General features: G+C 33.8%; 1 protein-coding gene and 1 non-coding gene across 2 annotated transcripts; one reads left to right on the forward strand and one right to left on the reverse strand.

The window, feature by feature from the left end:
* The first annotated feature begins 28,672 nt into the window (after nucleotides 1–28,672).
* LOC139886937 (small nucleolar RNA R71) lies at nucleotides 28,673–28,779 on the forward strand. Its single transcript, XR_011772795.1, has one exon. It is a non-coding gene; the product is annotated as a small nucleolar RNA R71 (small nucleolar RNA).
* Nucleotides 28,780–33,047: 4,268 nt separating this feature from the next.
* On the reverse strand, nucleotides 33,048–33,638 carry LOC139892237 (uncharacterized). Its single transcript, XM_071875285.1, has one exon. The coding sequence runs from the start codon at nucleotides 33,636–33,638 to the stop codon at nucleotides 33,048–33,050; it is 591 nt and encodes a 196-aa protein (XP_071731386.1).
* Nucleotides 33,639–72,089: the final 38,451 nt, after the last annotated feature.

The following is a 72,089-nucleotide window of genomic DNA, read 5'->3' on the forward strand; positions in this document are numbered from 1 at the left end:
AAAGGATCACAATGGATTTCATTACTAAGCTGCCGAAGACGGTGGGCGGATGCGATACTATTTGGGTTATTGTTGACCGTCTCACCAAATCTGCACACTTCCTAGCGATGAAGGAAACTGATACAATGGAAAGACTTGCTCAGCTGTACATCAAAGAGGTTGTATCTCGTCATGGTGTACCTTTATCAATCATCTCCGATCGCGATCCCCGTTTTGCTTCCAGATTTTGGCGTTCTTTGCAAGAAGCCATGGGAACTCGTCTTGACATGAGTACTGCTTATCATCCTCAGACTGACGGGCAAAGTGAACGAACGATTCAGACCTTGGAGGACATGCTGCGTGCATGTGTCATTGATTTTGGAAAGGCCTGGGAAAGGCATTTGCCACTCGCCGAATTCTCGTACAACAACAGTTATCACTCAAGCATTAATGCTGCACCTTTTGAAGCATTGTATGGTCGTAAGTGCCGATCTCCTATTTGTTGGGCCGAAGTAGGAGAAAAGCAAATCACCGGACCCGAGGTAGTCCACGAAACCACGGAGAAGATTGCTCAGATCCAAGCTAGACTTAAGACTGCCCGTGATCGCCAAAAGAGCTATGCCGATCTTAAACGGAAAGACTTTGAATTTAATGTTGGTGATCGTGTAATGTTGAAGGTTGCACCTTGGAAAGGTGTGATCCGTTTTGGAAAACGTGGAAAGTTGAACCCACGATACATTGGTCCTTTCGAAATTTTGGAACGTGTTGGACCCGTTGCTTATCGTCTTGATCTTCCAGCACAATTGAGCTCAGTTCATCCTACCTTCCATGTGTCAAACTTGAAGAAGTGTCTTGCTGCACCCGAACTCATCATACCATTGGAAGAACTTACTATTGATGACAAACTCCACTTTGTGGAGGAACCTGTTGAGATTATGGATCGTGAGATCAAAACTTTGAAACGCAACAAGATTCCGATTGTACGAGTACGATGGAATGCCAAACGAGGACCTGAGTTTACTTGGGAACGAGAGGATCAAATGATGCGGAAATATCCTCATCTTTTCCCGACTCCTCCATCTACTTCAGCTTAAAATTTCGGGACGAAATTTTCATTAACAGGTGGGTAATGTAACGACCCTGGTTTTACCAACGTTATTTATTAATAATTATTATTATTAATACGCTTGATTAAACGAATGTATGTTATTACATTTACATGTTGCTTTAATTGCCCGTACTTGAACTTTAAATGCCCGAAACGTCTTTGTGACACCCGGAACTTGCACGAATAATATTTTAAGATATTATTTACATTCATGATTAATTTTATTAATCATTTTAATTAACTAAAGCTATTAGTTAGTTACTTGGGCTTAAGTTGGACTTTTAGTGGACTTACATGTTACTTGCATACAACTTGGGCTTTATACATGTACATGGACTTATGAGAGCCCACCCTACTTATATTATGGATTAACTAGCCCATGTTAGCACTTGTAAGTATTAGTTTGTAGGTTAACTAGTTAGTTTGTTCAATTGGAATCTAGTTGACTTGCTATCCCCATGCATGGCCCTTCATTAACCACCTTTTGAAGCTTTAACACCCTAGTGACCAACAAACAACTCACCCATCCTTGGTGAGCTGCTGAACCTACGGCCCCCATGGAGTAAATGGGTTCAAAATCTTTTTTTTTCACTCACTTGCTCACTTACTTCACTCTTGTTTCATTCTCTCAAAACACATACTTGAAATCCTCTCAAACTTTCTCTCAACTTTCTCTAGTTCTTGCAAGTAAGTTGAAGACTTTTTCTCTCCTTCTTTGCTTAACAAAACCGAACCATAAGACACATTAATCATCAACATGCTTTGTTGTTTTTAATCCTTGTTTACATGTGTTGATTTCTTGTTAGTTGTTACTTACTTTCTAGCTTTCAAGAAGCAAACTTAATAGTTTGATTTCTTCATTTATATCTTGTATTTAACAAGAACATCAAGAACATAATCTCTCTAGTTATGTTCTACATATTTTGTTTCAAAGAATTAAAGTTCATAGTTGTATAAACTCTTTACTTGTAGTTCTTGAAGTAACTTTGAAGTTACTTCACTTAAAGATCAACTTGGGTTGAATCTTTAAAAGTGAGTGCAACTATGAATCATCTTCTTGTTTAGTTAACTTTCTACTTTATTTATTTCAAAGATTTAAAGTTTATAATCTTTATAATTGTCACTTGTGTTCTTGTTTGTTGTATGTTACTAGAATACCACCTTCATGGTTGGTTTAGGCTTACCATTCATTTTCTTTATTTCTTATTGTTAGTTGCTTACTACACATTTGAACAAGGACATGAACCCAACAAGAGCTTACACTTTGGTGCAAGTATCATGGATCCAACACTTGGTTGTGATCTTTCTTAGTGTTCATGAACTTGTTCATAAACTTACATGTAACCTTGGTTCATCAAACACTTACAACACTTGCACTTGAGTTATGATGGACAAACCTTGGTCAAGATGATGTTAACACATCAACGAGTTGTACACTTGAAGCTATACGCATCAAGGATGAGAACCGTGATGAACATCAAGCACCGAGACAACCGGAACTCTCCAAAACCCACTGTTCTGTCCAAAACCTACTGACCTGATGCTTCTGGAACAGACCAGTAGACCTGGGCTGTTCTAACCTTGATTTTTAGATAGAACTTTTCGAGTAGATAACTTTTCATATAGGACTCGTCTTAATCCAAGTTACGGTTTAGGATTTATGGCCCTCCGATCGTTACCATGTCCTTTAACGTTGTGCAGAAATTTCTGACCTACTCGCACTTAGACCGTCGCCACGGTCAAACCAAGACGAGTTTGCTTCTGTAAATTTTACCACACTTAAGGGACTCATAGACGGAGCCATGACCACTGGTCTCACCTTAATTCAGTAAGGGTAGAGGCCGTGGTGACTGACCGAAGTCAGCCTTTGTTTTAAACGACTTTCATAAACGAGTCTTACTTGTTACCTTTTGTTTAATGATGATTGATGATGACCCTTATGACCTTAATTACGTACTTGTAAACCTTTTGAGACGACTTATTGACTTAGTGCTATTTGACTTAGGTTGAGGACGTTTGGACCGTTACTTGCACACCACTTTCCGACTACTACCTTACCATTACTACTAATCATTGTGAGTTATAGCATTCCCTTTTTACTTTAAACTTATTTTGGGAACTGAGAATACATGCGGATTTTATGTTTTACATACTAGGCACGAGTACTTAAACTTTATATATGTGTGGGTTATATAACGGCAGAAACATTCCCTTTAGCTCGGTAACGTTTAATCATTGGTTTATGAACCGGTGAACGCGAATCTTAGATATGGATCCATAGGGTTTGACATCCCCACTCGGGCTAGTAGCGCTAGCATTTAACGAGTGTTTAATACTTCGAGGTTATACGCACTTGCCAAGTGCACTTTAAGGGGGTACATTAAACGTTAAGTTAGTTACCGGGTGCCCACGGTTAAGCATATACTTTTACATACTTTTGAAACGCTCGTTGTAGCACTGGAATCTCGTGGCCTACTTACATTACTGTTATACTTAAACTATAGCTCACCAACCTTTGTGTTGACCTTTTTAAGCATGTATTTTCTCAGGTGCTTGAAGTCGCTTCCGCTAGCTTACTAGTCGTGCTGTAGAACCCGCTGCCTAGAGTTGTTATCGCATGACTACTTATGTTGCATTCAAACTTTTTACTTATGAACTTATGTTATGTAACGACCATTATGGTCACGTACACTTATTTAATGCTTCTACTTAGCGAAGCATACTTTTGATTTGTAAAACAATTGACGTATGTTATGACGTCACTTTTATTTATGAATGTAAACTCTGTTTTGAAAACGCATATAGTACTTAACCTTGTAATGATCCTGTTGATGATGGTCCGTACATGATGATTTAGTACGGGGCGTCACAGTCGTGGTCATTTGCTTCTATAAATCAATGACTCGTTGTTTACCAAAATATATTATTTTCAATTGGGACGTTTTATGACTAAGTTAAAATATATATATTTTTATTTAGAATCGTAAATTTGTACATAATAACTATATTTGAATTATTTTAACTAATGATATAATATTTAGTCTTTCAAAACCAAATATATTTCAAAATTCGTTTTATATAATTTCAATCGTTTTATATAATAGTAGTTATTTTACCAATAATGTTTTTAATATGAAAACTAAATAGTCGGTTTATCGAGGGATACAAGTTAATCAAAGTAAAGTACACTTTTGAAATTTAAACGCAAATGATTACTAACTTTTGACTAACTCTCGTTAATGATACTTTTGTAAATCACTTTTACCAAATATTCCGGATACTGTTAAAAAGGAAAGATTTTCTAAATAAAAGTGGACCTCTCAACAGAGACTCGTAATCATAATTCAATGTATCTGATAAATCAATCATTTGATATTATCTTCTAATTCCATCGCTAATCATATTGAAACAAATACGTTCATATAAAGTATTATACGTTTAATATTTTGTTAACATTCTCAAACTGTTATATATACATATACCTATACATATTCATATCCAATTAAATAATGGTTCGTGAATCGTCGTAATTTGGTCGAGGTTAAATGAACGTATGAACATAGTCTTAAAATGTTTGAGATTTAACTTAACAAAGTTTGCTTATCGTGTCGGAATAATATAAAGTTTAAATTTGTTCGGAAATTTTCGGGTCATCACAAAACCAATAGCATAGCAATAAATATCTTAAATTTAACAAAAAGTCAAAGCGGACTGTTTGTTTTGGACGGAGGGATTATAAGTTAATTATTTCTTTTTCAGTATCAATTCTATTGTCCAGTATTTCATTTTAAGCATTCCAAATTAATTATCAACTTTTATAAATGGTTAAAAATAATGTGATAAAATGCTTTGTGTCCTTACTTTATATATGAGACAAAAAATAAGTAAAAGGTAATGGGCAAAAGTCATAAAAATTACACGTGGCACTCACTTTTTTTTTAAAAGTGTATGTTTTTAATCTCAGAATAATAGATTTGAAATGGAGAGTGTATTATTTCGTTTACACATGAAAGAATACATAGTACTCCATGTGAAATAATTTTCCTATTTTATATATTTATTGAATAATTTTATTATATATGCTATATTATAAATTAATAAATGAAAATATAATGAAAATAATTATAATTATTGTAAAAAATCGGTTTTTGGGTTAAAACCGTATTTATATTTTTAACAATCAAAAAACAATTCAGAGACCATTTTATAACTCACAGTACGAAAAAACTAGATCAACTGAACCCATTTCACCCAAATCTAAATCATTTAGATTTGTTGGGTTTTCAGCTTTACTATTTAATGAACTCTAAGCGACTAAACACACGTTCCAATAGCATTTTGGAGATGGAACGTTGATACACTCTATAGACTCTAACAGCAATTACACATATCTTGTTAGCTATATAATTACATTAATAGATAGAGATAAACGATAAGTCGATAACAAACACATACGTAAGATAGTGAATGAATGGATTGGATCATTGACTTGAGGTTGCTTTAAATATTGTAGTTCCTCAATTATTGGAAGTAATAATTGTGTTTTTAATTCTATTTTTATCCAGAATCTAGAATCTTAATATGATGATGATGATGAAACTTTTTGCCTAATTAAGTTTGATGAATATCCAACGATTATGGCATAGTCCAAGGATTCTAAAATCGTGAATATTCTTTTGTCAACTCTCAACTACAAATCACGCACAAACCAATAATCCATTTTGTTTAATTATCTTTATTTAGATGTAATCTCACTATATTAAATTGATACATACAAGTTTTAATCTGCGATTTCATTAAATAATAATAATAATAATAATTAATAAGTATAATTAATTACTCCTCACCGTCTAGGATTAAATGTTCACCAATAAAAATTGGGTAAATAGTCCAAAAAAAGGTAAGTTACCTAAATTGTCAGTAAAGGTACTATGATTTTTCTTCATTTCCTAAAAAGATTGTGTATATTAATTTGGAGTCCGAAGATGATTACGATTTCAAAATATGTAAAATTGAGGCAATATCGTCTATGTGGCAGCTTTGTCATCGCCACCAAGATGACACCTAGGCTCCACGTCATCATCTTCTTCACTTTACTATTTCGGCCAACTTCCGGTATACTTTTCTCATTTCTTGAATCTTCAAAAAAGAAAGAAAAATTTTTTATAAAAGCAATCGCGAAGATAAATTATGAAAAATGGAGACTTAATCCATGATAGTGAAGATAAATTCCTACGAGATCATTCATGGCACATGGGGCGGACGTGTATGGGTGCAAGTGGGGTCAGAGGCCCCAATGACCCACTAAATTTTAGTGTTAAAAATTTGGGTTTTTTTAGTTTGCCTCCACTCAAAATTCATTTGAAGCTATTTTAATTGGAGGATGATTCTCACAGACACTTTTTTTTATCCTCACACATATTTCAACATTTTACTCTTCTAATAATACTCAATTGTTGTGTGAGGATCAAAAAAAGTGTCTGTAAGAATCATCCCCTTGTAATTGCACGTAATACATTAGAAAAGAAAGATGGGAAGGGATGGAAGATAGACTTTGGACTTTTTCATCATATCTCCCTTTTAACCCCTCATTTATAATAAATATAATAAACTTAACCTTGAAGATTATACTACTTATCATATTAACTCCCGTTTTTCAACTTTATAAACATTACTGTAATATTTTGGAATCTACTTTAACTTTTAACTCTTATTATGTAAATTATAAATAAAATAGAAATTTATGAATAAATATATTTAATTTGATGTGCTTATAGCAACGCTCTATTTGATTTATTTTAGATTTTATTTTTTGATTGTTAATTGATTATTGTCTACTAACATCATAAATAATGAAAGTGTTGATTATACCACATTTACAAAAATAAATGTTGGCTCGTAAGTGTCAAAATTCTAATATTTCAAATGAAAAATCAGTTTTCAATATTGCAAATGATAGAAAAATGTAGTAATATTTCATACCAATTTTATATTCCAATCATTTCTGTAAATTTTTTTTTTGCCTCCAGCGAACATATTTCTTGAATCCGTCACTGGGCACATTGGCACCAGCTTTCTTGTGGTGGTCAAACCCAAGCCTTTTCTATCAAGAAATACATATAAAGAAGATGTAGGTGTTTATTACGTTCAACATCTAGGACACCATTATTACCTAAGTAAACATGTTGTGTGCGGTTTATAATAAGAAAAGAACCGTATATATTTACCGTGTGAAAAATCTTTTACTCAAAAAAAAAAATATGTTATTTAACAGGTCACACTCCACACTCCATACTCCACACTCAAAGAATAATTTGTTATGATTTTATAAAATTTCGTTTAATTAATCGATCAACGTCGGTTAAATGTTCAGAATCGGATTTGTTGATCATAGTCTGTCAAAGTCAATAATAACCAACATTTTATAATGAATTTAAACTAAAATTTTAGAGTTTTTAAACAAGATTAACGATTTTAAACAATTATGTTAATGTTTATATTTATATTTATGTATATAGTTTTTTTTATATACATACATATAATTTTGAAAGTTATTATTTATCTGTATACAAAGTACAATCCGATTAATCCCCAATTAATTTTCGAATTGCCAATTACTCCTTACCAAATCCCAAACACCCAATAGCGAATTTTGCAACCTCGCTAATAGGTAACCCCATTTTTAATCACAAGGTTTTCTTCAATTCTTTGAGAATCCAAAACATAACTCTTCCCGGAGCCTATCAAGAAATGAGAAAACATATGAACAAATGAACTTGAACTAACGAAAAAATATGATCGGAGAAGTTGACCTCAAAAGTTGGACAACAATTTTGAGTGAAGAAGATGATGGCGTGGAGTGTAGGTCGCATCTAGGTGGTGATGACAAGGTGGCAATGTGGACAATATTACCTCAATATAACACTTTTTAAAATTATAATTTGTTTCGGGTTTCAAATTTAAAAAAAAAACAAATCTTTTCGAGCATCTAAAAAGTTATGCTACCTTTATTAGCAATTTTGATAACTTACATTACATTTTCAGGCTATTTAACCATAATTCTCCGATTTATAATATTTTACTAAAATGTTTACTTTACCCTTCATTTAATAAATTATTGTAATTAAATAACTTACAAAACAAACAAAGAAAGAGATAATATCAAAAATAAAAGTTTTGCTCATTTTCATTTATATAATAATAGATTTGGAACTTTAATAGTTTTTTAGTAAAATTTTAGGGCAAACGGTCCGAAAATGTAACATAAGTTACACAATTTGATATAAAGGTAAATATGTACTGGTGTCCAAAAAGGACTTTATACTTTAATTTGTCACAGAAAATGAATAAGATTTGAGAAAACGTAAAATTAGGGTAAACTTTCATTCACTAATGTCGTTATTTTTCTCTTTAAAATTTTGCATGTGCAATTTTTTTTCGAATTGAAAAATGTTATTCCAAAAAACCGAACCAACCAGCCCTAGCAAGGCACTAGGGCGAGGGCCCAACAATTACAATGGCTTGACAAGCCATGAGTTCCAACTACAGCTACATTTGGTTCTACTAACAATCCAATTAAAAGAAAAAAAAATTATGGAATCGAACAAGATCTCTTTCTTCATACGAGGTGAACTGAAAAGCGCGCTGTTGCGGTATCTCTAAATAATTCACAAAAGAGCTCCAACAATCGCGAATAGCTTAGATTTGGCCACGACTGTTAATCGCACATTATTGAACCAATCTAACCAAGATGCCCATGAAGAAATAATTGGGATATTAAGGTCAACCCAAACTCGAATCTTAGTCCATAACTCCAATGCTAAATGCCATTCGAAAAAAGTGATCCACCGACTCAATAGGGCAATTACATGTAATACAACCAATTTCCTCAATCTCCATGCCACGCTTTGAAAAATTTAACCGTGTTGGCAACCTATCCCAAACAACCCGCCATAGAAAAATATTGACCTTCCTCGGAATCTCCTTGGCCCAATACGCGTCTACAGTCGTCGAAGGCAATCTAACATCGTCTAGGAACTTTCGAGTTTCACTAACGTCAAACCTACCTTCACTAGAAATAGACCACTCCTACAAATCCAAGGAGTCGGTCAGAATTATAGGTCCGAGATGATCAATTAACGCGTTTAATGAAACAACATTTCTCGTTCGAATGTCTCTTGCCCAATTCCAAGCCCAGCTTCCATTTACAAGACGTGAAGAAAGAATGCAATCGATATCCGTATCAAGATACATAAGCCGCTTATATTTAGAATTGATGTAGTGCGAGGTGTATACGAAATAGTTATATTTTTATTGCGAAATACTATTAAATACGATACAATTTTACACAAGTTATTTATTTATTTATTGAATGGGATATACCTAAACCTTGCTACAACACTTATAGGCAGTGTACCTAATCGTCGAGTAGTGTAGTTTTTAGTAAGTCCTGTTCGTTCCACAGGGAGCTAGTGATACGTACTATATTTTTAACAACTATATTTGTATAAAAAATATATAATTATATATAGCAATATTATTATAAAAGGGGGTTTTTACCGTTTAATGACCGGTTTGTCGATTTTATATTTTTAGTGTAAAGACAAATGACGATAATATAAATGACAAAATTTAAATTGCGATAAAGTAAATTGCAGTAATTAAAATGATAGTAAATAAAGGTACGATGAAATATGAAATAAAAGTATTATGCTTATTTAAACTTCCGTAATCATGATGTTTGACGTTTTGATTAATTGTTACCCGGGTTAATTGTTCTTTGTCCTGGATTATTTGATACCTATTTGGTTTTTGTCTATAATAGTCCATCGGTCATAATTATAAAATGCTCGTCAAATTATCCTTATTCCCGAAGTCAAATATTCCAACTAATTAGGGATTCGAACTGTAACAAGGTTTTAATACTTTGTTAATAATTACACCAGGTTATCGACTGCGCGTAATTCAAGATTTTAATACTTTGTTAACAATTACACCAATTATCCTTGTATGTAATCCACCCCTGTTTTAATGAGATATGAATATTAATTTACCCACTTGATCAGAATGAATAATCAATTACCCAATCCGAATAATTAATTAAATGATCGTAAAAGATGTCGTATAAACGTCACTAAATAAAACATACATAATCATTTTAATAATTATTAGATTAACTAATTTGAAGATAGGTTCGATAGGTTCCAATAAGTTGTCGCTTAATTAGACAATATCCCCTATCTATTAATAGTCATAGTCCATTGTCCACAAGTGTCGGTCTTTTGTCCAAACCTTAATTATGGTACAAAATCTAATAACCCCGTCTTAATATTTAGACTAACATCACGATTACTTTGGCTTAAATAAGCATAATAATAACTTAGTTACGATACATTAATTTAAAAAGGAAGAACATAACTTATAGTGGTGATTAATCGTGTAGCGTTGCACGGACAGAATTTCGACTTAAAACCCGTAAAACATTCTTAAAATAACCTTATTATTATTAACTTAAAATTAAAATTAAAATTATATATATATATATATATATATATATATTAGAGTAAGAGAGATTGAATTATATGTCCCTAACTCGTCCGAAAAACTGACTTTTTATAGAACTTGGCCTGCTACAGTAAATCATGCGGTCGCATGAGTTTTGTGCCTTCTGGCCATGCGATCGCATGGCCGTCATTTCCTGTCACATACTTTTTGGCTCCTAGCTTGTTGACATATTTATTTAATATATATAATATATATATAATTTTATATAATTATATATATATTATATTATATTCATGTGCATAGTTGATTTGTAATTTTAGCTCCGTTGCGTCGCGCGTTGATAGTTGGTTCATGTCCCGGTTCCGAATTTTCGAACGTCCTTGCGTACTATTTAATATCTTGTACTTTGCGTTTTGCGGCTTGTACTCTTATCATTTTTGGACGTTTCTCATCAATAAATTGAACCACTTGAATTATATCTTGTATATTTGAGCTTTTTGGTCATTTGCGTCTTCAAATCGTCGTTTTCTTCTTTTGTCTTCGCACTTATTTATTTAAATGAATATTACATAAAAATAGAACAATTACAACTAAAAGCTTTACATATTGGAAGGATATTGATACTAAATATATGTTCATTTAGAGCACTATCAAATATCCCCACACTTGAACGTTGCTTGTCCTCAAGCAATACAGAACTTGAAATTAAATCACACTTTACTCGAATCACTTTTTATTCTCACACTTTATACATCAGTGATTTTGATACAGCGGTATAAACAATGATAGTAACGTTGTGGTTTACAGTCCCACATGACTATGAAAATTTAGATCCTTTAGGAAAATTGGATCTTTATGAAAATATTTGATCTTTTGAAAATTCATTCTAGCTTTTACCCTAGATAAGTTTTCTGGAATAACCCTTCACCGGTGTTTGCAAATTGTTTTTGTGCGTTTTGTGGGTTTCAGTTTTAAAAATTTTAGCTCAAAACTTGCGGTTTTGTGTCACCCACTTGCTAATCCTTGTATTAGGAAAGCACATGAAATGTCCCGTTCTTATTGATTAAAAACGTTCCATATTAATTGATTTCGTTGCGAGGTTTTGACCTCTATATGAGACGTTTTTCAAAGACTGCATTCATTTTAAAACAAACCATAACCTTTATTTCATCAATAAAGGTTTAAAAAGCTTTACGTAGATTATCAAATAATGATAATCTAAAATATCCTGTTTACACACGACCATTACATAATGGTTTACAATACAAATATGTTACAACAAAATAAGTTTCTTGAATGCAGTTTTTACACAATATCATACAAGCATGGACTCCAAATCTCGTCCTTATTTAAGTATGCGACAGCGGAAGCTCTTAATAATCACCTGAGAATAAGCATGCTTAAAATGTCAACAAAAATGTTGGTGAGTTATAGGTTTAACCTATCTATATCAAATCATAATAATAGACCACAAGATTTCATACTTCAATACACATCCCATACATAGAGATAAAAATCATTCATATGGTGAACACCTGGTAATCGACATTAACAAGATGCATATATAAGAATATCCCCATCATTCCGGGACACCCTTCGGATATTATATAAATTTCGAAGTACTAAAGCATCCGGTACTTTGGATGGGGTTTGTTAGGCCCAATAGATCTATCTTTAGGATTCGCGTCAATTAGGGTTTCTGTTCCCTAATTCTTAGATTACCAGACTTAATAAAAAGGGGCATATTCGATTTCGATAATTCAACCATAGAATGTAGTTTCACGTACTTGTGTCTATTTTGTAAATCATTTATAAAACCTGCATGTATTCTCATCCCAAAAATATTAGATTTTAAAAGTGGGACTATAACTCACTTTCACAGGTTTTTACTTCGTCGGGAAGTAAGACTTGGCCACTGGTTGATTCACGAACCTATAACAATATATACATATATATCAAAGTATGTTCAAAATATATTTACAACACTTTTAATATATTTTGATGTTTTAAGTTTATTAAGTCAGCTGTCCTCGTTAGTAACCTACAACTAGTTGTCTACAGTTAGATGTACAGAAATAAATCGATAAATATTATCTTGAATCAATCCACGACCCAGTGTATACGTATCTCAGTATTGATCACAACTCAAACTATATATATTTTGGAATCAACCTCAACCCTGTATAGCTAACTCCAACATTCACATATAGAGTGTCTATGGTTGTTCCGAAATATATATAGATGTGTCGACATGATAGGTCGAAACATTGTATACGTGTCTATGGTATCTCAAGATTACATAATATACAATACAAGTTGATTAAGTTATGGTTGGAATAGATTTGTTACCAATTTTCACGTAGCTAAAATGAGAAAAATTATCCAATCTTGTTTTACCCATAACTTCTTCATTTTAAATCCGTTTTGAGTGAATCAAATTGCTATGGTTTCATATTGAACTATATTTTATGAATCTAAACAGAAAAAGTATAGGTTTATAGTCAGAAAAATAAGTTACAAGTCGTTTTTGTAAAGGTAGTCATTTCAGTCGAAAGAACGACTTCTAGATGACCATTTTAGAAAACATACTTCCACTTTGAGTTTAACCATAATTTTTGGATATAGTTTCATGTTCATAATAAAAATCATTTTCTTAGAATAACAACTTTTAAATCAAAGTTTATCATAGTTTTTAATTAACTTACCCAAAACAGCCCGCGGTGTTACTACGACGGCGTAAATCCGGTTTTACGGTGTTTTTCGTGTTTCCAGGTTTTAAATCATTAAGTTAGCATATCATATAGATATAGAACATGTGTTTAGTTGATTTTAAAAGTCAAGTTAGAAGGATTAAATTTTGTTTGCGAACAAGTTTAGAATTAACTAAACTATGTTCTAGTGATTACAAGTTTAAACCTTCGAATAAGATAGCTTTATATATATGAATCGAATGATGTTATGAACATCGTTACTACCTTAAGTTCCTTGGATAAACCTACTGGAAAAGAGAAAAATGGATCCAGCTTCAACGGATCCTTGGATGGCTCGAAGTTCTTGAAGCAGAATCATGACACGAAAACATATTCAAGTAAGATCATCACTTGAAATAAGATTGTTATAGTTATAGAAATTGAACCAAAGTTTGAATATGATTATTACCTTGTATTATAATGATAACCTACTGTAAGAAACAAATATTTCTTGAGGTTGGATGATCACCTTACAAGATTGGAAGTGAGCTAGCAAACTTGAAAGTATTCTTGATTTTATGTAACTAGAACTTGTAGAATATATGAAGAACACTTAGAACTTGAAGATAGAACTTGAGAGAGATCAATTAGATGAAGAAAATTGAAGAATTAAAGTGTTTGTAGGTGTTTTTGGTCGTTGGTGTATGGATTAGATATAAAGGATATGTAATTTTGTTTTCATGTAAATAAGTCATGAATGATTACTCATATTTTTGTAATTTTATGAGATATTTCATGCTAGTTGCCAAATGATGGTTCCCACATGTGTTAGGTGACTCACATGGGCTGCTAAGAGCTGATCATTGGAGTGTATATACCAATAGTACATACATCTAAAAGCTATGTATTGTACGAGTACGAATACGGGTGCATACGAGTAGAATTGTTGATGAAACTGAACGAGGATGTAATTGTAAGCATTTTTGTTAAGTAGAAGTATTTTGATAAGTGTATTTAAGTCTTTAAAAAGTATATAAATACATATTAAAACACTACATGTATATACATTTTAACTGAGTCGTTAAGTCATCGTTAGTCGTTACATGTAAGTGTTGTTTTGAAACCTTTAGGTTAACGATCTTGTTAAATGTTGTTAACCCAATGTTTATAATATCAAATGAGATTTTAAATTATTATATTATCATGATATTATCATGTATGAATATCTCTTAATATGATATATATACATTAAATGTCTTTACAACGATAATCGTTACATATATGTCTCGTTTAAAAATCATTAAGTTAGTAGTCTTTTTTTTACATATGTAGTTCATTGTTAATATACTTAATGATATGTTTACTTATCATAGTATCATGTTAACTATATATATATATATCCATATATATGTCATCATATAGTTTTTACAAGTTTTAACGTTCGTGAATCACCGGTCAACTTGGGTGGTCAATTGTCTATATGAAACATATTTCAATTAATCAAGTCTTAACAAGTTTGATTGCTTAATATGTTGGAAACATTTAATCATGTAAATATCAATCTCAATTAATATATATAAACATGGAAAAGTTCGGGTCACTACAGTACCTACCCGTTAAATAAATTTCGTCCCGAAATTTTAAGCTGTTGAAGGTGTTGACGAATCTTCTGGAAATAGATGCGGGTATTTCTTCTTCATCTGATCTTCACGCTCCCAGGTGAACTCGGGTCCTCTACGAGCATTCCATCGAACCTTAACAATTGGTATCTTGTTTTGCTTAAGTCTTTTAACCTCACGATCCATTATTTCGACGGGTTCTTCGATGAATTGAAGTTTTTCGTTGATTTGGATTTCATCTAACGGAATAGTGAGATCTTCTTTAGCAAAACATTTCTTCAAATTCGAGACGTGGAAAGTGTTATGTACAGCCGCGAGTTGTTGAGGTAACTCAAGTCGGTAAGCTACGGGTCCGACACGATCAATAATCTTGAATGGTCCAATATACCTTGGATTAATTTCCCTCGTTTACCAAATCGAACAATGCCTTTCCAAGGTGCAACTTTAAGCATGACCATCTCTCCAATTTCAAATTCTATATCTTTTCTTTTAATGTCAGCGTAGCTCTTTTGTCGACTTTGGGCGGTTTTCAACCGTTGTTGAATTTGGATGATCTTCTCGGTAGTTTCTTGTATAATCTCCGGACCCGTAATCTGTCTATCCCCCACTTCACTCCAACAAATCGGAGACCTACACTTTCTACCATAAAGTGCTTCAAACGGCGGCATCTCAATGCTTGAATGGTAGCTGTTGTTGTAGGAAAATTCTGCTAATGGTAGATGTCGATCCCAACTGTTTCCGAAATCAATAACACATGCTCGTAGCATGTCTTCAAGTGTTTGTATCGTCCTTTCGCTCTGCCCATCAGTTTGTGGATGATAGGCAGTACTCATGTCTAGACGAGTTCCTAATGCTTGCTGCAATGTCTGCCAGAATCTTGAAATAAATCTGCCATCCCTATCAGAGATAATAGAGATTGGTATTCCATGTCTGGAGACGACTTCCTTCAAATACAGTCGTGCTAACTTCTCCATCTTGTCATCTTCTCTTATTGGCAGGAAGTGTGCTGATTTGGTGAGACGATCAACTATTACCCAAATAGTATCAAAACCACTTGCAGTCCTTGGCAATTTAGTGATGAAATCCATGGTAATGTTTTCCCATTTCCATTCTGGGATTTCGGGTTGTTGAAATAGACCTGATGGTTTCTGATGCTCAGCTTTGACCTTAGAACACGTCAAACATTCTCCTACGTATTTAGCAACATCGGCTTTCATACCCGGCCACCAAAAATGTTTCTTGAGATCCTTGTACATCTTCCTCGTTCCAGGATGTATTGAGTATCTAGTTTTATGAGCTTCTCTAAGTACCATTTCTCTCATATCTCCAAATTTTGGTACCCAAATCCTTTCAGCCCTATACCGGGTTCCGTCTTCCCGAATATTAAGATGCTTCTCCGATCCTTTGGGTATTTCATCCTTTAAATTTCCCTTTTTTAAAACTTCTTGTTGCGCCTCCTTTATTTGAGTAGTAAGGTTATTATGAATCATTATATTCATAGATTTTACTCGAATGGGTTCTCTGTCCTTCCTGCTCAAGGCATCGGCTACCACATTTGCCTTCCCCGGGTGGTAACGAATCTCAAAGTCGTAATCATTTAATAATTTAATCCACCTACGCTGCCTCATATTCAGTTGTTTCTGGTTAAATATGTGTTGAAGACTTTTGTGGTCGGTATATATAATACTTTTGACCCCATATAAGTAGTGCCTCCAAGTCTTTATTGCAAAAACAACCGCGCCTAATTCCAAATCATGCGTCGTATAATTTTGTTCGTGAATCTTCAATTGTCTAGACGCATAAGCAATCACCTTCGTTCGTTGCATTAATACACAACCGAGACCTTGCTTTGATGCGTCACAATAAATCACAAAATCATCATTCCCTTCAGGCAATGACAATATAGGTGCCGTAGTTAGCTTTTTCTTTAATAACTGAAACGCTTTCTCTTGTTCATCATTCCATTCAAATTTCTTCCCTTTATGCGTTAATGCAGTCAAGGGTTTTGCTATTCTGGAAAAGTCTTGGATGAACCTTCTGTAGTAACCAGCTAGTCCTAAAAACTGGCGTATGTGTTTCGGAGTTTTCGGGGTTTCCCACTTTTCAACAGTTTCTATCTTTGCCGGATCCACCTTAATACCTTCTTTGTTCACTATGTGACCGAGGAATTGAACTTCTTCCAACCAAAATGCACACTTTGAAAACTTAGCGTACAATTCTTCCTTCCTCAATACTTCTAACACCTTTCTCAAATGTTCACCATGTTCTTGGTCATTCTTTGAGTAAATAAGTATGTCATCAATGAAAACAATGACAAACTTGTCAAGGTATATTCCACACACTCGGTTCATAAGGTCCATGAACACAGCTGGTGCATTAGTTAAACCAAACGGCATGACCATAAACTCGTAATGACCGTAACGTGTTCTGAAAGCAGTCTTTGGAATATCATCTTCTTTCACCCGCATTTGATGGTACCCGGAATGTAAGTCAATCTTTGAATAAACAGACGAGCCTTGTAGTTGATCAAATAAGTCGTCGATTCTCGGTAGTGGGTAGCGGTTCTTGATGGTAAGTTTGTTCAACTCTCGGTAGTCGATACACAACCTGAATGTACCATCTTTCTTCTTGACAAACAAAACAGGAGCTCCCCACGGTGATGTGCTTGGTCGAATGAAACCACGCTCTAAAAGTTCTTGTAATTGGCTTTGTAGTTCTTTCATCTCGCTGGGTCCGAGTCTGTAAGGAGCACGAGCTATTGGTGCAGCCCCTGGTACAAGATCTATTTGAAATTCAACGGATCGATGTGGGGGTAATCCCGGTAATTCTTTCGGAAATACTTCGGGAAATTCTTTTGCAATGGGAACATCATTGATGCTCTTTTCTTCAGTTTGTACTTTCTCGACGTGTGCTAGAACAGCATAGCAACCTTTTCTTATTAGAGTTTGTGCCTTCAAATTACTAATAAGATGTAGCTTTGTGTTGCCCTTTTCTCCGTACACCATTAAGGGTTTTCCTTTTTCTCGTATAATGCGAATTGCATTTTTGTAACAAACGATCTCTGCTTTCACTTCTTTCAACCAGTCCATACCGATTATCACATCAAAACTCCCTAACTCTACTGGTATCAAATCAATCTTAAATGTTTCGCTAACCAGTTTAATTTCTCGATTCCGACATATATTATCTGCTGAAATTAATTTACCATTTGCTAATTCGAGTAAAAATTTACTATCCAAAGGCGTCAATGGACAACTTAATTTAGCACAAAAATCTCTACTCATATAGCTTCTATCCACACCCGAATCAAATAAAACGTAAGCAGATTTATTGTCAATAAGAAACGTACCCGTAACAAGCTCCGGGTCTTCCTGTGCCTCTGCCGCATTAATATTGAAAACTCTTCCGCGGCCTTGTCCATTCGTGTTCTCCTGGTTCGGGCAATTTCTAATAATGTGGCCCGGTTTTCCACATTTATAACAAACTACATTGGCATAACTTGCTCCGACACTACTTGCTCCGTCATTACTCGTTCCGACACCATTTGTTCCTTTTGTTCTATTAACCCCTGGTCCGTAGACCTCACACTTCGCCGCGCTATGACCATTTCTTTTACACTTGTTGCAAAATTTGGTGCAGAACCCCGAGTGATACTTTTCGCACCTTTGGCATAGCTGCTTCTGATTGTTGTTGTTGTTGCGGTTATTATTGTTGTTGGGATGATTGTTGTAGTTGCTGTTGTTGTTGTTGTTGTTATTGTTGTTGTTGGGCCATTTGTTGTAGTTGCGATTGATGTTGCGATTGTTGGGATAATTGTTGCGATTATTGTTGTAATTGCTGTTGTTGTTGTATTGGTGATTCTTATCACCGTTTTCCTCCCACTTTCTTTTGACTTGCTTCACATTGGCCTCTTCAGCAGTCTGTTCTTTAATTCTTTCTTCAATCTGGTTCACTAGTTTGTGAGCCATTCTACATGCCTGTTGTATGGAGGCGGGTTCATGTGAACTTATATCTTCTTGGATTCTTTCCGGTAATCCTTTCACAAACGCGTCGATCTTCTCTTCCTCATCTTCGAATGCTCCCGGACACAATAGGCACAATTCTGTGAATCGTCTTTCATACGTGGTAATATCAAATCCTTGGGTTCGTAACCCTCTAAGTTCTGTCTTGAGCTTATTGACCTCGGTTCTGGGACGGTACTTCTCGTTCATCAAGTGCTTGAATGCTGACCACGGTAGTGCGTACGCATCGTCTTGTCCCACTTGCTCTAGATAGGTATTCCACCATGTTAACGCAGAACCTGTGAAGGTATGCGTAGCGTACTTCACTTTGTCCTCTTCAGTACACTTACTTATGGCAAACACCGATTCGACCTTCTCGGTCCACCGTTTCAATCCGATCGGTCCTTCGGTTCCATCAAATTCCAAAGGTTTGCAGGCAGTGAATTCTTTGTAGGTGCATCCTACACGATTTCCTGTACTGCTAGATCCAAGGTTATTGTTGGTATGTAACGCAGCCTGTACTGCGGCTATGTTTGAAGCTAGAAAAGTACGGAATTCCTCTTCATTCATATTCACGGTGTGTCGAGTATTCGGTGCCATTTCCTTCAAAATAGTCAAATGGAACAAGTTAATCAAACAGAATATTAAGAGTAGTTAATAGTATTTCGTAGCATAATATGAACTCATTTATAAAAGCTTTTTCTTCATATTAGCGTTTTATAAGTTTAAATTCGGGTAGTACCTACCCGTTAAGTTCATACTTAGTAGCTAATATACAATTCAACTACTACAATTCTATATGAAAAACTGATTATAATAATATTTCGCGTTCAAACTTTTACACAATATTTTACAAACTTACAATACCGCTTATTTTACATATAGCATGAAATATAGCACACAATAAATTTGATACAAGATGGTTGTGAAAATAATTCTAGCTAGTACACAAGTCATTCAGCAAAGGCAATAAAGACACGTAATTCATACGTCCAGAAACAAGTCATGCATTCTGGTTTTACTAGGACTACATCCCATCCTTGGTCTTGTGGAACATAACCATTATGGCCGTTGATAAGACAGCGTGTTGTAACGTCGTCAAAGGGACGAGGGTTACGTAATGTCCAACAGTCCCGTAACAATCTAAAAACCTCATTTCTTACCCCAATTACCGACTCCGTCACTTGTGGGAACATTTTGTTTAATAGTTGTAGCCCGATGTTCTTGTTCTCACTTTGGTGAGAAGCGAACATTACTAATCCGTAAGCATAACATGCTTCTTTATGTTGCATGTTAGCCGCTTTTTCTAAATCACGAAGTCCAATATTCGGATATTTTGAGTCAAAATAATTTCTTAACCCATTGCGTAAAATAGCATTTGGGTTCCCTGCAATATATGCGTCAAAGTAAACACATCGTAACTTATGGATTTCCCAATGTGATATCCCCCATCTTTCAAACAAAAGCCTTTTATAAACCAAGGCATTCTTGGAACGTTCTCCAAATGTCTTACAAACTGATCTCGCGTTAAATAGTTGTGCCGAAGAATTCTGACCGACTCTAGACAAGATTTCATCAATCATGTCTCCGGGTAGGTCTCTTAAAATATTGGGTTGTCTATCCATTTTGTGTTTTTATACTGTAAAATAGACAAGAGTTAGATTCATAAAAAAAATATACTTATTAATACAAGCAATTTTTACATATATCATAAAGCATAAGCACACTATATTACATATATTACACCACACGTATACAACTATCTTATTCCGACTCGCTTTTTTCTTCTTCTTCGGTTTTGGTTCGTTTTGCCAAGTTTCTAGGGATATATGATGTTCCCCTAATACGAGCCGTTATTTTCCACATTGGTTTAGAAAAACCTGGTGGTTTAGAGGTTCCCGGGTCATTGTTACAACTTAAGGACTTCGGGGGTTGACGATACATATAAAGTTCATCGGGGTTGGAATTAGATTTCTCTATTTTTATGCCCTTTCCCTTATTATTTTCTTTTGCCTTTTTAAATTCAGTTGGGGTAATTTCTATAACATCATCGGAATTCTCGTCGGAATCCGATTCATCGGAGAATTGGTAATCCTCCCAATATTTTGCTTCCTTGGCGGAAACACCATTGACCATAATTAACCTTGGTCGGTTGGTTGAGGATTTTCTTTTACTTAACCGTTTTATTATTTCCCCCACCGGTTCTATTTCTTCATCCGGTTCCGATTCTTCTTCCGGTTTCGATTCTTCTTCCGGTTCCGACTCTTCTTCCGGTTCCTCTTCGGGAACTTGTGAATCAGTCCACGAATCATTCCAATTTACATTTGACTCTTCATTATTATTAGGTGAGTCAATGGGACTTTTTCTAGAGGTAGACATCTATCACATAATATCAAACGCGTTAAGAGATTAATATATCACATAATATTCACATGTTAAAAATATATAGTTTCCAACAAAATTTGTTAAGCAATCATTTTTCAAGTAAACACGGTCGAAGTCCAGACTCACTAATGCATCCTAACAAACTCGATAAGACACACTAATGTAAAATTCTGGTTCTCTAAGACCAACGCTCGGATACCAACTGAAATGTCCCGTTCTTATTGATTAAAAACGTTCCATATTAATTGATTTCGTTGCGAGGTTTTGACCTCTATATGAGACGTTTTTCAAAGACTGCATTCATTTTAAAACAAACCATAACCTTTATTTCATCAATAAAGGTTTAAAAAGCTTTACGTAGATTATCAAATAATGATAATCTAAAATATCCTGTTTACACACGACCATTACATAATGGTTTACAATACAAATATGTTACAACAAAATAAGTTTCTTGAATGCAGTTTTTACACAATATCATACAAGCATGGACTCCAAATCTCGTCCTTATTTAAGTATGCGACAGCGGAAGCTCTTAATAATCACCTGAGAATAAGCATGCTTAAAATGTCAACAAAAATGTTGGTGAGTTATAGGTTTAACCTATCTATATCAAATCATAATAATAGACCACAAGATTTCATACTTCAATACACATCCCATACATAGAGATAAAAATCATTCATATGGTGAACACCTGGTAACCGACATTAACAAGAAGCATATATAAGAATATCCCCATCATTCCGGGACACCCTTCGGATATGATATAAATTTCGAAGTACTAAAGCATCCGGTACTTTGGATGGGGTTTGTTAGGCCCAATAGATCTATCTTTAGGATTCGTGTCAATTAGGGTTTCTGTTCCCTAATTCTTAGATTACCAGACTTAATAAAAAGGGGCATATTCGATTTCGATAATTCAACCATAGAATGTAGTTTCACGTACTTGTGTCTATTTTGTAAATCATTTATAAAACCTGCATGTATTCTCATCCCAAAAATATTAGATTTTAAAAGTGGGACTATAACTCACTTTCACAGGTTTTTACTTCGTCGGGAAGTAAGACTTGGCCACTGGTTGATTCACGAACCTATAACAATATATACATATATATCAAAGTATGTTCAAAATATATTTACAACACTTTTAATATATTTTGATGTTTTAAGTTTATTAAGTCAGCTGTCCTCGTTAGTAACCTACAACTAGTTGTCCACAGTTAGATGTACAGAAATAAATCGATAAATATTATCTTGAATCAATCCACGACCCAGTGTATACGTATCTCAGTATTGATCACAACTCAAACTATATATATTTTGGAATCAACCTCAACCCTGTATAGCTAACTCCAACATTCACATATAGAGTGTCTATGGTTGTTCCGAAATATATATAGATGTGTCGACATGATAGGTCGAAACATTGTATACGTGTCTATGGTATCTCAAGATTACATAATATACAATACAAGTTGATTAAGTTATGGTTGGAATAGATTTGTTACCAATTTTCACGTAGCTAAAATGAGAAAAATTATCCAATCTTGTTTTACCCATAACTTCTTCATTTTAAATCCGTTTTGAGTGAATCAAATTGCTATGGTTTCATATTGAACTCTATTTTATGAATCTAAACAGAAAAAGTATAGGTTTATAGTCAGAAAAATAAGTTACAAGTCGTTTTTGTAAAGGTAGTCATTTCAGTCGAAAGAACGACGTCTAGATGACCATTTTAGAAAACATACTTCCACTTTGAGTTTAACCATAATTTTTGGATATAGTTTCATGTTCATAATAAAAATCATTTTCTTAGAATAACAACTTTTAAATCAAATTTTATCATAGTTTTTAATTAACTAACCCAAAACAGCCCGCGGTGTTACTACGACGGCGTAAATCCGGTTTTACGGTGTTTTTCGTGTTTCCAGGTTTTAAATCATTAAGTTAGCATATCATATAGATATAGAACATGTGTTTAGTTGATTTTAAAAGTCAAGTTAGAAGGATTAACTTTTGTTTGCGAACAAGTTTAGAATTAACTAAACTATGTTCTAGTGATTACAAGTTTAAACCTTCGAATAAGATAGCTTTATATATATGAATCGAATGATGTTATGAACATCGTTACTACCTTAAGTTCCTTGGATAAACCTACTGGAAAAGAGAAAAATGGATCTAACTTCAACGGATCCTTGGATGGCTCGAAGTTCTTGAAGCAGAATCATGACACGAAAACATGTTCAAGTAAGATCATCACTTGAAATAAGATTGTTATAGTTATAGAAATTGAACCAAAGTTTGAATATGATTATTACCTTGTATTATAATGATAACCTACTGTAAGAAACAAAGATTTCTTGAGGTTGGATGATCACCTTACAAGATTGGAAGTGAGCTAGCAAACTTGAAAGTATTCTTGATTTTATGTAACTAGAACTTGTAGAATATATGAAGAACACTTAGAACTTGAAGATAGAACTTGAGAGAGATCAATTAGATGAAGAAAATTGAAGAATGAAAGTGTTTGTAGGTATTTTTGGTCGTTGGTGTATGGATTAGATATAAAGGATATGTAATTTTGTTTTCATGTAAATAAGTCATGAATGATTACTCATATTTTTGTAATTTTATGAGATATTTTATGCTAGTTGCCAAATGATGGTTCCTACATGTGTTAGGTGACTCACATGGGCTGCTAAGAGCTGATCATTGGAGTGTATATACCAATAGTACATACATCTAAAAGCTGTGTATTGTACGAGTACGAATACGGGTGCATACGAGTAGAATTGTTGATGAAACTGAACGAGGATGTAATTGTAAGCATTTTTGTTAAGTAGAAGTATTTTGATAAGTGTATTTAAGTCTTTAAAAAGTGTATAAATACATATTAAAACACTACATGTATATACATTTTAACTGAGTCGTTAAGTCATCGTTAGTCGTTACATATAAGTGTTGTTTTGAAACCTTTAGGTTAACGATCTTGTTAAATGTTGTTAACCCAATGTTTATAATATCAAATGAGATTTTAAATTATTATATTATCATGATATTATCATGTATGAATATCTCTTAATATGATATATATACATTAAATGTCTTTACAACGATAATCGTTACATATATGTCTCGTTTAAAAATCATTAAGTTAGTAGTCTTTTTTTTTACATATGTAGTTCATTGTTAATATACTTAATGATATGTTTACTTATCATAGTATCATGTTAACTATATATATATATCCATATATATGTCATCATATAGTTTTTACAAGTTTTAACGTTCGTGAATCACCGGTCAACTTGGGTGGTCAATTGTCTATATGAAACATATTTCAATTAATCAAGTCTTAACAAGTTTGATTGCTTAATATGTTGGAAACATTTAATCATGTAAATATCAATCTCAATTAATATATATAAACATGGAAAAGTTCGGGTCACTACAGCACACGTCCAGTATACTTGCTCCGTATATTACCTTTTGGTAAACTACCGTCCAGTTGTAAAGGAAAGCGATGAACAAGCAACTGTTAAAGCAATGTCTAATGACATGCAGATGTTCATGGTCCACAACGTGTCGGATGCAATTACTATCCTTTGTAGGAGCAATAGCAAAGATCACCCTATAGTTTTTCGATCTGGCACAAGGTCCTGTCTTCGACCATGTTATGCAACCACCGTTCTTACGGTTGACACCCGATTTGGTTCAGGTGACCTAATGAATTCCAGTGAATTCTTAGGATTTTACGTTCAATGGTAATGAACGCATTGAAAATAGGTTTTCAGAAAACAAATCGGTTTTAATTTGATCAAAATATTTTCTCGTTCAAGCTCGAGTTTAGATATCATCGAATTCCATGAGTTTGTAATTCTCAATCTTTAAAGTCAATCTCAAGGATTGAGTAATATCAGGCTTAAAAGCTGATTTTTTGTCTTTAAGGAGATTATCCTTTCTGGGGGTCTGATTCATTAGTCTTATCAAGCTAATTTGCACGACGCCCTCCCCATTTTACGAGATAAATCCTTCTCATGGTTAGGATAAATCTGACCATATGGCGACCCTGTTTGATGCTGAGGTCCGTGAATTTCCAGTTGATTTTTGAGAAAACTATTCAAGATTTTTCGTAGACTCTACAACTGGTCTGGATGACAACTTCTTGACCTAAATCAAGAAGCGCATTTCTTTTTCGGAAGACTTTACTTCCTTTTAATGATGGAATTGATTTATCGTGTAGATCCATCTTTCTTTTAAATATATTACAGTAAATCGGGTAAAACTGATTAGTATCGTCCAAAACAAAAGTACCTATAATAATCTTGTACAGACATATGTGATATGTGTTTTAAATAACTTGGTAAATTCTTCCCACACTTGGCTTTTATTTTTTTTTCTTTGCCTTTTTATTCTCATCTATTCCATTTTAAATGAATTCTAACATTTTGGGTTGTTTCTCCATTTATGTTCTCTCCGAGGTAACAATAATTTCGGTATTATCACGTAGTTTTATCGTTCATAAATATGTATAAACATGATTTTGAATTCATTTAGTTGATTTATTTTTCAAATTTTCACAAAATTTGAGAATTAAACTAAGTGTAAACCCGAGTGAATTTATAACACTTCCCCACACTTGAGATCATGCAATACCCTCATTTGTATGAAATCAGACTATAATTATAAATTCATGAGGGTGATTAGTGTAGAAAAGTGATTAAAAATACCCAGTTTGCAAACATATTATTTTATATCACATTTGATATTTTGCGTCTTGTCGTCAAAATTAGTAGCTTTTGCTGAACTTTAATGTCAGTCTTTGGAAATGCGCTGTTTTACCCTGTTTTGTACATAAGATAAACTACAAACATATATATAATATATATAAAATTTTTTTTTTATAAAAACCTTTATTTATTAAAACAATTTAAATGAATAATTTTTTAAAATTTTGTTTCCTTTTACTTTAGGTAGTTTCGGTATGTTTACCTAGTCCGTCCCTCGACAAAGTTTAAAAATTTTCATTTTTAAAGCGATTGTTTTAAAATCAAAGATTTTTGGGTTTTTTAAAATTTTTTTTGTATACTTTAGATCAATAAAATTAAAAATAATGATAACAAAATTTGTCGCCCCGCCCTCGGGTAAAGCAATTTCGGTTCCATGACCTAGTCTTTAAGTTACGACGAATTTTAGAAATCATTTTTTTAAACTTAATGAAATAAAGTAATTTTTGTTTTTAAATTCACATTTAAATTAAATTTAAAAATACGTATTAATTTAATACAAAACCTACAAAACAAAAATTCAGAATGGGGGGAGAAAACTAGTTCTTTAGTGTCTACTAGCGGAAAAGACCAATCGGATTCCATTCTCGGAACTACACGAGAACATAACAACTAACTCTAGACAGCATTTTCTTTTTAGAACATTTGAATCTCCCCACACTTAGGTAGCTGTGGTGTCAAAATTGTGATTAACTTCATTGTCAATTTCTTTTGGACCATAATCAACTTGCATATCTGTGACTTTTGCTTTAAGCCATTAGTCGGATTCCTATGTAATATCCATAAATTCAACTAGTTTTGCCTTTTCTTTAGGCGATAGATTGGATACTAACCGGTTACATAACGTAAAGTTCCCCTTGGTTCTAGCATCGCGAATCCGTTTAATAAGTTTCTTCATTGAACTATTAATAACGGAGTCATTTAATTTCATATCAACAACGGGGTTCTTTGTTATCAAGTCATCATTAGGTGTTACTTCATTTTCCCCACACTTAGGCGTTTTATTATTGTTAAGCACTACCGTTGGAGTTGGTAAAACAATGTGGTTCTTACCAATCGTTTTTGCTGGTTCAACGATTTTGGTTGGTGGAGATTTAGTCTTTCGAATCACAAAGGTGACCGATTTGTCACCATCACTAAGTGTCATTCTACCCTCTCGTACATCAAATAACGCCCTGGTGGATGCTAAGTATGGTCGACCTAAAATTAGAGGAATGTTTGAGTCCTCTTCTATGTCAATGACAATAAATTCGACTAAAAAGATTAAATTACCCACTTGAACGGGTAGGTTGTCAGCAATTCCAACTGGGTGCCTAATGGTTTGATCAAAGAGTCGGACACTCATTTTTGTTGGACTTAACTCACCTACTCCTAATCTCTTATATAATGAAAGAGGCATAACACTTATACTCGCACCTAAATCTGCTAGTGCATCATACATGACACAATCACTAAGTAGACAAGGAACAATAAATTCACCCGGATCACCCAACCTTGGTGGAAGTTTCGGTGGAACTGTCTTTATCGGGTTTATTTTTACGGTTTTTGTTTCTTGCACTTTCTTATTCTTCTTCTTCTTTCCAGAGATATCACAAACTTTATTACCTATTACTTGCTCATACTCAACTCCTTTTCTTGGAAACGGGATGGGTGGTCTGTATGGTGCCACCACTGGGTTTACATACTCGGGTGGTGGTGATGGTGTAACTTCTTCATTGTTACTCACATCGAAAACCTTCCCATCTTCTGGAGCTGGTTTTTCAGAATTTGTTGACACCATATTAACATTCTCATTCCGAGGATTTACTTCAGTATCACTCGGTAGTTTTCCTTGTTCCCTTTCACTCATCATGCTAGCAAGAGTACCTACGTGTTTTTCTAGATTCAAAATGGAAGCTTGTTGAGTTCTTAATGACTGATCAAACTTCTCATTTGTTTGGGTTTGAGATGTAATAAATTGTGTTTGAGATTCCATTAGCTTTGCCATCATTTCTTCCAGATTTGGCTTTTTCTCTTCAGTTTGTTGTGGTGGTTTATACAAGCCAGGTCTTTATTGATTGAAAGTGTTGTTTTGAGTTGGTGGTTATTCAGACCTTGTTGGTTATACGAGTTATTGTTTGGCCCATTTGGATTGTAAAGAATGTTTTGATTTCGATTGAAGTTTGGCCTTGGCGGTTGATAATTATTCTGATAATTAGTTCCCGGCCTTTGGTTCATGTAGGAAACATTCTCTTGTTGTTCCATCGTTTGCTCAATGTGACAATCTTTTGTTAAGTGTCGTCCACCGCATTACTCACAACTGATTCGTATTGCGTGAATATCTTTATTCATCTTTTCCATTCGTCTCTCGAAAGCATCTATTTTTGCGGAAATGGAATCAAAGTCATGGCTAGAATCGGCTCTAGCCGCTTTAGATGAACGAAAAATATCTTTTTCCTGATGCCACTCATGTGAGTGGGAGGCTGTGTTATCAATAATTTTGTAAGCTTCAGTTGCAGTTTTCTTCATAATGGAACCACCAGCTATTATGTCGATGTCTTTTCGTGTGGCAACGTCGACACCTTGGTAGAATATTTGTACTATTTGATAAGTGTCTAAACCGTGTTGAGGACATCCTCTCAACAACTTTCCGAATCTTGTCCATGCCTCATATAATGTTTCATTTAGCTTTTGTGTGAACGTAACAATTTCTCCTTGAAGTCTCACGGCTTTAGATGCCGGAAAGAATTGTTTAAGAAAATTTTCAACTAAGACTTCCCATGTATCAATCGCCCCTTCAGGTAACGTTTCTAACCAATCTTTGGCTTCTCCCTTTAAAGTCCAGGGAAACAACATGAGATAGATCTGTTCATCCTCAACTTCTCTGATTTTGAATAGAGTACAGATCCTATTAAAGGTTCGAAGATGTTCATTTGGATCTTCTTTTGGCGTACCACTATATTGGCATTGATTAGTTACCATGTGTAGGATTTGTCCCTTGATTTTATAATCTGGCGCATTAATGTCTGGCTTAATAATGGCGTGACCTTGGCCCGTGCGTGTGGCTCTCATTCGGTCTTCCATACTTATAGGTTCAGTTACTTCCATAATTGAATTTGTTGAATACGAATCACTAAAGAATTCTGATTTAACGATTTGTGGCTCAGGAGGAATGATTAGTGGTTCAGGATCTTGGAATTGTCCTTGAATATCCTCCGGGTTCTCGGTAGTGTAGTCGGGTTCAAAAAATGGATTATCGGAAATTTGAATTGGAGTACTTGTTCGACTAGATGATGATTCTAAAGAAAAATCAACGGCGATAATATTGGCTAGATGTCTTGATCAAGTTACAGGTGGTGAACGTATGAAAGGTGGTGAACGTTTTGCTCGGTGCATTCACTGAATATCATATTAGTTATAAAAATAAAAAATATATAAGTTATCAAATTAATAGACTTTTCTGATTTTGCCCACGTTTCGAATAGCCAATAGATGCAGCAGGTAGCCAGGACCCTTTAAATCGGAAGCCCACAACTCGCCACTAACAAATCCAACTATTACTACGAACCAGAAAATTTTGGATGTCTATCAATTTAACCGCTTAAAATAATTTTTCGTCGAAATTTTGAAGAAGATAAAAATCTATGTCTTGAAAACTAGAGTGTAGAAATGAGAAAGAAAAAGAGCGCGTTGAAAAATGTCAAAAATATAAAAGGTCGAAAAATTAAATAAGAAAGTAAAGCGTCGAAACTTAAAAGTCTAAAAACTAAATATTAAAAATTGCATCTAAAGGAATTAAAGCTTAAAAGGAATTCTATATCCAAAACGGCAATAACTTAATTAGGCACTAAAATCTATTTAAAACTAAAGCGATAAGTAACGTCGTAAAATTCTAAAGCGCCTAAATCTTAATCTAAAGAAAAAGCACTTAAGGGATTTTACGGCAAAGCCTAAAAACTAGAAATATAAAAATAACTACGGCAAAATACTAAACTTAAAACTAATTACGAACGATAAATATACAATTTAGGAATTAAACGATTAAAATATATAATTTATAAAAAGATATAAAAAGTGACAAAATTACTTATTTTTATAAAAATATTATTTTTATATTATTATTTTATAAAAGTATTAATTTATATATTAATAAAACTAATTAAAACTTAAAAATACAAAATAAATAAAACTAAAACTAATTAATATAATAATTAACCCTAATTAGGGTTTAATAATAATAATAATAATAAATAATTTAAACCCTAAACCGTACCAGCTCTGGGATCAGACCAGTCAGACAGGCTCATGCGATCGCATGAGTCTTCTGTTATGTGGCCATGCGGTCGCATGGACTGTGGATCCAGGCCATAAGTTGGGCAGCTACAGTGTTCGGCCCAGTTCGTTTTAATTATATATATATTTTTTTCAGATTTTAATTTTTACAAAATAATAAAAACAAACTTATATTTAAAAAAACTAAAAATAAAATAAAAATACTTTTTAATTTTATATATTTTAAACGAAATCTTAAAAATATTTATATTTTTTTTCTTTTTATTATTTTTAACACTTATTATAAATACAAAATATTTTTATGAAATAAGAAATAATATATTTTTACAAAAATATAGTTTTACTAAAATATAGCGTAAAAATATAGCGTTTCGCCGAGTCCCCGGCAGCGGCGCCAAAAACTTGATGTAGTGCGAGGTGTATACGAAATAGTTATATTTTTATTGCGAAATACTATTAAATACGATACAATTTTACACAAGTTATTTATTTATTTATTGAATGGGATATACCTAAACCTTGCTACAACACTTATAGGCAGTGTACCTAATCGTAGAGTAGTGTAGTTTTTAGTAAGTCCGGTTCGTTCCACAGGGAGCTAGTGATACGTACTATATTTTTAACAATTATATTTGTATAAAACATATATAATTATATATAGTAATATTATTATAAAAGGGGGTTTTTACCGTTTAATGACCGGTTTGTCGATTTTAAATTTTAAGCGTAAAGATAAATGACGATAATATATATGACATAATTTAAATTGTGATAAAGTAAATTGCAGTAATTAAAATGACAGTAAATAAAGGTACGATGAAATATGAAATAAAAGTATTATGCTTATTTAAACTTCCGTAATCATGATGTTTGACGTTTTGATTAATTGTTACCCGGGTTAATTGTCCTTTGTCCTGGATTATTTGATACCTATTTGGTTTTTGTGCATAATAGTCCATCGGTCATAATTATAAAATGCTCGTCAAATTATCCTTATTCCCGAAGTCAAATATTCCAACTAATTAGGGATTCGAACTGTAACAAGGTTTTAATAATTTGTTAATAATTACACCAGGTTATCGACTGCACGTAATTCAAGGTTTTAATACTTTGTTAACAATTACACCAATTATCCTTGTATGTAATCCACCCCTGTTTTAATGAGATATGAATATTAATTTACCCACTTGATCAGAATGAATAATCTATTACCGAATCCGAATAATTAATTAAATGATCGTAAAAGATGTCGTATAAACGTCACTAAATAAAACATACATAATCATTTTAATAATTATTAGATTAACTAATTTGAAAATAGGTTCGACAGGTTCCAATAAGTTGTCGCTTAATTAGACAATATCCCCTATCTATTAATAGTCATAGTCCAATGTCCACAAGTGTCGGTCTTTTGTCCAAACCTTAATTATGGTACAAAATCTAATAACCCCGTCTTAATATTTAGTCTAACATCACGATTACTTTGGCTTAAATAAGCATAATAATAACTTAGTTACGAGACATTAATTTAAAAAGGAAGAACATAGCTTACAGTGGTGATTAATCGCGTAGCGTTGCACGGACAGAATTTCGACTTAAAACCCGTAAAACATTCTTAAAATAACCTTATTATTATTAACTTAAAATTAAAATTATAATTATAAATATATATATATATATATATATATATATATATATATATATATATATATATATATATATATATATATATATATATATATATATATATATATATATATATATATATATATATATATATATATTAGAGTAAGAGAGATTGAATTATATGTCCCTAACTCGTCCGAAAAACTGACTTTTTATAGAACTTGGCCTGCTACAGTAACTCATGCGGTCGCATGAGTTTTGTACCTTCTGGCCATGCGATCACATGGCCGTCATTTCCTGGTCACATACTTTTTGGCTCCTAGCTTGTCGACATATTTATTTAATATATATAATATATATAATTTTATATAATTATATATATATTATATTATATTCATGTGCATAGTTGATTTGTAATTTTAGCTCCGTTGCGTCGCGCGTTGATAGTTGGTTCATGTCCCGGTTCCGGATTTTCGAACGTCCTTGCATACTATTTAATATCTTGTACTTTGCGTTTTGCGGCTTGTACTCTTATCATTTTTGGACGTTTCTCATCAATAAATTGAACCACTTGAATTATATCTTGTACATTTGAGCTTTTTGGTCATTTGCTTCTTCAAATCGTCATTTTCTTCTTTTGTCTTCGCACTTATTTATTTAAACGAATATTACATAAAAATAGAACAATTACAACTAAAAGCTTTACATATTGGAAGGATATTGATACTAAATATATGTTTATTTAGAGCACTATCAAGAATCCAAATAACCATCCCCTTTCCAATTATCTTTTCAAAATCTAATGGAGTTACCAATACCCACCTTGGCTCTTAAAACGTTACAAGGAAGCGGCCCATCTAGCTTAAGTTTATTAAACAACTTAATGATAGAGGACCATACACTAGACCCCTTAACCATGAAGTTCAAACCACCATCATCACCGTAGATCTATTTAATCACTATAGCCCACATCGAGTCGTTATTAGTCAAAAAATGCCATACACATATAAGTAGCAAAGCATGATTAAATGCCCGAATACTACCGATGGATAATCTACCATTTTCCTTTGAAGCTAAAACTTGATCCCAACGAATCCAATGCATCCTTCGTTTGTCATTCGTGCTACCCTAAAAAAAGACGCTCGAATATTTTCAATTTCGTTAATTACCGTTTCGGGGCATTTATACAAAGAAAGGTAATAAATACTCATCGAGCCAAGAACGGATTTCACCAAAGTTGCCCTTCCACCAGTCGATAATAAATTAGCTTGCCATCCGGATAACTTTTTTTTGAATTTCTCGATAAAACCGTTCCAATTACTAACCTGGTTCATCGAAGCACCCATTTGAAGGCCAAGGTATGCGAAATGGGTCGTACCTTTAGCGCATCTGGCAATATTCACCATAGTATCTAAATCATTATCAACCACTCCAAGACCATAAAGAACTGACTTTTCCATATTAATGGCAAAGCCGGATGTCGTATGAAACGTATCAAGAAATTGGAGAATCGCTTCTAAGTTTTCTCTATGCCACTTACAAACAAAAATAGCATCATCAGCGTAAAATAAATGTGAAATAGATATCAAAGGATTACCCAACGAGGCACCATGAAGCACACCATCACGAACCTTTTCAGTGATACAAATATGTAATCCTTCCATGACGATTAAAAAAGGAACGGGCTTAGCGGGTCACCTTGACGAAGCCCCCGACGAATAGGGAATTCATTCGTAGGGCTCTCGTTAATAAGAATCGAAGTACGAGCTGAAGTAAGAATCATATTAATCCAAGACCTCCATGTTCTTCCAAAACCCTTAATCGACAACATGTAATCAAGAAATTCCCAACTTACGGTGTCGTAAGCTTTTTCAAAATCGATCTTGAAAATCATAAGTTTCTCCCTTTTTCTTTTTGTACCACTCTATCTTTTTATTCAATATCAATGGGCCATCCAAAATTTGTCTTCCCGCAACAAATGCTGATTGTTCTTTACACACAATATTGCCCATCACCTTAGCTAATCTATTCGCCAATATTTTGGTAATGATCTTATAGATCACCCCAATTAGAGAAATTAGACGATAACCCTTTATGAATGACAGATTCTTCACTTTAGGAATTAAAGTGATGAATGCGGAACCCGAACCTCTCGGCATCCGTTTACACTGAAAAGCACCCTTGACAGTAACGAACACCTCATCTTTTAAAATCGTCCAATACCTTTTAATGAAGGAAAAATTAAACCCGTAGGGACCTGGGGCTTTATCACTACCACAATTTAAAACGGCTAAACGTATCTCCTCCTCGGACACCTCAGATTCTAGCTCGATCGAATTCGCTGCAGAAAGGCAGCGGTCTGCTGTCCAATTCAACGCTGCTGAACCCACAGTTTGCGTGGCAAATTTATTGGCGAAAAAATCAAAAAAAGTTTGCTTGATAGCCGTCGGGTCATTTAGCCACTCACCATTTACCGAAATACCTTTTATCATTTGATCGTTTCTCCGTTGTTTTAATAAACAATGAAAAACTTGGAATTTTCGTCACCTTTCGCATCCCATTTCACCCGACATTTTTGCATAACATCCAAATCATCCGCTCTATTAAGATTGTCAAGTTCTTGAACAAGCTCTCTTCTTTATGTCCTGAAATCTTTAGTCATGTTACATGTTTCAAAGACAACATCAATTTCATTAATACGATTGTTAACTCTCACTTTTCTCGGCACCATGGCAGCTTTCTTCGATCTGATCCATGCTTTAATTTTGTCCTTCATGTGCTTCATTTTTTCATGGTAAGTTGTATGCCTGTTATCCATAATCTCGTCTGCAACTTCTTTCACCCTCACATCAAAGTCAGGAAAAAGAAACTACGAGTTGAAGCTTTTACGTAGGGCCGAAGTCATGACTTAAATCTTGGAGAAGCAAAGGCAGGTGATCATATTGACCGCGAACGAGAGTGGTAAGTTTTAAATCTGCAAAACATTCAAAAACATTAGGAGAAACAAGAACATGGTCGATCCGGATCATCTTAGAAGACGACTTATTTACCCATGTAAACCTTCTACCATCAAGAGGGATGTCAACTAATCCCGTATTGCCGATAAACGAATTAAATATATTTGCCTCCTCCGGATGAAAAATCAAATCAAATCTTTCGGACTCCTCCCTAAACTGAAATCAAACCACCCGACATACCCCTCGATAAAAAACAAGCGTAGTCAAAAGCATAGTTACCCCACATTGATTTGATTCTAAATAGCTCCAACTTAGTCATTTTCGACTTCTGAACCCCTAAAAATTGAATATTGTTAGCGAAACACATTTCTTTTATCCAAATCCTTTTTTACCTCTTCTTACTACCGCGAATATTTATAGAGAGGAGCTTCATTATTATTAGTTAAAACCCCGATTTGATTAATCAACTAGGCAAATAAAGTTCGAATTTTCTCTTCATTCATGCCTGCCATCATAGCAGTCCTAGAGGCATCCTCAATATTCCTTACAAATGATTAAGAAAAACCCTTGTAAATGGAATCTGCTTTACCATTATTATTATCAACTTGTACTTGAGCATGGTCCCCATCACTCTTGTCAGCATGAAACTTGGGGTTATCCCTTTTGTAATTATTTGATGTAGGAAAAACTTCCCCATCAAGATCTTTATTTGCACCTTTAACACTTTTAGTATCACTAATCGATGGGACAGTAGAACCTCCCTCAACCGGTTCTTCAAAATTATCTAGTTCAAGTCGTACTTTCCAAGAACCCATCTCTTTGATAGTAACATCAAAGATCACCCCATTAATTATCACAGAAATGTCTTCTTCAATGTAGCTTCTATTTTTTGTAGCGACGCAAATGCGCGCAAAAACAATATCATGGGCTGCATCATGATCAAACATGTATCTACCTGTGACCGCAACAATATTTTTAAATGTTGATTCTTTCCACTCGCACAAAGGCATGCCAGAGATCTCGACCCAAGCCATACGTTCATCTACCACAAAGTTCTTAGAAACCGGTTTTATGTGCATGTATAACGATCTCATCATATCATTAATCTAAAAGGCAGTGCACACATCAATTGAAGGGAATGAACACCATAACCATAAAACGTCTTCAAACCCTCTTCCTTGATGATCGTATGTATACTGCCCATAGTAGCAACTTCTTTTTTTATGAGGACCGATTCCATTGAATTGTTCATTTGGAAAAGATCCTGTTCAAGTAACGTGATCTGATGAACCGGTTTCTTGTAACTATTTGTGCCTTTCACCGTACTAGTGTATGAATTTTCATCCTTATTACATGAAGTATCTCCTACTCCACCATTGACAGGCTTTGAAGGAACCCTATTGTGAGGCTGTTGAACCTTAGGTTGTGATATACTGGCATACGTTTTTGAGGTATAAGCCCTAGGGTTTTTATTATTTTGGAATCTAGCCACAGATGCATACATCTTCATATTGTCAACCCTAATTGTACACAGTAACCTCGCAAAGGTTTCATCATCCTTAACATCTTCAAAAGTAACAAATCCAAAACATTACCCTTGTTTAGATCGCTTATAAGCAACATAAGAGTCAACGATCTTACTATAAGGTTGGCAAAGGGTCCACAGCCCTCTACGATCCATCTTCTAGGGCAGATTTGTAACGAAAATTTTTGACTTACCAGAAACCCTAGCGCCATCATTAAATCGTTGAGAGCGTACACTTTTGCTGCTATTCTTCACTTTGTGGTACCACCCATCGTCTTCCTTTAGGAAGAATGATCTTCCTCCCATGCTTGAAGCTTTGAAACGGTATCGGAAAAGTTAGCATGTGTAATGGTATTATGTTACTCTTAATTTCTTCGCTTTCCTTTTTGTGTGTAGTTGCATGAACCTTAATTTCTTTCACATAGTAATATCTTTACAACCAAATAAAAGATGCATTCAAATTTACCAACAAATTCCACCTACCAACCCCTACAAATTCACCTAATAACTTTTAACTCAAAACACGATTTTATTCTCCAATCCTACACTCCTTCACCTTTTTATTCTCTGATATCGCGCAATATCGCGTAAAAATTCATGTTTTTACTAACGATATCTACTCATATTCTACATGTTTTCAAGCAAAATAGTTCACTAAACACACTAATCCACTAAGTTTTGCTAAACATGAGTTTAAAAGCTCAGTTTGCAGAAAAGCTGTGGAAATAGTCTAAATTAGGGTTTTTTAACCCTAACTTCATGGAACCAACCTAGAAGACCATCACAAGAGCTCAAGATCACTAATCAGAGAAGCCAACACTTATTCAAGACATGTATATGAAGATCTATCTAGAACCTAGAAGCTCATCTGATTCATATACAAAGATTCAGAGGTTTCAAGACTTACACACACTGAAAACACATACAAAACCCTAATTACACAATACTTCAAATACAACCACAAGGAACATCCAGAGGTGATTCAGGGGATTGTGTGTGACTAATATGAGTTTAAGGAACCCCAAGAAAGTGCATTTACTGAATTTCAAGACAAAACGTTTATCAGTGCTTAAACGACGAACTATCAGGAATCCGTATACGACAAATACAGAGTGCAAATACGCAACTGGCCAACCAATTACACCAACGGGTGACCTAGTTGGTGAAACTGATGACCCAGTTACCATAACTGGCGACCCATTTACCTAAACTGGTGACCCAGTTTGATAACTGGCGACTTCGAAATGAAAACTGGCGACCTGAAAATGGAAACTGGCTACCCATAAATGGAAACAGGTGACCCAGAATCCAAAAATGGCGACCCAGATTTGAAAACAGGCGACCCAGTTAAGCAACTGGCGACCAGGGTTAAGTAACCTGTGACTCGGAGCTTGAAACTGGCGACTCGTGGTTAAAAATTGGCGACCCGTGGTTAAGCAACTGGTGACCCGGGATCACAACTGGAGACACTCTTCTACTATAAATAGAGACCCTCATACATACATTTCTTCATTCAGAAAACTCAGAGCTCTCTCTCTCTCTCTCTCTCTCTCTCTCTCTCTCTCTCTCTCTCTCTCTCTCATTCTGAGTTTTCACCCTTCTTTCTCTCTCACAACACAATTCTGCAAGCTTAGGCTAGTTTAGTATAAATTAGCTTGAGTCGTGTAAGTTCCTATGAAGCTGTCTATACTTCTTAGAGCAAGAGTTAGAGTTGGGTCTTATGTAATATTTGTCTATCAATAATACATAAGTGAGTCACGGTGATAGCAAGAATTGCAAGGATCGTCTATAATCACTTGTAAGCTATTCTATTACTATGTTTATTTTATATTACGATATTCTGTCTTTACAATTATATAATTGTTATATGTGTTGTTATAATAATTATTAATGTATATTGCTATCGTAATATTTATCAACACTATCATGTAAATTCACTAATGAATATTACATATTGTTATTCCCTAAAACATGGATACGTATGAATATGGATGAACATGATAGGAATGTTGAGAGTGTTAGTCAACAAGTCAACCCTTCCATTGATATCATGTGGCTAAATGTGGCTAGCAAGTGACAAAGGGAGACATGAGGTCCAATATATAGCCCCACATATTGGACCCACATTGCATGGCTAGGAAACATAATCTGGCTCATTTCAGGGTGTCAACAATCTCCCCCATGAGATAGATTATGTTTCAAAAATTGCTCGCTGTCACAATTACATACAAAATTATATAAAAGGAATCACTAGTGCTAACTAACTAATTCCTATTCAAATTAAGTATGTGCCGTCGAATCTTGAATCCCAGACGAAGTCTTCATCTTGATTCTTTAACAATCTTATCTGAGTGGTGCACAACGGAATGAATTATCAAATCACCAACTTCATCACTGTCGATCATTATCGAGTAACCTCCCCGTTAACTTAGTTGTGATACGTCTTGAATCTTTCATCAACGTCTACCTTTGTCGATCGCTAGACAACAATCTCCTCCCTAGATATCCATTGTGAATAGCTTGTAGAATTTGCTTGATTTGAAACGAAATGTCGAAACTCTAGAAACTCCCCCTGAACGTAGATGGGATCTTTCTTTTAAAGTCTCGATCAACTACTATTAGCTTTTATCAACTTCAACCTTTGTCGATTGCTAGACAACAATCTCCTCCCTAGATATCCGTTGAATGCTATTGGTTTATATAGCATGATTTGAATAACTCCCCATATGATATAGGATCTTCTTTGAATCTCTAGCCCCCCCCCCCCCCCCCCCCCCCCCGCCCCCAAATCAAACAATTCTTTCTTTAAACTCGAGTCTTGCAACATACATATACAAGAGTCATAGTCGAAGCATCACTTCATGTGTAAAGAACACTTCAGATAATTTGAAGCACCTCCTTAGCGTCTATTACGAGCAAAACCCTCTGAAATTTACAACGAAACCCTCTTGGAATATGTTTCATCATTACGGATGTTTTGGCGTTGATTGCGAGCAAAACCCTCAAAAAATTACATACGAAACCCTCTTAGAAGTTGTTTCAACTTTCTTAATCATTACAGATGTTTTATCGCCAGAAAGAGTGCTTTCACTTTGCCTTTAAAGTTCGAGTCCAATACTAAGTGTATTGAAGTCATTATCTGAAGTGCGAGTCCTATACCGAGTGCATAGAAATCATCGCATCAACCATATTGCATCTCTCCCCCAAAATGATGAATTTCATGCAGAAAGGCATCATTTTTTATTGGTTGATGTTGTTCGGAGAGGACCAAAAGTTCAGGGACCAAGCGTGTAAAGTTACAAATTTCATGGACCCAAATTACCAATTTTCTAAAGTTGAGGAGCTGAAATTGAATATTTTTTAAAGTTGAGGGACTAAAAATAAAAATTTTCGAAAAGTTTTGAAAGTTTTGCATTGGTAGTCCTTGGAGTTAACGGGCGTTAGGAATTTAACGAGTAAGGACTAACAGTCGTTAAATATTTGATTGGGTGTAGATTGGGTCGGATGTGGTTCTGGGTCGGATCCGTGATCCGGGTTCAAATTGGGTTCGAACCAGGTTCATTAAGTGGTGGGTTAAAGGGTTATGGTTCAAAGGTTAGTTGGTAGGTTCATGTCTTGAAAGGGTTCAAGGGTTGATAGGTTGAAAGGTTCAATGGTTAGGGGTCAACCGAATGTGACCAGGTTCACATTTCAAAGTTGCTGACCGGTTCAAAAAGGGAATAGGGTCAGAGGTTCAGTGAAATGAATGTTGTTAAGAGTTGTCGCGATATTCATTTGTATTGTTTGGTAAGAGGGAAGAAAGGTAATAAAGCACATGGACCCCACAACAAAACTTCCACATGATTACGGTCATGCCACCCATCACTTTAATTGAATCTGTTTCAGTCTTCTTCAACTCCTCAACGTAAAAAGCTTTATTTTTTTTCGAGCAACAATGGTTTCGAGCACTCAGGTATTCGAGCAACGGGATTTCGAGCACCATGATTTTGAGCATCAATCTTTTCATGCACCAAGTATTTCGAGCACCAAAATGAAGAACAGAGGGTGGCAGTTTGTGGTGGTGAGTGGTAGTTTGTGGCAGCTCTAATGGAAACACCTTCAAAACACAACCAAAACTCATGAAAATTTGCAGGAAGATGCATTAGGACTTGTTAAACATAACTACATTTTTATATTTTGAAAACACTTCACCAAAATCACGGACATAGGAGAAATCAGTGACGTTTTTTTTTAAACTAAAAATTCATGGATCTCCTATGTTGCTTCGAATCAGAGACTGAGTTTTTAGATTTACACTCACAAGATGATTACCAACCTTTCTATTTGAACAAATTTTTCAATTTGGTGTTAAAGCTCATAACCCAAGAATGACGAACATAATAAAATAAAAAAGTTTGTTCTTTTTTTTTTTATGTAAAAACAGTAGCAGCACCTAAAAAACCCCCAATTAGATTTTTTTGTGTTTTGTTGATATTGTAGTTGTAAACAGAAAAACCCAGATCTAATGAGGATTCTGTTAAAGCATTTTATAAGTTGGTGTTTTTGGATAGAAAATTCAAACACAAACATGTTTTTAGACTAGGATTGAGGTTATATAAGATCAAACCCCTGCTCTTGATACCAATTGTTAGTCCCTAAAACATGTATATGTATGAATATGGATGAACATGATAGGAATGTTGAGAGTGTTAGTCAACAAGTCAACCCTTCCACTGATATCATGTGGCTACAATGTGGCTAGCAAGTGACAAAGGGAGACATGGGACCCAATATATAGCCACACATATTGAACCCACATTACATGGCTAGGAAATATAATCTGGCTCATTTCAGGGTGTTAACACATACACACACACACACACACACATACACACATACACACATACACACACACACACACACACACACACATATATATATATATATATATATATATATATATATATATATATATTAAATAATAAAATCATTAATATATATTTTAAAGTACGAACTATAAACTTAATAAAATTCTCGAAAACTACTTTATAAATTAACGTTAACCACCAAAAATTTTGGCTCACGATTACACTTTCCAACTGTTTGTGTGGTTAACGGTTAACTTAAACTCAAAACATCAAAATCTTCTTTAACTTGTTAATTATCATGGTTAACATCTCGGGTTAGATTGAAGTAATTATATTTATATAATTACGAAAGGACCTGGCGGGCATTAGTGGTTAAGATAAACAGCTTGATTAAATAGGATGTTTTTTAGTTGTGAATATATATAACTAAACAGTTCAAGACATTGCACTCGATTTTCTTCCACCGTCTAGACCAACTTTACCAATAAAAAGACGTTAATTATATTAAAATAGTTCCTATGTTTTCTAAATCAATTTACTAAAACATTATTCTTAAGAAAAACTGTAATTAAACGGGGCTCCGTCTTATTCGGTTAGCCTAAGTAAAGTCCGCATATACTCTATAAGGGTTCGCTAATGGGACAAGCAAGTACCCTACAGTCAGAATCACCCTTGTCTTAAAGATACCAGTGACATACATAATTGAAACCAGACTAATTAAGGAAGGTTTTAAGTTCACAACACATTTTAATAACTAGAAACATCTTCGATGTTTCAAATAAAACTTATAAAATATATACACTATAAAAGTTTAATAAATATACCCATTCTTAGCTATATATATATATATATATATATATATATATATATATATATATATATATATATATATATATATATATATATATATATATATATATATATATATATATACATATATGTGTATACATATACATATATGTGTATACATATACATATATGTGTATATATATACATATATTTGTGTATATATATATACATATATGTGTATATATATGCATATATGTGTGTATATATATATATACATATATGTGCATATATATACATATATGTGTATATATATATACATATATGTGTATATATATATATATACATATAGTAGTTATGTAAATAGGTTATAAATCAGGAAAAACACAACACAAAAATATTAAACACCTATATTATAATCAGAAAACCAGAAAAGTACTCACAAAAATATAAAAAGATATTAACTTTAATCTAATAAAGAAACCTTGTAATTCTCTGCCAAACTGTTGAGTCGTGTGATGACCATAGGTTATACTTACCTATCTACTCATTAGATAACAGTGAGTACAAGTCCAGATTTAGCTCTTATAAATATTAATACCTATGATGTAATCGAGCGACAGGTCTCTCTCTCTGAAAAGCGAAAAGGCCAAACTCTTCAAACGACCAGAAAGACGCAACCTGAACCGACCATTGTGAGTAAAACCCAGGAGACCATCTAGTTTACCCCACCATCCATCCATTCAACCATTTCGGGAGAAAAATACGGGCGGATATGGCGCATCATTCTTCAACTATAACAACCTGACTTTTTCATTTATATATTAGTTAAACGAAACTTAAACTTAGGAGATGAGTCCTAGGTTGTCCAAAGTAAACTTTAACCAGTTAAGAAAACCAAGACTAGGTTCTGTGAAACCAACGAGACTAGGATAATCTAAGTACCAACCTTTTAATCTTTGATCATTGTCATTCTAAATAAATAAACACATTTAAAAATGTACAAGGGTTAGAGTGTAAATTTGATAAATTAACAAAAAAATAGACTGTATAGAGGTCAAACATGACATCAATGGAGTCTTTTGAAACTATCTTTTAGCATTCATATTTTTACATTACTGTTTCATATATTTACATTGGTTATTTTACATAAGGGATTTTGTCAAGCTTTTGTAGGACATTGTTAGTCTGATTTCCTTTTAAATAAATGAACGCTATATTTTGAAAACGTCGCATATAGAGTGCGTCGACTATACTTTGACCTCTTAGTAACACGTCACGTCAAGTCGCATTTTGGCGGGGTGTAACAGTTGGTATCAGAGCTTTGGTTATAGGGAATTAGGTTGCATTAGTGTTTCTACCTGTAGGATGCATTAAAATGCCAAATCTATAACTAAGTGTATAAATAAGTGCCTAACTACGTGTTCATGTTTATATTTTGAACTTCATATTATTCTTAGATAATGGATGTCGCAACAAAACCCCATTATCATTCCCTACTCTGAGGATGAAGGTACCATTCATTCACCTTCGTATCATCCCATGACTTCCTCCGAATGGAGAAACCACCATGACTACATAAGCGACTCATCTAAGGAATACCAAGTGTGCGAGTATTGGTCTTCCTAGGATGAACCCTAGGAAGAAGAACTCGAAGATGAATCGGTTGAAATTAATTCACCCGAGCTACCTGTTGAAATCGAAGTTAGTTTGCATAAGAGAAAGCAACATGAAGAACTTGAGAAATGTGACTCAAGTACCTCTGTTAGAAAGCCAAATTCACCTAATACCGTACCTATTTTATGTGTGAATTCCCTTGAGCATGCTAACATGCGAGCCGATATCATAAATGTTAAAATGGATGTCGCGTAGCTGAAGCAAGTGCTTGGCGTCAACATTCGTCATTTTGATTAAATGACAATCGTCTAGATCGCATTGACCATGACTTGGAGATAATGAAGAAACACATCCATGACCTGATTAAAGAATCAAAGAAATCATCCAAATAAATTCCCTAGTTATTGCATTAGTACTAGTTAATGTTTCTATTTTAGTTTTAGTGATTGAATAAAACTCGTTTTAGGCAACTATGTAATTCCGAAGTTTACTTATTAATGAAGTTTCCTTTATTTAATTTGCTAAAGAGATAGTTATGTTGATTAAGTACTATGTCATACTGAAATAACTCTTTATACCATGATATTAACTTCCTATTAAAACATTTGTTTTGAAGAACAATGTCGGGAAGACCACGTACATACACTACCACTGAGTTGAATAGGATGATCAGCGAACAAGTCGTTGTGACATTAGCTGCTGCACCTGTAGGGTATCAGGCATAACTGTACTTATAAGGAGTTCATGGTGTGCAAGCCATTGAATTTCAAAGGGACGGAAGGACCTGTTGGCCTCACTCACTGGTTTAGAAAAATGGAGTCTGTATTTTGCATGAGTAATTGTGTGGTAGGTGATCAAGTGAAATATGCTACTGATACTCTACTAGAAGAAGCTTTAAGCTGGTGGAATACATTTTCATAAGCTCCAAGCATAGATGTTGAATAACACTCCATGGGAAGAAATCAAGCGTCTTATGATCGAGGAATATTGTCCTCATAATGAAATCTAAAAGATGGAAACTAAATTCTGGAATCTAAAATGGTGGGCACTAATATCACAAGCTACAACACCCGATTCCTAGAACTTGATCTCACGTGTCCTACCATGGTTACTCCCGAGTACAAGAGGATAGAGTGCTACATCTATGGACTATCCGATGACATTCAAGGCAATGTCACTTCTTCAAACCCAAGGACCATACAGGAGGCTATTCGTATGAGAAGCAACCTCATGGATCAAATTACTCAACGTGTGAATAAGAGTACTACTGCTGAAGCAAAGACCATTGATGGAAAGAGAAAATGTTACTAAAGGTTCTGCTGGTGAATCTACAAAAGGCTATAAGGGCAAGCTTCTCTATTTCCAAAAGTTTGAGCATCATCATGCGGGAAATGGACTGTACGTTGTGATAAGTGCAATAAGGTGGGGCACTTGACGAAGAACTGTTGGGCGAAGAATCATGCTGTTGCTGCTATGCCCAGGGATTGTTATGAATGTGAATAAAAAGGGCATTTTAGGAGCAATTGTCTTAATAAGAAGACTAATGAGAAAGCACAAGGAAGAGCTTTCAACATTAATGCACATGAAGCTCGTACGGACCCCGATTTAGTCACTGGTACATTTGTACTCAACAATCATATTGTATCTGTACTGTTTGACTGTGGTGCCAATAAAAGCTCCGTGTCTATAGAATTTAGTTGCATGATTGATAAGACCCAAAAACCCTTAGATACTAAGTATTGTATAGAACTAGTGAATGGTAAGTTCATGAAGGCCGATAAGATCCATAAAGACTATACTCGGCAGTTAGAAGGAAAACCAGTTTTGGTGGACCTTATGCCTATAGAATTAGGAAGCTTTGACGTAGTCATTAGAATGGACTAGTTGTCCAAGAATAAAGTCGAAGTCATGTGTGCCGAGAAAGCCATTCGTATACCCTTAGAAAATGTGGAAACGATGATGGTTTATGGAGTTAGAACTGGCGCAAAGTTGAACCTAATTTCATGCATGAAGGCACTAAAGTACTTGAAGAAAGGATATCATGCTATCCTAGCCCATGAGAAAAAGATTGAACCCGAAAAGAAGCGAATAGAAGATGCAAGGCCGGTCCCGAAAATTCGAGTGCCCTGAGCGACACGGTAAAAAAAGCCTTTAGACTTTAACGAATAATATAAGCCATTTACGTGTTAGAAATTTAGCTAAAAATTGAAGAAATTTGCAAGAATTTAGTCACGATTATGCCATGTAAATGACTCAATCTTCATTCTAAGCATAAAATAAAAACTTACAGTTACTTTAGTTTCCTTTTTCAATAGCAAAAAAAAAAAAAACATATTAACACTAATACGGAGTGCTATATATTCAAAATATAAGCACAACATTTATATAATTTTACCCACATTCAGTGGCAGATCCAGAAACTTTTGTCGACGGGGAAAAAAATTACTTAAATATTACAAATTACAAGAAGATTTTTCTATAGTAACTTTGTATATGTATTATATCTAAGATGATTTTTCATTGTTTGAAATTTTTGATTTTATAAAATTGTGAGCATATATTATTAACACATTTGACATACCTTTACAAGGTCGTATCAAATTGAAATTTTAAATAGTGTTTTGTAGTAGCTAAATGGCATTTAGTTTCATAATCGAGTAGATTTGGTAAGTTTTATAAAATGAGGGTTAGGTTGAAACTTTCTGAGGGTTATATTGAGAATTTTGAGTAAACAACAGATGCTTTTACGGGAAATAGTATATTTTCATCCCACATCGGTATTAAAGCAAGCGAAAAAAAACTCTATAAAACCAAATGCTTTTAACCCTATTACCAGTTGAATAAAAATTGGGCTTGTAGATAAAATATATATTGGGCCTTTAGATAATTTGCATTGTGTATACCATATATTGAGCCCCTGTTCAACTGATCATGTTGCACTACGTTTGGGTCGGGCCTGAGAAGATGTACAAGTTGTTAGGGATTTCCCAAACGTTTTTCCCTAAGAACTTCCCAGTCTTCCACCTCATCGATCTGTGGAATTCCAAATCGACTTAATACCTGGAGCTGCACCTATTGCTAAATCACCCTATAGATTAGCACTGTCTGAATTGAAGGAGTTGTCAGATCAACTACAAAAACTGTTGGATAAAGGGTTTATTCGACCACGCTCATCGTCGTGGGGAGCTCCAATTCTTTTTATCAAGAAGAATGATGAATCTCTATGCATGTGTATTGACTATAGGGAGTTGAACAAGTTGACGATCAAGAATAAATACCCGTCTCCAAGAATTGTTGATTTATTCGACCAACTTCAAGGATCTTCTTTGTACTCTAAGATTAACTTACGGTCCGGATATAATCAATTGAGGGTGAAGAATGAAGATATCTTGAAGACTGAGTTTAGGACACGTTATGGTCATTACGATTTTCTAGTGATGCCATTCGGTTTAATAAATACACCTGATGTGTTCATGGATCTCATGAATCGAGTATGCCAACCATACCTAGACAAGTTTGTTATCGTATTCATAGATGACATCTTGGAGTACTCGAAGAATAGAGAAGAGCATGAACAACATTTGATGTTACTATTGGAGTTATTAGAGCAAGAGAAATTATATACTAAAATCTCTAAGTGTGAGTTTTGGCTATCGAAAGTGAAATTTCTTGATCACGTTGTTAGTAATCAAGGAATTCAATTGGACCCGACGAAGATTGATGCTATTAAGAATTATGAAGTTGATAACTCCTAAATTATACAGTATTATGATAACATTTTGAGGAGTTATCTTGGTATTTTAAAGTCATTTTAATACTAAAACACACTAAAATGGGTAAAAACGATAAAATAGGTATTTTCAATATTTTATTGAAGTTATGTATCAAACAGGAGCAAAAACAGTCAAAAATGCAGAAAGCATGATGAAACCACTGAAGCCCGGCTTACCTTCCTTGTTCCAGAATGTTCCAGTTTTTTATCGCATAAATTAAAGAACTTGGCGACCAAGCAAAATAAATCCAAGCTGCCGGCTTATGTCACACGGTTTAAACTTCTTGCTGCTCAAGTTCAAGTTAAATTTAGAAGTTATTCTCATCTTGATCCGGAAGCAGACAAGCCGCCGGCTTAAGTTACACAGCAATATTAGACGTACGCTTCAATATCACGTTTTACGTAGGCTCCACTCCAAGTTATGGGAAGCCATCGGCTTCCCCTCTAAGCCGCCAGCTTGTGATATCGGCCAAAAAGTCACGTTTTTACCCCCGTTATTAAGCCCTAAATCCATAAAGTTCCAAACTTTATCGCAAAAATTATCGGTTTGTCGGTTGATTTTGTAGATTAAGTAATTACAAAGGCGATACAAAAAGAATCAAGTAAAACGAAGCTAAAACGAAGAATCTAGAGTGAAAACGGTGAAAGACAAGTTACGACCAAGAAAATCAAGTTACGATCCAGGAAACAAGCTGACCAGGGCAGCAAATGGATTGCCAAACGGTCTGCCACTATGGGAAACGACTTTCCACACGGGCCAAGAAAATGGGCAATAAAAACGGGCCACCAAGCCAAACGGCCCCTGCAAACGGCTTGCCAAACGGTCTGCCAGCCGTTTGCAGGAAAATTTCAAGTCTATTTAAAGGGCTTCTTCCATCCATTTCAACACACACTCAATTTGTATTTCACTTTATATTTTCAAGCTTTTTAGTTAGTTTTTAGTAGTAGCTAGCTTAGCTTTTATTTTCCGGAGGATATCCCGACGAGTCCCTGCAATCTCGGGCAGATTTCTTCAGCCCTTTCAGATTTTTATCCGAAACGCTTGTCTTTTGTATTAATCATGTTTTGTTTTGTATTGACCATTTTTATCCGTCCATTTCGGTCATATCATTGTAGTAATGAGTTTTTAGCGCCGTCTCCGGGGATCGAATATTTTAATTGAGAAAGATTTTAAACAGACAAAAGTATTGTTTGGTGGTGTCTAAGAAAGACAATTATACACGGACTTAGTTGTTGGATTTTTCGAACAGTCTCCAATTATATTGGAACCAAAAGGATCCTGCCTCTCCGTAGTCGGCCTAGCCACCTAGATACGAAGTAATCTGTAAGAAGTCCTATCAAAAGAATAATTGTTTTAATTAAATTATCGATCCTTTTAGTCAATTAATATTTTCTAAAAGTTACTTTTAAGTCTTTTTAAAACAGAAAATAAAAAAAAAATGGAACATCAAAATACCCTTGCTTGTATGCAAAAGTCATGCATAGAAGAAAGAGGAGGACCAATCACCGAAGGAACTCCTAAGATCAGTTCACACATGATCAAGCTAGTCAGTATGATCTGTAAATTTCAAGGATTATCGACTGACGATCCAAACTTTCACTTAAACAAATTTATCAGTCTGGTTGACTCTTTTAAGAAGGAAGAAAATGAGAAAAACATTTTAAAACTTCATCTTTTTCAATATTCTCTGTCTACACACGCTTTAACATGGTTTGATGAGCTTAACCCGAATTCAATACGTTCATGAGATGAACTAGCCACCAAGTTTTTAAACAAATTTTATCCACCCTCCCTGCAAACCTGTTTAAGAAATGACATCACGAACTTTTCTCAAAAAGAAAACGAGTCATTGTGTCTAGCATGGAATAGAGTAAAGGTGATGCTTAAAAGATGTCTGAATCATTCATTAAGTTGGGCTGACATAATCTGCACGCTTTACAATGGTTTAACCAAGGATGATAAGTCTCTCCTAGACATGGCCTCGCAAGGCAATTTCATGTCACGGACTGTAGACCAAGCATGGAATCTTTTGGACACAATAGCTGCACAACAGGAAGATTGGAGCAATGAAGCTGCTGAGAAGGATGACGTCTTCACTCAAACGGTAAAAATGCTGGAAACCAGGTTACAAGATCTCACCCTCACTCTTCAAAGTTTACCAATTCCTAAAAATTCCGATGCTACTAGAACCAATCTACGGTATCCTTACCCTAGATGGGCATATAAACAGCAGAATAGCTCGGATTTTAATATAATTTTCCCATTGCACCAACCTACTCTCCACTCTAAGGAAACTTTAGTTGAATTTATGAAAGAGCAATACACGATAAACCTTCAAGTCATAGAATGCCAAAATAAGTTTGATACTCTGTTAAAGACTTTTGAAGAATTAATAATCAATTTGCACCTTACGCTTAAACGATTAACCACTAAAGTTGAAATAGAGTGTAGTAAGTTTGTTGCCCTAGTAGTCACTAGAGGAGGCAAAGAAACAACTGTTAACATACCCATACAAGATTTTTCCGATACGAAACCTGTGCCAATTGACCAGTTGTCAATCCACCGGAACCTATCTCTCCTAAAGCCCCAAAAATTATTCCGCGAGCCCGCATACCTTTCCCAGGTAGGCTTAGGAAGGAAAAATAAGAAGCGCAATTCGCTAAGTATTGGGAAATTATTAAGAATTTGCATTTGAATGTACGACTAGTACATGCTTTAGTAGAAATGCAAAACTGCGCTAAATTTTTCAAAGAACTTCTTTCAAATAAAGATAGATTAAGAGAGATACTTAGCTTAGCCTTAAGTGAAAATTGCTCATTAGTGTTACAACATGGTATTCCCCCTAAGTTAGGAGATACAGGAAGATTTACGGTAACTTCCTACCTGCAAGATGTCCATATTAGCAATGCGTTAGCAGACTTAGGAGCCAGTGTAAACCTAATGCCCTATTCATTATTCAAAAATCTAGGATTAGAAGACTTAAGATCTACCAGAATGACTATCCAACTCGCGGACAGATCAGTTTGGATAAGTTCGCATTCCCCGTTGATTTCGTTATTATGGATATTGAGGAAGACACGAAGGTCCCACTCATACTTGGCAGACCATTCTTGAATACTGCCAAGGCCATAATTGATGTACACGAGAAATCATTAAAATTAAGAGTTGGAAGTGAAGAAGTCACATTTAATGTTGACCGACTCATGAGCCATCCTCGCGAAGAAAATCTCAATATCGCTGATTCTTTTCAAGAACTCGTCAACGAATATCTGGAGGATACCATGGCTATATGTATTCAAGATCAAATTTCTAAGGATCTGTTCTTTACACCTCCTGAAGAAAATCTCGGCATCCATTTAGCCATAAATCTCGGTCGAAATCAATCTCCCCTCTCCGAAAGTAACTTTCTCGGCAAGACTATTCAAATAGAACCGCTAGGTCAAGGCATTCCCCTACCTCTGTTAAGGAGAGGATCGAATGAAGAAACAGATGTCATTCCGGTATTTCAGGAACCACAGTTAAAAGAGGACTGTGTCGAAATTCATGAACCAACCTTCAAAACTAAAGAAGACGTTTCTGATAAGGCTAAAAAGGAACATATATTTCATAGCAATATCCCTCCTAAATAATAGGTTTTCATATGTAATTGTATTATATTTTCATTGTAATTGTTTAAATAAATAAGTGCGAAGACAAAAGGCGAAAATGAAGATTTGAAAATGCAAACGTCCAAAAAGCTCAAATGTACAAGATACAATCCAAGTGGTTCAAATTATTGATGAGAAACGTCTAAAAATGACAAGAGTACAAGTTACAAAACGCAAAGTACAAGATATTAAATTGTACGCAAGGACGTTCGAAAATTCGGAACCGAGACATGAACCAACTTTCAACGCTCGACGCAACGGAGCTAAAATTACAAGTTAACTATGCTCAAGAATATAATATAATATTTAAATAATTCATAATAAGAATAATAATAAATAATAAAAAGTTGTTAATTGAGCATAGTTAAGGGGTCATAAGTGAAAATTTCAAATCACTAATTGTCTATAAAATGAAATTCACGGTGTAATGAAAAGAACACCTTTTCTTCTTTCTTTCTCTTTACATGTAATATATATATTTATAATTATAATTTTAATTTTAGTTTAAGTTTAATAATAATTGGGTTATTGTAAGGAATGTTTTACGGGTTTTAAAGTCGAAACTCTGTCCGTGTAACGCTACACGATTAATAATCACTGTAAGTTATGTTCTTCCTTTTTAAATTAATGTCTCGTAACTAAGTTATTATTATGCTTATTTAAGCCAAAGTAATCGTGATGTTTGACTAAATATTAAGACGGGGTTATTGGATTTTGTACCATAATTAAGGTTTGGGCAAAAGACCGACACTTGTGGAAATTGGACTATTGACTATTAATAGATGGGGGTATTGTCTAATTGAGTGACAACTCATTGGAGTCTGTCGAACCTATCTTCAAATTAATTATCCTAATAATTAATAATGATTATGGTTGTCCTATTTAGTGACGTTCATATGGAATCTATTATAATCATTTAATTAATTATTCGGGTTGGGTAATTGATTATTCAAACTTATCAAGTGGGTAAATTAATATTCATATCTAATCAAAACAGGGGTGGATTACATACAGTGATAACTGGTGTAATTGTTGACAGAAGTGATAACTGCGTCACAGTTTAAATCCTTAATTAGTTGGAATATTTGACTTCGGGTATAAGGGTAATTTGACGAGGACACTCGCACTTTATATTTATGACCGATGGACTATTATGGACAAAAACCAGATAGGTATCAAATAAACCAGGACAAAGGACAATTAACCATAGTAACAATTAATTAAAATCAAAACGTCAAACATCATGATTACGGAAGTTTAAATAAGCATAATCCTTTTATTTCATATTCTATCGCAATTTTATTTATTGTTATTTTATTTATCGTCATTTATATATTTTACGCACTTTAATTATTGTCATTTATCTTTACGCTTAAAAATATAAAATCGACAAACCGGTCATTAAACGGTAAAAAACCCCTTTTTATAATAATATTACTAATTATATATATATATATATATATATATATATATATATATATATATATATATATATATATATATATATATATATATATATATATATATATATATATATATATATATATATATATATATATATATATATAAATATAGTTTTATAAAAATATAGTACGTAATCACTAGCTCCCTGTGGAACGAACCGGACTTACTAAAAACTACACTACTCTACGATTAGGTACACTGCCTATAATGTTGTAGCAAGGTTTAGGTATATCCCATCCGTAAATTAATAAAACTTGTATCATATTTTGTAGTATTTTGTATTAAAAGTAATACTATTTCGTACCCTCACGCTACATCACCAAGTTTTTGGCGCCGCTGCCGGGGAGCGTTAAAACGCTATATTTTTAATTTATATCTGTAAAAATATAGTTATAAAAAAAGTAATTTCGAGGACACTTTTTGTGTTTTCACGGGGTATTTAAGTTTTTTTTTTAGTTTTTGATTGATTAAAGATATATTAATTTAAATATAATAATTTAATAAATATAATAATATAATAATATTGAAATAAAATATAATAATATAATAATATTTTAGAATCAAATTTGATACGTTAAAGTTTTAAAAGTTTTAAAAAGTCGTATTTATTAAATATTTCAGGGGTATATTATGTAACTTGCAATTAATAATTTCTATAATGTCGCTTTCATGTGAATAGTAAATTAATTAATTTCTTTCCTTTACTATTTTGAATCGTAAAAGTTTTAAAAGTTTTAAAAAGTCGTATTTATTAAATATTTCAGGGGTATATTATGTAACTTGCAATTAATAATTTCTATCATGTCGCTTTCATGTGAATAGTAAATTAATTAATTTCTTTTCATTTACTATTCATGAATAGTAAATGAGTTAAAAAAAAAGTTTTGAAAAAAATAATAATAATAAAAAAATTATTAATTCCTTTAAAAAAAATTGTGTAAAAAAAATCGTTTTTTTAAAGAAAAAAAAATTCGTTTTAAAAAAAAAATTGTAAAAAAAATCGTTTTTTTAAAGAAAATTTTTTTTTTTAAAAGTTTAAAAAAAAAAAATTTAAAATCCTTAAAAAACGAAATATAAAAAAAAAATTAAAAAAAAAATTAAAAAAAAAGTTTTTTTTTATTACCTTTAGATTTTTAGACTCTAGTTACAATTTTTAGTATTAAGTTTAGTTTTGCCATAGTTATTTTTATTTCTAGAATTTTTAGGTTTGCCGTAAAATCCCTTAAGTGCTTATTCCTTAGACTAAGATTTATGTGCTTTAGAATTTTGCGACGCCGTTTTTCGCTCTACTTTCTTATTTTTATTTTTCGACGCCTATTTTTCGACCTTCTATTTTTCGACCTTTTTCGACGCGTTTTTTTTTCTTTCTTATTTCTCGCTATTCTAGTTTTAGGATAAGATTTTTATTCTACTTCTTATCTAAATTTCTTAAAATTACGAAAATTTATTTTAAGTGGTTAAATTGATAGACATCAAAATTTTCTGGTTCGTAGTAATAGTTGGATTTGTACGTGGACCGGGTTATTGGAGCCAAACAGTACTCAATTATATTGAGACCAAACGAATCCTGCCCCTCTGCTGCATCTTTTGGCTATTCGAAACGTGGGCAAAATCAGAAAAGTCTATTAATTGGATAACTTATATAATTTTTCTTTCCTTTTAAAAACTAATAGGATATTCAGTGAATGCACCGAGTAAAACGTTCACCACCTATAACTCGATCAAGACATCTAGCCAATATTGTCGCCATTGATTTTTCTTTAGAATCATCATCTAGTCGACCAAGAACTCCAACTCAAATTTCCGATAATCCATCTTTTGAACCCGACCTCACAATTGAGAATCCGGAGAATATTCAGGGACAATTCCAAGATCCAGAACCACTAATCATTCCTCCTGAACCACAAACCATTAAATCAGAATCTTCTAGTGATTCGTATTCAACAAATTCAATTATGGAAAATCTGAAACCTCTAAGTATGGAAGACCGAATGAGAGCCACACGCACGGGCCAAGGTCACGCCATTATTAAGCCAGACATTAATGCGCCAGATTATGAAATCAAAGGACAAATCCTACACATGGTAACTAATCAGTGCCAATATAGTGGTGCGCCGAAGGAAGATCCAAACGAACATCTTCGTACGTTTAATAGGATCTGTACACTATTCAAAATCCGAGAAGTTGAGGATGAACAGATCTATCTCATGTTGTTTCCCTGGACTTTAAAGGGAGAAGCCAAAGATTGGTTAGAATCGTTACCTGAAGGGGCGATTGACACATGGGATGTTTTAGTTGAGAAATTTCTTAAAAGATTCTTTCCGGCATCTAAAGCCGTGAGACTTCAAGGAGAAATTGTTACGTTCACACAAAAGTCAAATGAAACTCTATATGAGGCGTGGACAAGATTCGGAAGGATGTTGAGAGGATGTCCTCAACACGGATTAGATACTTTTCAAATAGTGCAAATCTTCTATAAAGGCGTAAACATCGCTACACGAAAAGATATCGACACAGCAGCTGGTGGTTCTATTATGAAGAAAACCGAAACTGATGCTTACAAAATTATTGATAACACTGCTTCCTACTCACATGAGTGGCACCAAGAAAAAGATATCGTTAGATCATCTAAAGCAGCTAGAGCCGATTCTAGCCATAACTTTGATTCTGTTTCCGCAAAAATAGATGCTTTCGAGAGACGAATGGAAAAGATGACTAAAGGCATTCACGCAATACGAATCAGTTGTGAGCAATGCGGTGGACCACACTTAACGAAAGATTGTAATGTTGAATAAACGATGGAACAACGTGAGAATGTTTCCTACATGAACCAAAGGTCGGGAAATAATTATCAACCGCCAAGGCTAAACTTCAATCTAAATCAAAACATTCTTTACAATCCAAATGGAACCAACAATAACTCGTACAACCAACAAGGTACGAATAACCAACCAACTCAAAACAACACTTTCAATCAACAAAGACCTGGCTTATATAAACCACCACAACAAACCGACGAGAAGAAGTCAAATCTGGAAGAAGTGGTATTTAAGCTAGTTGAATCTCAAACACAATTTATTGAAACTCAAACTCAAACGAATGAGAGGTTTGATCAGTCATTTAGAACTCAACAAGCTTCTATTTTGAATCTAGAAAAACAAGTAGGTACTCTTGTTAGATTGATGAGTGAAAGGAAACAAGGAAAGCTACCGAGTAATACTGAAGTAAATCCTCGGAATGAAAATGTTAATATGATTTCAACAAATTCTGAAAAACCAGCATCAGAAGATGGGGAGGTTTTAGATGTAAGTAACAATGAAGAAGTTACACCACCACCACCACCCGAGTATGTAAAGCCAGTGGTGGCACCATACAGACGTCCCATCCCGTTTCCAAGAAAAGGAGTTGAGTATGAGCAAGTAATAGGTAATAAAGTTTGTGATACCTCTGGAAAGAAGAAGAAGAAGAAGAAAAAAGTGCAAGAAACAAAAACAGTAGAAGTAAACCCGGTGAAGACAGTTCCACCAAAACCTCTACCTAAGATAGGTGATCCAGGTGAATTTATTGTTCCTTGTCTACTTAGTGATTGTGTCATGTATGATGCACTAGCAGATTTAGGTGCGAGTGTAAGTATTATGCCTCTTTCATTATATAAGAGATTAGGTGTAGGTGAGTTAAGTCCAACGGATATGAGTGTTCGACTCCTTGATCAAACCATTAAGCACCCAGTTGAAATTGCTGACAACCTACCCGTTCAAGTAGGTAATTTAACCTTTCTAGTCGAATTCATTGTCATTGACATAGAAGAGGACTCAAACGTTCCTCTAATTTTAGGTCGACCATTCTTAGCGTCCACCGGGGCGTTATTTGATGTAAGAAAGGGTAGAATGACACTTAGTAATGATGAGAAATCGATCACCTTTATGATTCGAAAGTCTAAATATCCACAAACCAAAACCGTTGAACCGACAAAAACGTTTGGTAAGAACCATGTTGTTTTACCAACTCCAACGGTAATGCTTAACAATAATAGAACGCCTAAGTGTGGGGAAAATGAAGTAACACCTAATGATGACTTGATAATAAAGAACCCCATAGTTGATACGAAATTAAATGACCCCGTTATTAATATTTCAATGAATAAACTTTTTAAACGGGTTATTGATGCTAAAAGTAAGGGGAACTTTAAGTTATATAATCGGTTAGTATCCAATCTGTCACCTAAAGAAAAGGCGAAGCTAGTTGAATTTGTGGATATTACGGAAAAAGCTGGTCACTGGCTTAAAGCAAAAGTCACAGATATGCAAGTTGATTATGGTCCAAGAGAAATTGACGATGAAGTTAATCACAATTTCGACACCACATCTACCTAAGTGTGAGGAGATTTAAATATTCTAAAAAGAAAATGCTGTTTGGAGTTAGTTGTTCTGTTCTCGTGTAGTTCCGAGAATGGAATCCGATTGGTCTTTTCCACTAGCAGACACTAAAGAACTAGTTTTCTCCCCCCATTCTGAATTTTTTTTGTTTTTTAGGTTTTATATGAAATTAATATGTTTTCTTTTTAAGTTTTGTGTGAATTTAAAAACAAAAATTTACTTTATTTCATTAAGTTGAAAAAAAATGATTTCTAAAATTCGTCGTGAGTTGAAGACTAGGTCGTTGAGCCGAAATTACTTTACCCGAGGGCGGGGCGAAAAATTTTGTCATCATTATTTTTAATTTTATTGATTTAAAGTATGCAAAAAATAAAAATAAAAAAATATTTGATTTTATAAATTTTTGAACGTGGGGTAATATACCCAACTTTAAAAATATGTATATATGTTTGTATTTTATCATGTAAACAACAGGGTAAAACAACGCACTTTCAAAGACTAACATTAAGTTCAGCAAAAGCTACTGATTTTGACGACAAGATGCAAAACAACAAATGTGATATAATAAATGAAGGAATGAACGATGAGGCGCGCCATCTATCATTCGACGAGCTTTGTAATTACAAACTGGGTATTTTTAATCACTTTCCTACACTAATCACCCTCATGAATTTATAATTATAGTCTGATTTCATGCAAATGAGGGCATTGCATGATCTCAAGTGTGGGGAAGGGTTATAAATTCTCTCGGGTTTATACTTGGCTTATTTTCTAAATATTATGAAAATTTTAAAATTTTTTAACTAAATGAATTCAAAATCATGTTTATACATATTTATGAACGATAAAACTAGGTGTTAATGCCGAAATTATTGTTACCTCGGAAAGGACATAAATTGAGAAACAACTAAAACGCTTGAATTTATTTATTAAGATATAAAAAGACGCATGAAAAAAGCCAAGTGTGGGGAGAATGTACCAAGTTATTCAATTAAAAACTATCTATCACATGTTTTTGTAAAGTTATTGCAGGTGCTTTTACTTTGGACTAAATTAACTGGTTTACCCGATTTACTGTAAGAAAGATGGATCTACACGATGAATCAATTCCATCATTAAAAGGAAGTAAAGTCTTCCGAAAAAGAAACGCGCTTCTTGATTTAGGTCATGAAGTTGTCGTCCAGACCAGCTGTAGGTTGACGAAAAATCTAGAAAAGTCATCTCTAAAATCAGCAGGAAATCCACGGACCTCAGCATCAAACAGGGTCGCCATGTGGTCAGATTTATCCTAACCTTGAGCAGGATTTATCTCGCACAATGGGGAGGCACCGTGCAAATTAGCTTGATAAGACTAATGAATCAAATCCCCAGAAAGGATAATCTCCTTAAAGATCAAAAATCAGCTTTTAAGACTGATATTACTCAATCCCAGAGATTGACCTTAAAGATTGAGAATTACAAACTCATGGAATTTAATGATATCTAAACTCGAGCTTGAACGAGAAAATATTTTGATCAAAAATAAAACCGATTTGTTTTCTGAAAACCTATTTTCAATGCGTTCATTACCATTGAACGTAAAATCCTGAGAATTCATCAGAATTCATTAGGTCACCTGAACCAAATCGGGTGTCAACCGTAAGAAACGGTGGTTGCATAGCATGGTCGGAGACAGGACCTTGTGCCAGACCGAAAAATCATAGGATGATCTTTACTATTGCTCCTACAAAGGATAGTACTAGCATCCGACACGTTTTAAGACCATAATCATATGCATGTCATTAGACATTGCCTTAACAGTTTCTTGTTCATTGCTTTCCTTTACAACCGGACGGTAGTTTACCGAAAGGTAATATACGGAACAAGTAAACTGGACGTGTTGCTTTCCCAATACAAGGTTAGCAAGTGGGTAACACAAAACCACAAGTGTTGAGCTAAAATTTTCAAATCTGAAACCCACACAACCCACAAAAATATTTTGCAAACACCGGTGAAGGGTTATTCCGGAAAACTTATCTAGGGTAAAAGCTAGATTAAATTTTCAAAAAGATCAAATGTTTTCATAAAGATCCAATTTCCTTAAGGATCTACATTTTCATAGTCATGTGGGACTGTAAACCACCTTTCAAATGTGCACTTTGCTTTGGAAACCGAAAGTAAATCGGCTATTTGATTGCAAGTGTCGTTGACCTAAACCCGAGGCAACTGTGGATGACACACCCACCTTTAACCATGGTTCTATCGTTACTATCATTGTTTATACCACCATATCAAAATCACTAATGTACAAAGTGTGATGAATAAAAAAGTGATTCATGTATGTTTTTATTTCAAGTTCTGTATTGCTTGAGGACAAGCAACGCTCAAGTGTGGGGATATTTGATAAGGCTAAAAAGGAACATATATTTCATAGCAATATCCCTCCTAAATAATAGGTTTTCATATGTAATTGTATTATATTTTCATTGTAATTGTTTAAATAAATAAGTGCGAAGACAAAAGGCGAAAATAAAGATTTGAAGACGCAAACGTCCAAAAAGCTCAAATGTACAAGATACAATCCAAGTGGTTCAAATTATTGATGAGAAACGTCTAAAAATGACAAGAGTACAAGTTACAAAACGCAAAGTACAAGATATTAAATTGTACGCAAGGACGTTCGAAAATTCGAAACCGAGACATGAACCAACTTTCAACGCTCGACGCAACGGAGCTAAAATTACAAGTTAACTATGCTCAAGAATATAATATAATATTTAAATAATTCATAATAAGAATAATAATAAATAATAAAAAGTTGTTAATTGAGCATAGTTAAGGGGTCATAAGTGAAAATTTCAAATCACTAATTGTCTATAAAATGAAATTCACGGTGTAATGAAAAGAACACCTTTTCTTCTTTCTTTCTCTTTACATGTAATATATATATTTATAATTATAATTTTAATTTTAGTTTAAGTTTAATAATAATTGGGTTATTGTAAGGAATGTTTTACGGGTTTTAAAGTCGAAACTCTGTCCGTGTAACGCTACACGATTAATAATCACTGTAAGTTATGTTCTTCCTTTTTAAATTAATGTCTCGTAACTAAGTTATTATTATGCTTATTTAAGCCGAAGTAATCGTGATGTTTGACTAAATATTAAGACGGGGTTATTGGATTTTGTACCATAATTAAGGTTTGGGCAAAAGACCGACACTTGTGGAAATTGGACTATTGACTATTAATAGATGGGGGGTATTGTCTAATTGAGTGACAACTCATTGGAGTCTGTCGAACCTATCTTCAAATTAATTATCCTAATAATTAATAATGATTATGGTTGTCCTATTTAGTGACGTTCATATGGAATCTATTATAATCATTTAATTAATTATTCGGGTTGGGTAATTGATTATTCAAACTGATCAAGTGGGTAAATTAATATTCATATCTAATCAAAACAGGGGTGGATTACATACAGTGATAACTGGTGTAATTGTTGACAGAAGTGATAACTGCGTCACAGTTTAAATCCTTAATTAGTTAGAATATTTGACTTCGAGTATAAGGGTAATTTGACGAGGACACTCGCACTTTATATTTATGACCGATGGACTATTATGGACAAAAACCAGATAGGTATCAAATAAACCAGGACAAAGGACAATTAACCCGAGTAACAATTAATTAAAATCAAAACGTCAAACATCATGATTACGGAAGTTTAAATAAGCATAATCCTTTTATTTCATATTCTATCGCAATTTTATTTATTGTTATTTTATTTATCATCATTTATATATTTTACGCACTTTAATTATTGTCATTTATCTTTACGCTTAAAAATATAAAATCGACAAACCGGTCATTAAACGGTAAAAAACCCCCTTTTATAATAATATTACTACTTATATATATATATATATATATATATATATATATATATATATATATATATATATATATATATATATATATATTTATATAAATATAGTTTTATAAAAATATAGTACGTAATCACTAGCTCCCTGTGGAACGAACCGGACTTACTAAAAACTACACTACTCTACGATTAGGTACACTGCCTATAATGTTGTAGCAAGGTTTAGGTATATCCCATCCGTAAATTAATAAAACTTGTGTCATATTTTGTAGTATTTTGTATTAAAAATAATACTATTTCGTACCCTCACGCTACATCATCAGTTTCTGAAGAGGAAGCATTAAGAAGGACAATTTTCAGAACCAAAGAACAGATAGCATCAGTGACCGCTATTAAGGAAGAAGAATCAGAATTCCGGGAGAGGTATGACTCTTTAGACAGAGCAGAAATAGCTAGAATGAAGCTATCTATCGAGGAACCTCCAGAATTAGAGTTGGAGAATTTACCCGAACATCTAGAGTATGCATTCTTAGAAGGAGAATCGCAACTCCCTGTGATCATTTCGAAAGACCTCACCCTACACGAGAAGGCAAAATTGATTCGGGTTCTGAAATCACATAAGAAAGCAATTGCTTGGAAGATTTCCGACATAAAAGGAATCAGTCCCAACTATTGCACCCACAAGATCTTCATGGAAGATGATTTCAAACCATTAGTTTAGAGGGAAAGAAGGGTCAATTCTATGATTCAAGAAGTCATCAAGAAAGAAGTAATCAAACTTCTGGACGCCGGTCTGATCTATCCTATTTCCGATTCGCCGTGGGTCAGTCCTGTTCAATTCGTACCTAAGAAGGGAGGAATGACCGTAATCTAAAATGAGAATAATGAACTTATTCCAACACGGGAGGTCACCGGTTGGAGGGTTTGCATAGATTATCATAAACTTAACGATGCAACCCGAAAAGATCATTTTCCATTAGCATTCATTGATCAAATATTGGAATGTCTATCAGGAAATGAGTTCTATTGTTTCCTTGATGGTTTTTCTGACTATTTTCAAATTCTCCTCGATCCAAAGGACCAAGAAAAGACAACCTTCACATGTCCTTATGGAACATTTGCCTATCAACGCATGCCCTTTGGGTTGTGCAATGCACCAGCTACATTTCAGCGATGCATGGTAGAAATATTCCACGACATGATCGAACGTTGTATGGAAGCCTTCATGGATGACTTCTCAATCTTTGGTAGTACCTTTGATTCGTGCCTTTCTAACCTTGACAAGATGCTCACCCGGTGTGAAGATTCGAATTTAGTTCTTGATAATGCTAAAAACGAACATATATTTCATAGCATTATCCCCCAAGAAAGACAAGCTTTTAGTTTCAATTGTTCTATTTACAAGTGATATTCGTTTAAATATTAAAAGGTGAAGACAAAAGTCAGATTCGACGAATTGAAGACGCAAAGGTCCAAAAAGCTAAAAAGTACAAGATATAATCAAAAAGGTTCAAATTATTGATGAGAAACGTCTAAAAATGGCAAGAGTACAAGACGCAAAACGCAAAGTACACGATATAAAATAGTACGCAAGGACGTTCGAAAATCCGGAACCGGGACCAGAGTCAACTCTCAACGCTCGACGCAACAGACTAAAAATTACAAGTTAACTATGTATATAAATATAATATAATATATAATTAATTATATAAATTATATATATATATATATATATATATATATATATATATATATATATATATATATATTATATTTATATATTAAAACCGTCGGCAGACTAGGATCCAAACTTGTGTGAGCTGGATTTACGAACTCCGCAACTTGCGGAGTTTGTAGTGCAAAAATACCGCGACTCGCGGAGCTGTCCTGGACAAAAATGCCTATAAAAGCTCGCGCATTCTGAACGTTTTATATATCTTTTTCTTTCCATCCTACGTAAACGTATATATATATATATATATATATATATATATATATATATATATATATATATATATATATATATATTATATTTTAATTTTAATTTTAATTTTAAATCCTAATAATAAGGGTATGTTAGCAAATGTTGTAAGGGTGTAAGTCGAAATTCTTTCCGTGTAACGCTACGCTATTTTTAATCATTGTAAGTTATGTTCAACCTTTTTAATTTAATGTCTCATAGCTAAGTTATTATTATGCTTATTTAAAATGAAGTAATCATGATGTTGGGCTAAAAATATTAAAATTGGGTAATTGGGCTTTGTACCATAATTGGGGTTTGGACAAAAGAACGACACTTGTGGAAATTAGACTATGGGCTATTAATGGGCTTTATATTTGTTTAACTAAATGATAGTTTGTTAATTTTAATATAAAGATTTACAATTGGACGTCCCTATAAATAACCATATACACTCGATCGGACACGATGGGCGGGGTATTTATATGTACGAATAATCGTTCATTTAACCGGACACGGGAATGGATTAATAGTCTATGGAATTATTAAAACAGGGGTGAAATTATGTACAAGGACACTTGGCATAATTGATAACAAAATATTAAAACCTTGGGTTACACGCAGTCGATAACCTGGTGTAATTATTAAACAAAGTATTAAAACCTTGTTACAGTTTAAGTCCCCAATTAGTTGGAATATTTGACTTCGGGTATAAGGATAATTTGACGAGGATACTCGCACTTTATATTTATGACTGATGGACTGTTATTGACAAAAACTAGACAGACATATTAAATAATCCAGGACAAAGGACAATTAACCCATGAGGATAAACTAAAAATCAACACGTCAAACATCATGATTACGGAAGTTTAAATAAGCCTAATTCTTTTATTTCATATTTAATTTCCTTTATTTTATATTTAATTGCACTTCTAATTATCGCACTTTTATTTATTGTCATTGTATTTAATTGCACTTTTAATTAACGCACTTTTTAATTATTGTATTTTATTTCATCGCACTTTTATTTATCGCAATTTCATTATCGTTATTTACCTTTTGCTTTAAATTAAGTCTTTTATTTATTTAATATTTTATATTTTGTTTTAACTGCGACTAAAGTTTTAAAATCGACAAATCGGTCATTAAACGGTAAAAACCCCCCCTTTAAAATAATAATATTACTTATATATATATTCGTATTTTTATAAATTAAACTAATATAGCGTTAAGCTTTGATTAAAAGATTCCCTGTGGAACGAACCGGACTTACTAAAAACTACACTACTGTACGATTAGGTACACTGCCTATAAGTGTTGTAGCAAGGTTTAAGTATATCCATTCTATAAATAAATAAATATCTTGTGTAAAATTGTATCGTATTTAATAGTTTTTCCTAGTAAAATATAAGCTATTTCATATACACCTCGCATAACATCAAGTATTTTTGGCGCCGCTGTCGGGGATCGCCGAAGCGAAACGCCACATAAAAAAAAAATTCCTTGTTAAGTTTTAATTAGTTTTTGTAAAATATATACTTTTTAAATATAAAAAAAATATATATAAAAAATCAAAAACCGAAAAAAAAATATTTATAAATTTATTTTTAAGATTTTTATTTATAAAATTATAAGTATCTTTATTTTTATTTTAGTTTTTAAAATATAAGTTTTATTAAATTTATATAAATATATTAATTAAATTAAAAATAGAAAAGAAAAAAATATATAAAAAAAACTGAAACTATCAAATTTATACCTGCACCTCATTTGAATTTTCAAACCCCGCGACTCGCGGAGTTTTTCTGATACGTGGCACCGCGACTCGCGGAGCTACCCTGACACGAACAGAAACCCTATTCTGCATTAATTACGGTGTAATTATTATTATTATTATTATTTAATTAAAACCCTAATTAGGGTTAGTATTTTAAATAATTAATTACTTTAGTTTTATTTATTTAATTTGTATTTTAAGTTTAATTAGTTTAATTAGTTTATAAAATTAATAGTTTTATAAAATAAATAATATAAAAATAATATTTTTATAAAAATTGTACTTTTTACAACTTTAAGTTTATTTTTATATTTTGTATCTTTTTATTTGTTTTAGCGTAATATTTGTATTTTTATCGTTCGTAGCTAGTTTTAAGTTCTAGTTTTTGCCGTAGCTTATTATTATTTCTAGATTTTTAGGCTTTGCCGTAAAATCTCTTAAGTGCTATTCCTTAGACTAAGATTTAGGTGCTTTAGAATTTTGCGACGCCGTTTCAACGCGCTTCTTTCTTATTTCTATTTTTCGACGCCTTTTACCTATGTATCAATTATCACTCCAATTAGTAATCTCAATTTGCAATTTTAATTTTAAGTTAGTAATAATAATAAGGTTGGGTTAGTCAAGTGTTTTAAAGTTTTTTTAAGTCACTCTTTTTCTTTCTTATTTCTCCAATTTTAATACCGACGCGCTCTTTTTCTTTCTTATTTCTCGACATTCTAGTTTTAGGACATAGATTTTTATTCTACTTCTTCTCTAAATATATTAAAATTACGAAAATTTATTTTAAGTGGTTAAATTGATAGACATCAAAATTTTCTGGTTTGTAGTAATAGTTGGATTTGTACGTGGACCGGGTTATTGGAGCCAAACAGTACTCAATTATATTGAGACCAAATGAATCCTGCCCCTCTGCTGCATCTTTTGGCTATTCGAAACGTGGGCAAAATCAGAAAATTCTATTAATTGGATAACTTATATAATTTTTCTTTCTTTTTAAAAAACTAATAGGATATTCAGTGAATGCACCGAGCAAGACGTTCACCACCTTTTGTACGTTCACCACCTGTAACTCGATCAAGAGATCTAGCTAATATTGTCGCCGTTGATTTTTCTTTAGAATCGTCATCCAGTCGACCAAGTACTCCAATTCAAATTTCCGATAATCCATTTTTTGAACCCGATCTCACAATTGAGAATCCGGAGAATATTCAGGGACGATTCATAGATCCTGAACCATTAATTTTTCCTCCGGAACCACCAATCATTCAAACAGAGATTGTTGAGGAACGAACCATTAAATCAGAATCCTCTAGTGATTCAGATTCAACAAATTCAATCATGGAGAATCTGGAACCTTTAAGTATGGAAGACCGAATGCGAGCTAAACGCACTGGCCAAGGTCACGCAATTACTCATCCAGACATTAATGCGCCAGATTATGAAATCAAAGGACAAATTCTACACATGGTAACTAATCAATGCCAATTTAGTGGTGCGCTGAAGGAAGATCCAAATGAACATATTCGTACCTTTAATAGGATCTGCACACTATTTAAAATAAGAGAAGTGGAAGATGAACAGATATATCTCATGTTATTTCCCTGGACTTTAAAGGGAGAAGCCAAAGATTGGTTGGAATCGTTACCTGAAGGGGCGATTGATACATGGGACGTGTTAGTTGAAAAATTTCTTAAACAATTCTTTCCGGCATCTAAAGCCATGAGACTTCAAGGAGAAATTGTTACGTTCACACAGAAGCCGAATGAAACTCTATATGAGGCATGGACAAGATTTGGAAAGTTATTGAGAGGATGTCCGCAACATGGTTTAGACACCTGTCAAATAGTACAAATATTCTACCAAGGATGTGACATCACTAAAAGGAAAGACATCGATATAGCAGCTGGTGGTTCTATTATGAAGAAAACAGAAACTGATGCTTACAAAATGATTGATAACACTGCTTCCCACTCACATGAGTGGCACCAAGAAAAAGATATCGTTAGATCATCTAAAGCAGCTAGAGCCGATTCTAGCCATGACTTAGATTCCATTTCTGCAAAGATAGACGCTGTCGAGAGATGAATGTAAAAGATGACTAAAGATATTCACTCAATACGAATTAGTTGTGAGCAGTGTGGAGGACCACATTTGACAAAAGATTGTCTTAGTATTGAGCTAACAATGGAACAAAGAGAGAATATTTCATATCTAAACCAAAGGCCTGGAAATAGTTATCAGAATAATTATCAACCGCCAAGACCAATCTACAATCAAAACCAGAATTATAACCGAAATGTTCCATACAACAACCAACAAGGTCCTAGCAATCAACAAGTATCCAATAATACTTACAATCAGCAAAGACCTAATTTTCAAAACAAACCACAAACCGATGATAAAAAGCCGAATTTAGAAGATATGATGACGAAGCTAGTTGAAACACAAACACAGTTTTTCACATCTTAAAAACAAACCAATGAACAAAATGCTCAAGCATTTAGAAATCAACAAGCTTCTATTCAAAATTTGGAACAAGAAGTAAGTAACCTAGCATGGTTAATAGGTGAAAGAAAACCTGGAAGTGTACCTAGTGATACAAATGCTAACCCCCGGAATGAAACAGCTAAAGCCATTACCACAAGAAGTGGTACAACACTTAAACCACCTGAAATACCTATAATTTCTGATGAAGCTATTCCTACACCACAAGAACCACAACCTGAACAAGATAAGGAAAAAGAACCGATAGTTGAAAAGGTTAATGAAGATAACACAGTTATGGCTAAACCTTATGTTAAACCATACCAACCACCACTTCCTTACCCGTGTAAAATGAAAAAAGAGAAACTTGAAGCCGAGCAATCCAAATTTTTGGATATGTTTAAACAGATAAATGTAAATCTTCCTTTCATTGATGTAATTTCAGGAATGCCTAGATATGCTAAATTCTTGAAAGATCTAATCACAAATAGAAAGAAAATGGAAGAACTCTCGGCTGTTACTATGAATGCTAATTGTTCAGCAGTGCTGTTGAATAAGATACCAGAAAAACTATCCGATCCAGGAAGTTTCACAATTCCATATTTTCTGGGTAGTCTTAGTTCAATAGAAGCATTGGCAGACTTAGGTGCTAGTATAAATCTAATGCCGTATTCACTATACGCTAAACTAGACCTTGGAGAATTGAAACCAACAAGAATAAGTATACAACTAGCCGATAGATCAATAAAATATCCTAGAGGGATAATGGAGAACATGCTAGTTAAAGTTGGTACTTTAGTATTTCCAGTAGATTTTTTTGTTCTAGACATGGAAGAAGATTCTCAAGTTCCTCTCATATTAGGAAGACCATTCTTAAACACGGCTAAAGCAATGATAGACGTGTTCGGTAAGAAACTGACCCTAAGTATAGAGGATGAGAGTGTTACCTTTTCAGTTGATAGAGCAATGCAACAACCACAATCTGCAGATGATATATGTTATTATATTCAAACTATAGATTCACATGCAGAATTGTTAGAAGAATTTCCAGAATTACAAGGAACAGGTGAATGTTCTTTAGGAGAAGGAACTGAACCAATTGATGAAACTGAAATGTTAGCTACACTAATAGCTAATGGATATGAACCAACAACAGAAGAAATTCAAATGCTAAAAGAAGAAGATAGATATCGATATAAATCATCGATAGAAGAACCTCCGACATTAGAGTTAAAGCCACTTCCAAACCATTTGAAATACGCTTATTTACATGGTGAATCTGAATTACCTGTAATAATATCGTCTTCTCTTACTGAAAATGAAAAATCTCAACTCATTTCTGTGTTGAAAGCTCATAAACCAGCTATTGCATGAAAGATTCATGATATTAAAGGAATAAGTCCTTCGTATTGCACACATAAAATCCTTATGGAAGAAGGTCATAAAACGTATGTGCAACGCCAACGAAGACGAAATCCTAATATGCAAGATGTTGTTAAGAATGAAATTATTAAACTGCTTGATGCAGGTTTAATTTATCCAATTTCTGATAGTCCATGGGTAAGCCCAGTTCAATGCGTACCTAAGAAGGGTGGCATGAATGTCATCACAAATGAAAAAAATGAGCTTATTCCTACTAGGACTGTAACAGGATGGCGTGTTTGTATTGATTATAGAAAATTAAATGACGCCACCAGAAAAGATCACTTTCCCTTACCTTTCATTGATCAAATATTAGAAAGATTAGCCGGAAATAGTTACTATTGTTTTCTTGATGGTTTTTCCGGATATTTTCAAATTCCAATAGCACCCGAGGATCAAGAGAAAACCACATTCACGTGCCCTTATGGTACTTTTGCTTACAAACGCATGTCATTTGGACTTTGCAACGCCCCTGCAACCTTTCAAAGGTGCATGATGGCGATTTTTCAGGACATGATAGAAGAATGCATGGAAGTTTTCATGGATGACTTTTCAGTCTTCGGTGATACATTTGAATCATGTCTAGTTAATCTTGAACGAATTCTTATTAGATGCGAACAATCAAATCTAGTTCTTAATTGGGAGAATTGCCATTTCATGGTTAAAGAAAGCATCGTTCTTGGACATAAAATTTCAAAGGAAGGAATTGAAGTGGATAGAGCTAAAGTAGATGTAATTGCTAAACTTCCACATCCCACCAATGTTAGAGGAGTTAGGAGTTTTCTAGGGCATGCCGGTTTTTACCGACGTTTCATAAAATATTTTTCTAAAATTGCCACTCCTATGAATAAACTCCTAGAAAAGGATGCTCCATTCATCTTTTCAGATGAATGCATTAAATCTTTTAATATTCTTAAAGAAAAACTCACTAACGCGTCGATCATGATAACTCCAAATTGGAATCTACCGTTTGAACTTATGTGCGATGCAAGTGATTTTGCAATGGGAGCCGTTTTAGGACAAAGGATTGAAAAATGATTTCAACCTATATATTATGCTAGTAAGACGTTACAAGGAGCACAAACAAATTACACAACTACTGAAAAAGAACTCCTTGCTATTGTCTTTGCTTTTGACAAATTTCGTTCATATCTCGTTCTAGCTAAAACAGTGGTCTATACCGACCATTCTGCTCTTAGATACCTATATTTGAAACAAGATGCTAAACCAAGATTAATCCGTTGGATCTTACTCTTACAAGAGTTTGATATTGAAATCCGAGATAAAAAGGGAGCAGAAAATCTCGCCGCTGATCATCTTTCTCGTCTTGAAAATCCCGAATTAGAAGTTCTAAATGAATCGGCCATACAAGACAACTTTCCTGATGAATATCTATTGAAGATATATCATAATGAAATTCCATGGTTTGCAGACTATGCAAACTACTTAGTATGTGGATTCCTTGAAAAAGGATTATTGTACCAAAAACGAAAGAAATTCTTCAGTGATATAAAACACTATTTCTGGGAAGATCCACATTTGTTTAAAAGTTGTCCAGATGGAATTATACGCCGATGTGTATTCGGAAATGAAGCTAATCAAATCTTAAACCATTGTCACACAGGACCAACAGGAGGGCATTATGGGCCTCAACTCACAGCAAGAAAAGTTTATGATGCTGGATTTTATTGGCCTACAATTTTCAAAGACGCACACCTTCTTTGCAAATCCTGCGATGCTTGTCAAAGGGCCAGAAAAATAAGTCAACGTGATGAAATGTCAAAAAATGTCATTCAAGTATGTGATGTATTTGACATTTGGGGTATTGACTTTATGGGTCCATTTCCGAAATCTCATAATAATCTCTACATTCTCGTAGCCATTGATTATGTATCTAAATGGGCGGAAGCACAAGCTCTCCCAAGTAACGATGCGTGAGTTGTAGTCAACTTTTTAAAACGTCTTTTTGCAAGGTTTGGAACACCGAAAGCTTTAATAAGTGATCGGGGAACTCATTTCTGTAATAATCAACTTGAGAAAGTTCTCAAAATATATGGAGTAACTCATAAAATCTCCACCGCATATCATCCACAAACAAATGGACAAGTTGAAAATACCAACCGAGCTTTAAAACGTATTCTAGAGAAAATCGTAGGATCAAATCCGAAGGAATGGTCCATAAAATTGGAGGATGCACTCTGGGCTTTTAGAACAGCCTACAAAACTCCAATTGGAACCACACCTTTTAGACTCTTTTACGGAAAAGCATGTCATCTTCCAGTAGAAATTGAACACAAAGCATTTTGGGCTTTGAAGACATGTAATCTTGATTTACATGAAGCTGGACGTCTACGATTAAATCAATTAAACGAATTAGAAGAATTAAGACATGAAGCATATGAAAATTCGCTAATCTATAAAGAAAGAACGAATAAATGGCATGATAAAAGAATCAGAAGTTCAAAAGAATTTAAAGAAGGAGATAGAGTTCTTCTTTTCAATTCACGATTCAAGCTATTTCCTGGAAAATTGAAATCAAGATGGTCTGGACCATTCATAGTCAAAAGAGTTTTCCCATACGGAAATATAGAATTAATAAATTCAAATGGGATAGAATTTAAAGTTAATGGTCACAGAGTTAAACAGTACATAGATAGTCCGATGGAAGTCGACAACGAAGTTAATCACAATTTCGATACCACAGCTAACTAAGTGTGGGGAGAATCAAGTCTTTAAAGGATAATATGTATTTCTGTTAGAGTTAGATTTTCTGTTTTCGTGTAGCTCTCGAAAATGGAACCCGAATGGTCTTTCCCTAGCAGACCCTAAAGAACTAGTCTTCTCCCCCCATTCTGAATTTTTATTTTTTTAGGTTTTTACGAAATGAAGACTTCCTGTGAACTAAACCATGGTCTAATGCTACACGCTTTGATCACTAAACGTAATAATGACACACTTCCGAGTGAACTGGTATCAGTAATCAGAGAAAAATTGGACGGAGTAAGAAAAGAATCCAGATGCGAAAATAATAAGTTACAATTTGGTAAAGGAAAATCAAAATCCGCAGCAAAAAGAAGAGCACGACACCTTGAAAAATGTCACAAATGCGGAAAATGGTCACACGAAGGTAAATGTTCAAATAATCAAACCTATTCAAATACCGAATTTGTTACTTTATGCAGAGACGGACCGTTCATATGTTTAGAAGAAAAAAACGTTAAATGCTCGAGGTTACGCCTATGTAGCCATGGAAAACCAATTAGTCCGACTATCTTATGAGTGGGCTAGAGCATATCACTAAGAATACTATTTCACATGTAAGTTTGTACAGTTTTCATTTTTATTTTTATTTTTATTTTTAACCTTTTGATAATAAACGCTAATTTGTTCGCTATAAAGTATTAAATTGGTATTCAATAAAATTAGGTCTTGCGATCGAAATTATTGATATCATACAAAAATTTATTACATCACTGCGAAATTTACCGTTTATTCTTAAGGTATAAATATCTTTAATCAATCAACTCAAAATATTTCAAAAATTCGTCATGAGTTAAATTAGGTCATGGAACCGAAATTACTTTACCGAAAAGAGGGGCGTATATTTTTG

Source organism: Rutidosis leptorrhynchoides, chromosome 1 (assembly GCF_046630445.1).
Source record: "Rutidosis leptorrhynchoides isolate AG116_Rl617_1_P2 chromosome 1, CSIRO_AGI_Rlap_v1, whole genome shotgun sequence".
Lineage (NCBI taxonomy): Eukaryota > Viridiplantae > Streptophyta > Magnoliopsida > Asterales > Asteraceae > Rutidosis > Rutidosis leptorrhynchoides.

Excerpts from the sequence above, each read along its gene's own strand:
- LOC139892237 (XM_071875285.1), bottom strand. The coding sequence starts at position 33,638 with ATGGAAGGATTACATATTTGTATCACTGAAAAGGTTCGTGATGGTGTG.